Here is a 53013-nt window from a genome sequence, read left to right on the forward strand (position 1 = left end):
CAAACCATGGAGGGTCCAGAATGCTCTGACCTGAACACAAACCTCCCTACAGCAATAACACCAGGAGCTCCACAATCACCCGCCCGGTTCGCCAACCAGCATGGCGACCCAAGCAAGACCATTCCACATTCTGACATGTAATTTTAAAACACCTCCGCAAAACACCCCTCACTGTGCAACCCTCCATTCACATACCATGCTTGCAAATTGTGGGGCAAGGATGAACAAACTTCACATGCTGCAAGGTACTCTCGGCACGGCCGCCCGGATGTCAATTCTGCTCATCTTTAGTGCTTCCCGGCACCAGGTGACCCCTCACCTCCAACATCCATTCCAGTCTCCACGTCCGGCTTTGACGCATCCATTATGTCCAGAGTCCACAGCCGTCACACACAGAAAATGCTTTTCACCAACGTGAGTGGTTTAAATCATTCCAAGCTCATTCACATTAACTCATTCCTCATTCAAACATGTCATGGTACAAACTGCCGCAACCAAACTAACCATTCACAATAATACCAGAATAGCTTTGTAATGCTCAAAGAATTGTCGTTTTCACCATTGATTACTTTGCACTTGTAAATCAACCAAACAAAAATCAACCAATTCTTCAAGCTTCAACCCTTTTCTCCAACGAACGTTAATTTCCTTATTTCATTCAGTTTTGCAAAAAATATATTTCTCTTCCAAAACCAGTTTGTCCACTATTTTAAAGACGAGCTGCCTCCAGCTTCTTTTCCCCCTTCTCAGGCAAATCTCGTGCACGGCCTGACAAACAGGTAAATTCACAGCAGGGTATGTTCTTGCTTCCCGCATCACTTTTTTTTCTGTTATCTAATTTTCCCACAAAGATGTTTTAATTTCCACATATCAAAACAATTTTGTCAACAATAAAATTTCTCTCAAGTAGGTCGGAACAAGTGTGGGCTTGAAGAGAAGCTGCCCACCCTTTACCCTTCAGGCAAAGTACACACATTATTTCACTCCACAGCACGGTATCCCTTCCCCCTTGGAGGGGATAGGGAGGTGAAGGGGAAACAGCGCGGTGGGAGGGGGGAGGCGAAGGGGAGGCAGCGCGGCTGGAGGGGGGAAAGGGAGGCAGCGCGGCGGGAGGGGGGAAAGGGAGGCAGCACGGTGGGAGGGGGAAAAGGAGGCAGCGCGGCGGGAGGGGGAAAGGGAGGCAGCACGGTGGGAGGGGGAAAGGGAGGCAGCACGGTGGGAGGGGAGAAAGGGAGGCAGCGCGGCGGGAGGGGGAAAGGGAGGCAGCGCTGGACAAAATAAAGAAAGGACGGAAACGACCTGGGAACATTTCTCATAATTTATTTACAGTTAATAAAAGACAAGAGAAGAGAGACTTAATGGGAATATGCAGGAAGTATTTATAATTGTGGAAAAACACTTATTCAGTTCCACTTACAAGACGGGCACACACACACACACACACACACACACACACACACACACACACACACACACACACACACACACACACACACACACACACACACACACACACGCACGCACACACGAAACCCCAGAGATCTTTATTGGACCCTCCAGCCGATGAGAGCGAGAGAGACGAGCTGGGGGTCAGGGTCCGGATGGGTACCTGGCCGTCGGAGAAAGGGGGTACTCCGTGCTGCGGCACCTGCCAATGGTCGTCGGCCTGGTCCCAGTCGCACGTGGCGGACTCGTGGTTCGTGGCGGAGATCGGGGTCCACGGATCTCCTCTCCCCGAAAGAGCCACCACGATGAACGTGACCTCTCTAGAACTGCAGTACTTCTTCTCAGAGCGTGCTCGGGGATGTTTATCCGCCTCCCTCGTGAAACACACAAACACAGCTCCCGCACTGCTCTGCTCTCAGACACCACGAGCGTTCATCCGACGCGACCCTCTCCGAAAAAAAATCACCTCAGGGAAAAAAAGAATACCTTCGTACGGGGCGGAGCTTCGCGAAGCACGCGCCACTGTCCGTCCTGATTGGACAGGATCCTCCGGCCCGCCTTTTAGGGGCGGAGTCTTTTCCCCCGTCGGAAACCCCAGTTGTCCCTCCACGTGGCTTCGCGCGCGAAGAGAAACAGGTAAACAGGGTCAACGGTGAAAAAGCCGAACAAGAACTACGAACCGAGGACTGGAACCGCGAGGCCCCCTCTCGGCAATCGGCCATCAGCCGTAAGCTGTATCGTGGTTTCGTTCCACTCATCGGGGGGCGGGGGGGGTAGACAAAACAAAACCTTGATAATATGATAGTTTATATCCAAATACATACGTATCCAAAAGTTCTCCACTCAAATAGCGGCAGTTATTGTGTATTTTCATCTTGAAAATCGATGCATTCGCCGCGCTCTCTCATTTGAATTTTCTCCACACGGATCACGTGACCCTCGACAGCCAATAGACGATCCCCCGTGTATTATTCACCAGGACAATGAAGCGAACGAAGAAGTGAAACATTTTACGTCTGTAAGATGGGATAAATGGAGAGAAAGTGTCAACAAATGGCTCGTCTTGGACGGTCACGAACGACGTTTAACCGAGAGTGCCGGCGCTGGAGGACCAACTTCGATCATGGGCCGATTGGACCCGGAGTGCGGGGTAAAGATTTCAAGCTCCCCCACCCTTTCAAGTTACCCCCCCCCTCTCAAGCGACCCCACCCTTTCAAGTTACCCCCCCCCCCTCTCAAGCGACCCTCCCCTTTCAAGTTACCTCCCGGTAATCTGAAATCGATTTCATCCTTCCCCCTACGATTTCAGATGACCCCCCTCAAAACATTTATTTATGTTTGTTTATTTACAAAAAATAGTAATTTAATTAATATTGAAAACTAATTCGGGAAAAACTATTGACCACGTGACCGCCTTTAAAGAGTTTGCAATGAATTTTGATTTTATTATGAATGATTTTATTACCTTCGCATTCTGCGAAAGGTTATGTTTTGGTCGGCGTGTATGTATGTATGTATGTATGTATGTATGTATATATGTATGTATGTATTTACTTATTTATTTGTTTGTTTGTATGTATGTATGTATGTATGTATGTATGTATGTATGTATTTGTATGTTTGTTTGTTTGTTTGTTTGTTTGTTTGTATGTATGTATGTATGTATGTATGTATGTATGTATGTATGTATGTACGTAATCTTGTAATTCGTATAACTCAAAAAGTATTAAACCCAATTGCATGAAATTTGGTGGGATGATTGGTTATTAGCCAGGAAGCATTCGATTAGATTTTGGGATCGTTTGGGTCAAAGGTCAAGGTCACGAAAAAGTCAAAATCGTCTTTTTACGATAACACGGTCAATTTTTATTCAATTTGCATGCAACTAACGCCAAAATGTTCAGAATTCAACGCCTCATCTTGTAATATGCAATATGACACAATGACGCCCATACTCTTGTTACCGGTTAGGGGTCAAAAGGTCAGGGGGGTCACGACCTTAAAAATATGCGGTTTTTGTCATAACGCGGTCAATTCTTGTCCGCTTTACATGAACCCAGCACCAAAATGTTCAGAATTTAATGCCCAATCTTGTGACACAATGACCTCATAACACATGTCACCAGTTGGGGTAAAATATCGGGGGGGGGGTCACGCCCTTGAAAAATATGCGGTTTTCGGCACAACTCAGTCAATTCTTATTCGATTTGCATGAAACCAGCATCAAACGAGATTACCTTCTCTTGTTGAAACGTTGTATTCACCGAGCTTGCGAGTGAAGACTCGCCAAAACGACGTGAGTTGATTGTTGTTTAGTCCGTAGCCCCCGAAAGTCGGTGGGGGTCATGACATTATAGATATGTGGTTTGTGTCATAAGACCATTCATATGAAACCAGTTCCCCACACTCATACCAAGAACAAAAAAAGTAGTGGCGGCGAAGGTATGCGCTCTATGAGTGCCCGTTCTAGTTTTAATATTGTTATTAATTGAAATCAGTATTTCTCATCCAGTTATAGTTTTTGCCACATTTTGATGAAATCCTTCTTCAATATAGTTGATACAAATAGATATACTGGTTTATCTTTTTAACCAACTCAGACTATATTTACAATTATGGAAACAACGTAATAAAATCAATGCATAAGAAAGGCAATGAAAACAACTTATTTTTAATTCACAATTTCGTTGTGGTGATGGTGGTGGTCTTATGGCAGCTTAGCTGCCGGGGTAGCTCTCATTTCTTGAAGCACGACTGTGTCGCTGATGCAGTGCCCCTCTACCAGTACACACACTGGAACTGGTACTCATTTTGCCGACCTCGGAAGGATGACAGGCTGAGTCAAACCCCTGGTGTATTAATTCAGCGGCTGATGGGGCTTGAACTCAGGACCCCAGGATCCCAAGCCACCACCCTCACCACTACTCAGGACCCTAGGATCCCAAACCACCACCCTAACCACTACTCAGGACCCTAGGATCCCAAGCCACCACCCTAACCACTACTCAGGACCCTCGGATCCCAAGTCACCACCCTAACCACTACTCAGGACCCTAGGATCCCAAGTCACCACCCTAACCACTGAGCCAACACCAGGCTACACACTCAGCCTGTCATCCTTCCGAGATCGGCGAAACGAGTACCAGTTCCAGTGTGTGTACTGGAAGAGGGGCACTGCATCAGCGACACAGTCGTGCATCAAGAAATGAGAGCGACCCCGGCAGCTAAGCTGCCATACGACCACCACCACCACCACAACGAAATTGTGAATTAAAAATAAGCTGTTTTCATTGCCTTTCTTATACATTGATTTTATTACGTTGTTTCCATAATTGTAAATATAGTCTGAGTTTGTTAAAAAGATAAACCAGTTTGTCTATTTGTATCAACTATATCGAAGAAGGATTTCATCAAATTGTGAAAAAAACTATAACTGGATGAGAAATACTGATTTCAATTAATAACAATATTAAAATAAAATAATTCGTAATGAAATCAAAATTCATTACAAACTCTTTAAAGGTGGTCACGTGGTCAATGGTTTTTCCCAAATTAGTTTTCAATGTTAATTAAATAACTATTTTTTGTAAATAAACAAACATAAATAAATGTTTTGAGGGGGGTCATCTGAAATCGTAGGGGGTAGGATGAAATCGATTTCAGATTACCGGGAGGTAACGTGAGAGGGGGGGTCGCTTGAGATGGGGGGGTGGGGTGGCTTGAGAGGGGGGGTGGGTAGCCTGAAATCTTGACCCCGCACTCCGGGTCCAATCGGCCCATGATCGAAGTTGGTCCTCCCGCGCCGGCACTCTCGGTTAAACGTCGTTCGTGACCGTCCAAGACGAGCCATTTGTTGACACTTTCTCTCCATTTATCCCATCTTACAGACGTAAAATGTTTCACTTCTTCGTTCGCTGCATTGTCCTGGTGAATAATACACGGGGGATCGTCTTTTGGCTGTCGAGGCGTCACGTGATCCGTGTGGAGAAAATTCAAATGAGGGAGCGCGGCGAATGCATCGATTTTCAAGATGAAAATACACAATAACTGCCGCTATTTGAGTGGAGAACTTTTGGATACGTATGTATTTGGATATAAACTATCATATTATCAAGGTTTTGTTTTGTCTACCCCCCCCCCCCGATGAGTGGAACGAAACCACGATACAGCTTACGGCTGATGGCCGATTGCCGAGAGGGGGCCTCGCGGTTCCAGTCCTCGGTTCGTAGTTCTTGTTCGGCTTTTTCACCGTTGACCCTGTTTACCTGTTTCTCTTCGCGCGCGAAGCCACGTGGAGGGATAACTGGGGTTTCCGACGGGGGAAAAGACTCCGCCCCTAAAAGGCGGGCCGGAGGATCCTGTCCAATCAGGACGGACAGTGGCGCGTGCTTCGCGAAGCTCCGCCCCGTACGAAGGTATTCTTTTTTCCCTGAGGTGATTTTTTTTTCGGAGAGGGTCGCGTCGGATGAACGCTCGTGGTGTCTGAGAGCAGAGCAGTGCGGGAGCTGTGTTTGTGTATTTCACGAGGGAGGCGGATAAACATCCCCGAGCACGCTCTGAGAAGAAGTACTGCAGTTCTCGAGAGGTCACGTTCATCGTGGTGGCTGTTTCGGGGAGAGGAGATCCGTGGACCCCGATCTCCGCCACGAACCACGAGTCCGCCACGTACGACTGGGACCAGGCCGACGACCATTGGCAGGTGCCGCAGCACGGAGTACCCCCTTTCTCCGACGGCCAGGTACCCATCCGGACCCTGACCCCCAGCTCGTCTCTCTCGCTCTCATCTGCTGGAGGGTCCAATAAAGAACTCTGGGGTTTTGTGTGTGTGTGTGTGTGTGTGTGTGTGTGTGTGTGTGTGTGTGTGTGTGTGTGTGTGTGTGTGTGTGTGTGTGTGTGTGTGTGTGTGTGTGTGTGTGTGTGTGTGTGCCCGTGCCCGTCTTGTAAGAAGAACTGAATAAGTGTTTTTCCACAATTATAAATACTTCCTGCATATTCCCATTAAGTCTCTCTTCTCTTGTCTTTTATTAACTGTAAATAAATTATGAGCAATGTTCCCAGCTCGTTTCCGTCCTTTCTTTATTTTGTCCAGCTCTGCCTCCCTTTCCCCCCTCCCGCTGCGCTGCCTCCCTTCCCCCCTCCCACCGTGCTGCCTCCCTTTCCCCCCTCCCACCGTGCTGCCTCCCTTTCCCCCCTCCCACCGCGTTGCCTCCCTTTCCCCCCTCCCGCTGCGCTGCCTCCCTTTCCCCTCCCACCACGTTGCCTCCCTTTCCCCCCTCCCACCGTGCTGCCTCCCTTTCCCCCCTCCCGCCGCGTTGCCTCCCTTTTCCCTCTCCAGCCGCGCTGTTTCCCCTTCACCTCCCCACCCCCTCCGAGGGGGAAGGGATACCGTGCTGTGGAGTGAAATAATGTGTGTACTTTGCCTGAAGGGTAAAGGGTGGGCAGCTTCTCTTCAAGCCCACACTTGTTCCGACCTACTTGAGAGAAATTTTATTGTTGACAAAATTGTTTTGATATGGGCAAATTAAAACATCTTTGTGGGAAAATTAGATAACAGAAAAAAAAGTGATGCGGGAAGCAAGAACATACCCTGCTGTGAATTTACCTGTTTGTCAGGCCGTGCACGAGATTTGCCTGAGAAGGGGGAAAAGAAGCTGGAGGCAGCTCGTCTTTAAAATAGTGGACAAACTGGTTTTGGAAGAGAAATATATTTTTTGCAAAACTGAATGAAATAAGGAAATTAACGTTCGTTAGAGAAAAGGGTTGAAGCTTGAAGAATTGGTTGATTTTTTGTTTGGTTGATTGCAAGTGCAAAGTAATCAATGGTGAAAACGACAATTCTTTGAGCATAACAAAGCTATTCTGGTATTATTGTGAATGGTTAGTTTGGTTGCGGCAGTTTGTACCATGACATGTTTGAATGAGGAATGAGTTAATGTGAATGAGCTTGGAATGATTTAAACCACTCACGTTGGTGAAAAGCATTTCTGTGTGTGACGGCTGTGGACTCTGGACATAATGGATGCGTCAAAGCCGGACGTGGAGACTGGAATGGATGTTCGAGGTGAGGGGTCACCTGGTGCCGGGAAGCACTAAAGCTGAGCAGAATTGACATCCGGGCGGCCGTGCCGAGAGTACCTTGCAGCATGTGAAGTTTGTTCATCCTTGCCCCACAATTTGCAAGCATGGTATGTGAATGGAGGGTTGCACAGTGAGGGGTGTTTTGCGGAGGTGTTTTAAAATTACATGTCAGAATGTGGAATGGTCTTGCTTGGGTCGCCATGCTGGTTGGCGAACTGGGCGGGTGATTGTGGAGCTCCTGGTGTTATTGCTGTAGGGAGGTTTGTGTTCAGGTCAGAGCATTCTAGAACCTCCATGGTTTGTAGTTAATTCGAGAGAGGTGTGCGAAAATATCTATTTGCTTCATTTGATCAGAGCTGAAACGGCAAAGTGCATTTCAGGAACGGGTGTGCAAGTGGAGTGTGGTCAAGGAATTGGCAGTAGACATATGCGCGTCTCATGAGTTCTTGGTGCAGGACTTCGATGGGAGATGAGTCATGAATCAAAATTGGGTTTGTTTCCATGTTTGGGGCAAGCCTTGTTCAGGTGAGCAGGTGGTGGGTGCAGGTGAGCATTTGCATCAGTGGTGAAGGTAATGATGTGATGTGAAAATACAAATTTGCATCCATAATATATAGATGGTACATCACTGCTCATGCTGTTAAATTCGCAAACAAGCGATGCATTAACGTGAGTTCAGCCCCTCGGATGGACGTTGATTGGATTGGCCCGTCTGATAGCATTGGTTCATGAACATTTAAGATCTCACGATATCCTTTGGAGAGAGTGGGCAAGTTATCGCAGGCATAATGCAGAGTGAGACATCGACCGGTGATCCGAGGTTGAGGTCAATCATGTGTGTTCTAATGAGTTTGTTTGAAAGGAAATTTTACCGTGGTATCTCAAATTGCACAACTGGAACTTGTGCGAGTTTACTTCGTGCTTGTGGATAATTATCGCAAAGGGCCCGTGAAAGAGATAATTGATAATTTAGCAGAGTTAGAAACAATTTCCAAAAGTTAAACGTTGGTTGCAGCCTCACAATGAAAATATAAAAATATGGCAGAATGAACTGAACCCCTGTACTGTATCGCATACTACCCTTTCGGGGGCGCTGGCTCTCAAAGGTCATGGAGTGCCGAAGGCCGGGTTGCAGCATGCAATCTCGCCAAGGATAGAAGCATTCCAACATATACAGATTCCTGATATGTGTGCAGTATGACACATGATGTCAGGACAATTTGGAAATAAGAGGGTGTATAATATCACAAGGTATGCTAGTCGAAAAATGGTAAATTGATCGTCGAAGCTACTATGTGTAGTTAGTGTTGTCTGTTAATAATTTTATGTTGCACTTCCGGATATAAGCACCAAACTTGGCAGGTGGTTAGATATGATCATAATAAATAAATCTAGAAGGGGAGCCAATTGAAAAAATGCCTTATTTTTTAATTAATCCCACCGTAAATTATGGGTGGGGTTCTGTCCTTTTTGTGGTGGAGGAATGGGGCACACCCTGAAAATGCTTCAGATTTCAATAGAGGAAGCGCACTTTCTCGAACAAAATGGAGGTCAAAAGGTTGTTTTTCGGCGGGATTTTAATGCAATCAAATGATTTTCGACGATTTGGATTCGATATTGATCCTGTTATGGAGGAAGATTCATCACAGGTGAGTGATTTTATCTGTTGGACGAAAAAAAAAAAGTGATTATTTGAGAGCTTTCAGCCTAAATATGGCAAATTCATGCGCGTTCATTTTCGATCGGTACGTCATGACACAGCACAGTCGTCCGATGCGATGTCAGTGGCATTTTTTGATTGGGGGACTGCAGTGCCGCAGTGGATGATGGTGGTTGAGAATGGGGGACTGTGGTGGATGATTGTGGTTGGCTGGGGGACTGCAGTGGATATTGATTGTGGTTGGCTGGGGCACTGCTGTGGATGATTGTGGTTGGCTGGGGGACTGTGGTGGATCATGGTGGATCACTGCGGGACTGTGGTGGATTATGGTGGTTGGCTTGTGCACTGCTGTGGATGATTGTGGTTGGTTGGGGGACTGTGGTGGATCATGGTGGATTACTGGGGGACTGTGGTGGATGATGGTGGTTGGCTGGGGCACTGCTGTGGATGATGGTGGTTGGCTGGAGCACTGCGGTGGATGATGATGGTAGAAAGGGGACTGAGGTGAATGGTGGTAGTCAGTGCGGGACTAGGGTAGATGAGTGGAGTGGAGTGGAGAATTGTCAGTGGAGGATTGGGGTCTATGATAAGTTTTACAATGAACATCGTACATATTGTGCAGTACATGACATGTCTATCATATTGTGTTTGGGCTCTGGACTGAAGAAATTACTTATTACACTTCCAGATTCTGAGTCTCGTCGCTGACATCCAATGGAAGAAGTGCATCATCTGCCAGCGGAAAACGTCTGAGTCACTCAAATGCCCCACCAAGGACAAACAAGGCCAAGATGCTGTGAAGAAAACCTACGTGAATTTCCTCCAAAATGTTGGCGTTAGATTCTGCAACGTTAGATTCGACCGAGATGATCTGTCTGCTTTTGTCGAGAATGGAGCATCGTGGCACAAAACATGCTCCCTCAAGTTCAACAACGCCAAGCTGGAGAGGGAACGAAACAGGCCGTACAAGAGACCAGCGACACAGTGTGCCAAATGTCCTTGTACAAAGTAGTGAGTGAGTAGGTTTCTCCAATTCCATTCTTGTCATAGATCCCAGAGCCTCGAAATGTACAGTGAATATTGTACATTAGGCTTATCTCAGGTAAGTTTTCAAATCGTATTTAAAATCAGTATATTTGGACCAGTTTGGAGGTATAGTATGATTTTTGACTTTTTGTCTTATTCAATGACAGTAGTTTCATTCAATAGAAGTCCACTGTTTTGGGCGCATACTTTTGTGTATGGGCTTGAAAATGTGTTTGACCTCGTTTTTGGACACATTTTCTATTCAGAATTTCCATAAAAAATATTTTGTGGCGATTTTCCGGAAAAGGTATCCTCCATATCACAAAGGAACCTGTTTTATATGGAAGGATTTACTTAAACAATAAATTCCGAGTGAACCAAAAATGTTCAGTTCGTGTGTTAAACGCAAAATTAGTTTATTTCATGTTATTTTTTTATGGTAATAAGAGAATACAAAGGAAAAAAATGAAAAAAATGGGAAAATAGAAAAGTGATTTCCCGAGTGATGATGTAATCCAGACTCATAAATTTTACTGATTTTAAAAGGCCATTAGTGGATGATTAGTGAACCGCGTGTACCCAGTGGGCAGTGTGGTTATGGAAAATTTTAACTGTGGAAGGATTTCATCGGAATTTAGTCAACACAATAGCATTTCAATTAAATTACTTCTTGTGGATACAGTACACAAATTACTGTACTGTAACTTGCCCATTTTCTAATTTTTGGTATCTACTTACGAGGAAAGACATGTTCTGTAACGCTACGATAATTTCTCCATTATATCGTTCAGTTGGATTTTGAATGTCGCCTCACGTCCTGATATGGCGAGTTTGGTGGACATCTTTGAAAATGGTGGCCAAGGGGTCATCTGAGGTCAGTTTCAGTGTCATATTCGGAATCCTCGAGCTCGATTTAGTGGGGTTTGACCGAACCAGAAATAATATTTTTATTCATTTGTGCGAGTTATGATGGTTCGAAAGTGAGTTTGGTGGCCATCTTGGAAAATGGCAATTTTTTAATTGGCTCCCCTTCTAGATTTATTTATTATGATCATATCTCACCACCTGCCAAGATTGGTGCTTATATCCGGAAGTGCACAATATTATGTTAACAGCGATCTTACGGGCCTCACTATTGCTGACAAGGCCGTCTGTGTTGTATTGGAGGATATTAAGGTTACCTGTGTGTTTCTGGAGTTGAGGTGGTTGGGGCCCTGGGTTGAGGAGAAAGGGAGGATTGCCGGAGGGAGGTCACTCCCCAAATAAGAAAATAGATTAATTAATGAAATGACGTTTGTTGTGGATATGCGATGCATGTGTGAGTGTGGTGTTTGAGTATTTGTGTGGAAGATGAGGAATGGGCTGGTCCATGGGGACCGATAGGCGCTCTGACCCTGACCGTGCTGCTCCGATGAATCCGAGCAGCAGGGAAGAGTGGGGAAGATTTGGTCTTGCATTGGTGGGGGGGGGGGGGTGCAACCACCACGCAGAGGCATCCCCAATAAGAACTTCCTGTCGGGTTGTCCTCAGTGGTGTGGTGTACCTGTTTAATCAACAATTCTGAATATTTCTCAGCTTGGAAAGTGTCAAGGTTTGGCCACTTAATTGAAATAAACAGCATACCAGTTAATAGAAGCCAAAAAGGCATAAACCACCAACTTGTAGGCAAGCGTCTGATGAGAAAGGGAAGATCCCACTTGCAGACACCGATAAAGACTAATCTTCATCAGTGATCTGTCTGACTCTGTAAAATCCTCTTTATCTATTTTTCTGATGACTCCACCCACTGCTGTGACATCCTTCAGATAGACAGGCAGCAGCCTCTTCTCTCTACAGACCTTCATATAGTCATGATCTGGTCCAACACTTGGAATATCTTATGCCCTCACTATTATTTCAGCATTGTCTCTCTGAAATAAGTCTGGCAAATCCTTCCATTGATAACCTTCACAAACCTCTTGGAGTTTAGCCCATGATTTATCTTGGGCAAACCACGTATCCAACTGGGCATCCTCTGCAATGCCGAGTCTTTCCTTGGCAAATCCAAACTTTTCACAACTTATGGGATCTTCATTTGCAGCTTGATGGAATACCGATTTACTCTTTGAGTGACACCCCTTGTAATTATTAATAGTGTAAAGACCAAGGCCCTCAAAAATCATTGGCATCTCTCTTGATGAAGCTGAATTTCTGGGTCGTCTTCTTCTTCTTCTTCTTCTTCCTCTTCTTCTTCTTCTTATTCTTATTCTTATTCTTCTTATTCTTATTCTTCTTATTCTTCTTATTCTTCTTCTTATTCTTCTTCTTATTCTTCTTCTTATTCTTCTTCTTATTCTTCTTCTTATTCTTTTTCTTATTCTTCTTCTTATTCTTCTTAATATTATTATTCTTATTATTATTCTTATTCTTCTTAATATTATTATTCTTATTATTATTCTTATTCTTATTATTATTCTTCTTATTCTTCTTCTTATTCTTCTTCTTCTTATTTTTATTCTTTTTCTTTTTATTATTCTTATTATTCTTAAGCCCGGTGTTGGCTTAGTGGTTAGGGTGGCGGCTTGGGATCCCAGAGTCCTGAGTTCAAGCCCCGTTGGCTGCTGAATTAACACCAGGGGGTTGACTCAGCCTCTCATCCTTCCGAGGTCGGCGAAATGAGTGCCAGTGTACTGGTCCCGGTGTATGCCCCGGTTAGAATAGGTCCCATATCCCTGTGTGTCGTAAGAGGCGACCAGGGTTGGCGTCAGGAAGGGCATCCGGCCATAAAACATTGCCTCAAGAAAAAGCCAAACCCCTGCACAGCAGGGAAAAATGGCTGTAAAAACGTTCATTTTTTTTTATTATTCTTATTATTCTTATTCTTCTTATTCTTCTTCTTCTTCTTCTTCTTCTTCTTCTTCTTCTTCTTCTTCCATTGTCTGAGTGTACGGCTGTGGCACTGATGCAAATACCTCTATAGGTTTGAGCAGGAATTTGGAATTTAATTTGTCCACGGTGCTGGCGATAGCCAGCCAACTTGTCGTAAAGGACACAGTGGGATCTTTAACGTCCACCAACTCATGTTGTCAGACGACACAAGTTCGACATCCATCGGAGAATGGCACACACATTGATAAATTGCCCTGCCTGTGAAACACTGGGATATGACAGTTTATAGCTGTGCTGAGATTCAAACCAAGGCTAGGCAGTTTACAGGTGAGTGTGCCTATCTCTAGGCCATCCTCCCAGCCCTCTGGGCCTGTTATTCCACACTACAGACAGGTCAGTAGGTCGTTTTCCTCTATTCTACTGCCTCTATTCTGGTATAAACCCCAGCTCACTTCCTTCCAAATTTCCAGTTTTTTTCTTCCTGACACTTTGCTTCTGCATCCATCTTCTCCACCCATGCATCCTCCCCTGCCCCTCAGTCATCCTCATACTCATTGTTTGTTTGGGTCTCCCTCTGTTTTGTCCATCAACTCTACTGTTGGTGTCCATTCTTCTGCCCCCCCCCCCCATTTTCTCGACTGTTTCTTTTGTTCTGTTGCTTCCTGATCCGTTCAATGTTTTAGCTTTACCACGAACCTTGACTCTGTACACATATAAATATAAAGTATATCAGTGGGCTTTTCAAAATGGGTAAGAAAGTATTTTGATTTCAAGACTCAGTAAAATAAAGTTGGTTCTGTGAGGTGGGAATGTCCTGCCAATATTTCTCTTCAAATTTTTCCGAATACTCCCTCTCATTTTTCAACCTAAATCACGAGCATCAGACGTGAACAATAAAATGAATGTTGTACCTGTTCAGTCTCAAAAGTGAGTGCGTGATGAGTCTTAATGCAAGAAAGAAGAAACGCATGCAGAACAAGAAGGGCACTCGGTGGAGCGCATCACTCCACCATGTAATGCCTGATACACGAGAACATATCGGGTCCAATACATTTTTGAAATATCATGCTGTGCAGTACTGTATTGTTTTTGGCCCTTACTCTCAAGGGTGAAGAATCACTAAAAATTCTCGTCGTTGGATCCGGATATTCACCAAAATCTAATCAGTTTATCCCTGTCACACACCGAACCTGTCTACAAAATTTCATCCGGATCCGTCCACAACTTTTTGAGATATCCTGTACACACACAGACAGACAAACAAACAAGCAGACAGAAAGGGGTGAAAACATAACATCCTTCACCTTCAGTGACAGAGGTAAAAACAGACAAGGAATCCTGAATATATTTTGCAAACAACTTCCAGAGACAGGTGCAAATGACAGATACTACACAGGAAAATGAAACAAACAAACACAGCCCCAATGATTGCAAAGAAAAACAAGTCTGAAGACGACGATGGTTCACGAGCGGTATTTGACATATGTAGATTCTTTCAGAAGTCAAGGACGAGTCAATGTGATAATGTTTGACCAAGTTATAAAAATGATCAACATGATGTGGTAGGAGTGACGGTTATTAGCTGCAAAATGTGGAAAACCCAGTTTCGTTCAACAACTTTCAAAATTTGATCTTTGCATAACCTTAAAAGGTCACAAAACAATGTTGTGGACATTCAAATAAGGAAACAGGATACGTGCTATAGCTTATTGGAGTTAGTTCATCGAAGGTCGAAAACTCGGTTCGATTTCCACAACTTTGAAAATTTGACCTGTGTCCTTTAAAGGTCAAAGGTCAAGGAATATGACCTTTGGTGCAAAACTTCCTCCAGAACATTCCAGGAACAAAAAAACGTCATATCGGCTATATGGCATTTCACACTCCTCGGATTATCCATACTTTGATGAAATCAGCGTAAAAACAATCTTGAAGGGGGCGCCACGGGCAAGGTGTTCGAGATAGAGCAAAATGGTTTGAACACTTTAGGTGGGGAATGACCTCAAGATTATGCATAAAAAATATTGTCATCCTAGCTCTCAAATGATTTGATTTTTTATGGGCGTTCGTATTATTTTTTACGTCAAAATTCGCAATTTTCTAAGTTTTTGACCTTGTGACCTTGACCTTGGGACGAAAATGAAAAATCGAACAATGACAAGTTTTAGATAATTCATTTTGCTATTCAAATACCGAAGAACCCATTCCATTCAGTCAATTCCCGAGGGGAAGATAGATTTTTAATCCGACTACCCCCTAAAAATGGCTATTTTTTGGGCGTGGCTCCGCCCACAATGGGCGTAGCACGCCTTCATCTAGGAAAACACAACTAGACATTGATATCGAACACATAACCAAGTTTCATCAAGATCGGATCAAAGCGCACGGAGTTATACTATGGACACAGACAGACAGACACACACACAGACAGACACACACACAGACAGACACACAGACAGACACACACAGAGAGACACACACACAGACAGACACACAGACAGACACACACAGAGAGACACACACACAGACAGACACACAGACAGACAGACACACACACAGACACACACACAGACACACACACAGACACACACACAGACACACACACAGACACACACACAGACACACACACAGACACACACACAGACACACACACAGACAGACACACACAGACAGACACACAGACGGACATAATGAATATTGTGGTCACTGGCTGGTGCTTGTGAACCAATATAACTTGGCAAACCATGTTTATTTGCAGCATAATTACACTGCATTGGAAAACTAGAGAGTTCAGAGAACACTGAGAGAGTTCAGAGAATACAGAGAGTTCATAGGAAAGTAGAGAATTCCAAGAACACCAATATAATTCCTAAAACAAGAAGACAGTGCAGTCTTGAGAAAAAGGTCATGGAAAGGGTTTTTAAAACTCTTGCTTTGCATTTCCGAATATATGATCTATATTTCCTACGAGCAGTGATATTGTTACGAATCTGGAAACCATGCACACTCAACATTCAGGTCCCAAAGTTAGTTATGCGGAAAGTACGTGTGAGATCGGTGCCTTTCCTTTTTGTCTCGTGGGAGACTCGAAAACGTGCATTGTAACGTCTTTAGTTAGGTTATTACATCATCCATCTACATCCCAAACATCTACCATCCCATCGGCGCGACCCAACCAGCCCATCACGCTCCATCCCCACAGACGAACTTCTCTGGTATGACGATTTTCTCAGGGCAGATCCTGTTACTCTCTGCGCGAGCGAGGCCACGTGGCCACGAGGAATATTCCGGGCTACCGAGCAGAGGCCATGGCTCCGCCTCGGAAGGGTGCGGCCGTAGGCCAATGAGGGACGGACAGCGAGATGATTCTCACCAAGGCCCCGCCCCGTGTGGGAGGAGACAGAGCCCCCGAGCAGTGCCAGAAGAGGGGTGGAAAAACGGGAGTGGTGTGGACGGAAGATTGTGTGTTGTTGTCATTGGCGCGAAGAGTTCGGTGGACGGAAGAAGCCGTAGTTGTTGTTTCGCGCTTGTCGGTGGCTGCACGGAGAAGGCGGTTTTGTCGGTACGTGGACGGATCGGAGTACGAGTGCCCCGAGGATTAGCCACGCGGGTTCCGTCCCGAACCAAGAGCCTGGCACGAGCTCCCGGACCATGCCCCGACGACCATTAGCCACCAGGTGCCACATTTCCGAGCACCGCTTCCCTGCGACGGCAGGTACTTTTTTACTCTGACCTCCAGCTCGTCTCTCCTCACGGCTGCGAGGGGAACAATAAAATCCTGGTTTCTTTTCTTTTGTGTTTGTGTCCGTGGGCCCCGTCTGTAAGTATAATTGTATTAGTGTTTTCCTTTCATTGTACATTACATTTCTTTATTCGTGATCACTCTGCTCTGTTTCTCCCTTCCCGATTATTATTTGTAATAAACCCATGTTAAATGTACCAGCTCGTTTTCTGTGCTTTCCTTCATTGTCCTAGCAAGGTGCTTATTGAGAATTAGTGAAGCCGTTCGTGACGTATATTGTTCATTTTGTCCGGCGTGGCTTTGGTAACTTCCGCTCGGTTACGCCGGATCCGAGTCGGTGATAGCGACTCAATTCGGACAAAGTCGGCCGAGGGTGTGGTTTCCCCGGAAGTTGGACGGTGTGAGTACTCATGTGAATTGGAATTGGACAAGTGGACCCGACTTCACGCCGTCGAAATATTGGCAACCACAGTTCTCTAAGTGACCCGTGACCTTTCGGAGTTGTCCGAGAGTCATGACCTAAATTCCGGGTGTTCGGTGGGAGACGGCTCTACTGCTCCAACTAGTGGTAGTTTATCGCCACCGAACCCCGGCCCACAACAATATTTGACTGAATCTCGATATTGTCCACTGCAAGGAGTGGCAAAATGACGTAACATTTTGTCCAAGTACATGCTGCTACACTGGAGGTTTTGAAAATGGCAAGAAAATGAGTATTAAAGTATATTATAATTGAATTGAAATGAAATCAAGGTTTTCAAAGTTGTTGAAAAGAAACAAAACAACTTTTCTTTTTCAGAAGTTTATCACCATTGATGAACTGTCTTTTACACCACATTATTTAACATGTTACATTAGTTATACGTGCGTGTTGTTTGTGTCCTTTACGCGTTGCCTAAAAACAGTAACTTTCCTGTTTGGAATGATTTTTAATTTTGTTTGGCTGCCAGACAGACCGACAGACTAAACCAATCATCTCACGCCTCTGTGCATTGGGATGAAATGAGATTCCGTACAATTTGCCATTTTCAGAGCCAAAGCACTGCTCACCTCGAGGTTCATGTTCTGAATAGTGTTCCCATTCATGTTCCACATTATTCAAAATATAAAATTTAATTAAAATTCAGTTGTTCCTCCATCATCGACAAACATTTGCAGGCAGACAGATGGACAGAGTGAACCAATTGCTTAACCTCATGTTGTGCTCCGCATGCAGAGCACATGTATAATTGTACTTTGAAGGAGCACACAGACAACAACAACAACGTGTCATAAAATATCCTTTTTTCACAATGTAACTGTAGGTAAGACTAGTTATATGAAAACAACATGTGACTTAGTTCTGAAAAGGAACTTACGTGTCTCATGGTTGTCACCCCAAGTAATACCATTCCTTCCTGAACTTAATAGAAAGGACTTTGGGAGATTACAGAAAAATCAACACTGTTTCCTCTTTGCGGAATTTAATTTGTCATATCAGGAAGCAAGAACGTCGATGAACACAACAGACAGACAATACCAACATTATTATGGGATGTTTTTACAATTCCTTTGCATGTTGAAAACAATGTGATTTATTTTCTCCACAATGATCCATCCATTTTCTCCACAATGTTCGGACCTATGAAATGATCAATTACTGGACATGGGGCAAAGATAAATATAATTAAAATTTTGAGTTTGGATTGATTCTCTTTCCTTTATTGATATGCTTGTCCTCAAACTTTATTTAGCTTTTCACTGAAAAAAAGTGTGTGTGTGTGTCTGTGTTACTCAATGATTGCTTGTTTTGTATATTCCAGATTGACCATGGCAGTTGAAACCAACACAAGTTTTACTCTTCCTCCGACTAATTTGTCTTCAAAGTACACCGGTGATGCAGAAGAGCAGACAGGCAATCATCATCGCATCATCTCCATTGTCGTGTACGTTATCATTTTCATTGTCGGAATGATTGGAAACTCGACAGTCATCTGGGTTCTTGGTTGGAAAATGAAGAAAACGGTGGTCACTTTCCTCTTCCTCATGCTGGCCATTGCTGATTGCCTTTTCATCCTCTTCCTGCCTTTCACAATCGCACATGCCATCATGCTTTACCACTGGCCTTTTGGAACAATTTATTGCAAATTGCATTCCTTCATCATGTTTATAAACATGTACACCAGCATTTACTTCCTCACCACCATCAGCATCGATCGCTACCTGGCTGTGGTGCACTCGTTGAAATCGTTGGAAATACGAACTCTGCGCAATGTTTATGTTGCAGCAGGTGTTGTCTGGGCTCTTGCCTGCATTTTAAGCCTTCCAGCCCTCATTTTTCGAAATACCTACGAGTATAAAGATAAAAACATTATCTGTTTTCTTGATTATGGAGATTTTGAAACCTCTGTCAAAAGAATTACAGCAGTGAACATAACTAGAGTTATTTTTGGTTTTATCATTCCATTCACCATTATACTGGTGTGTTACACCTTGATTGCCTTGAAGATAACACAAAGCCAAGTGATGAACAAGGGGAGATCAATGAAACTGATCGTCATCGTTGTTGTGACTTTCTTTGTTTGCTGGATTCCCTACCATGTGGTGAGCCTTATGGAAGTGGTATCATATCAAACTAAGGATAAGTTCCTTTTCAATTCCATCAACTCTGTTTATCCAGTAACAGTGAGTATTGCCATTGTAAACAGCAGCATCAATCCAATCCTGTACGTATTCAGTGGTCAAGATGTGAAGAAGGTCCTTCGACCCATAATGAAGGCAATCGAGGTGGCCTTCACTGAAGATACCCGAGAGAGCCAACTGTCAGAAAGCAACGCTGAGAAGTTCGCTCTTTCAAACACACACACAAGTTAATTGCAAATATGAACAAAATGTTTATTCTGGTGATGTAGTTGGATGAGTTGTTTTCATTAACTTCGACCATCTTGCTACTTTCTCCACCCAAACTAACAAAGTATACACCTGCATGTTGAGAGTACACACGAACACGCACATGCACGTATATATATATATATATATATCATACATACTGACTTGACTTTCTCTCTTTCTTGCCATCATTATAGCCAACCAGGCCTGCACAGCATTTTTATAAATGACTCCAAGCTTGCTGGGATGCTCTTTGCTTAATCAACACATGGGCTACACCTGTGTGGAAGCTGTTTGCTTGGTGTCCCACATTTACCCATGTTTCCATTTCTTGTTCAACACCTGTTCTTCTCAACATGCGACATGATTCACAATCCCTGCAATTATTGGTGTCTGGTGATGTGATGTCAAACACCAATGATCATTATTCTCTCCTCATACATCCTGTTTTATTAACACTGGCTGAGGACCCACCCAATGATCGATCTTGTTCCAAGCACGCAACATGTTCTTCTGATGCATACCTTTATTTGGGCGGTGTGTAGGCAAATGACAGCTCTGTATAGGCAAGAACATAACCTGGGTTACGTGCATGAAGTAAAAACATACCGACTGCTTATAATTTAAAACACCTCACGGCACTGGAAAACATGGGGACAGGTATACTGCACTAAATGGTGGAGACTAGTAATAACATCCCTCACCTGGAGGCGGCGCTACACAATACACATCAACATAGAGAATTGGGGTCATATTGATCCTATTTAGCAATTCTGGATGTAATCAGTCCAGAACTGTAGGATGAGTAGCACGCCAAACAAACAAATGAAAAATAATTCATACAGCGACACTTGGCAAAACAGAATAAAGTAGAACAGCACTCGCTAGAGCACATACCTCCGCCAGGCTGAACAGTTCACATTTTATATCCCACTGATGGGCTGGATCTGAACCAAAATCTAGTCTGCTTGTTCTTGTCACCGAACCAACTCACCCACTCATAGTTTTGTCATAACTCGTCCACAACTTTTTGAGATACCATTATATATATGTATATATATATATATATATATATATATATATATATATATATATATATATATATATATATATATATATATATATATATATATATATATATATATATATATATATATATATAGTTTTTGGCCCTGACTCACTTTTAGAAATTAGGACTATGTTGACTGTTTGACCTCAAAAATAATTGGTGATTGTATTTAGTGAACTGATGTGCAAATCCTGTTCAGATTTCAAGTCAATTGAAGAAAAAGTGAGGATTTTAGAAATTCCACATAAGTTGTTGACCTTTGGCTTATGTTGACCTCAAAAGTAATTGTTGGTTGAATTCAGTAAGCTGATTTGAAAATTATTTACAAATTTCAAGTCAATCAGATGAAAAAAAATGAGGATTTTAGAAGTTACACTGAAGATGTTGACCTTTTTAGCCGATGTTGCCCTGAAAAATGTTTGGAAGTTGAATTCAATGACCAAATTTGCAAATCTTCTTCAAATTTCAAGTCAATCGGATGAAAATTGAGGATTTTTGAAATCTGACCTATGTTGATCTCGCTTCGACCATCAATCGATCATTGCAGGGACAGCGGATACAATCCCTGAAAGTTTCAGAACGATCGGATGAGTGGTTTGGGCTTGAGGCAAGCGGACAGACGAACAAACACTGGTCCATGAATTTTAGTGAGGATTACATGTTATTATGATTATTATATTACACAGTATTACATATATTTGTTTAACAAAAAGGTGGCTCTCACCTGCTCATTTCACTACCAATGCCAATATGTCACTACTCACTTGCACATGTATTCCAAACAATGGAAATAAGGGAAGGTTTGTGGAATTGTCATGGAGAGATATTCTCAAAATTAAAAAAATAATAATTAGCCTTGTTAATTCAAAGATTAATTATCATTGTCCACATTCCTCCCCTTGCCCTCATTCCTCCCCTTGCCCTCATTCCTCCCCTTGTCCTCATTCCTCCCCTTTTTCTCATTCCTACGCTTGTCCTCATTCCTACCCTTGTCCTCATTCATCCTCTTGTCCTCATTCATCCCCTTGTCCTCATTCCTTCGCTTGTCCTCATTCCTTCGCTTGTCCTCATTCCTTCCCTTGTCCTCATTCCTTCCCTTGTCCTCATTCATCTCCTTGTCCTCATTCATCCCCCTTGTCCTCATTCATCCCCCTTGTCTTCATATCTCCCCTTGCCCATATTCCTCCCACTGATCTAATTCCTCCCCTTGCCCTAATTCTTCCCCTTGCCCTCATCCCTCCCCCCTTTTTTGTATACATTGTCGAGGCTCATATAAGAGCTAACACACAAAACATATAACAAGGGGAGCAGGAGACGAGGGGGTGGGAGAGGGGAACTCATCACAGTTAGGAACAGAGACATTAGGAGATCTATGGAAGAGAGAGAGGGATGTGATGGGGGTAAACAAGATGGGACTACAGGGACTTTCAGGAAGGAAAGCATCGAATTTGAAGGAGGTGGGTTTAGGGTGGATTAACAGGAGGAGAAAAGATCTATGGGGTTTTGGATGGGGGAAGATATACGATGGTGATGTACAGCTGTTTTGAAGACCTGGAATGAGGAGTGGGATTAAAGAGAGCGTTGGAGTTTCTTCCAGAAGTGGGGAAAAAGAGTGGAGGTGAGCCGTCATTCTTGATTTTGACAGTTTCACCAGAAGGGGGTTGTTGGCAAACATTGAGCACCCTGGAGAAATATGGGGGGGGGGTGGAGAGGAGACGTTAGAAGATAGAAAGACCACCGACCTGCCTGCGGTGAGAAAGTGAGAGACCCAAAGACTCGGCTTCATCATGGGAGATACCAATGATCCTTAAAGCCTTGGTTCCCACAGTGTGAAGCCGATCCAGGTGTGAGGCGGAAGCACCAGCTTTGAGGGAAGAGCAGTACTCCATCAGGCTGCGGATCAAAGCTTTTTTATGTGGTTCGGAGCTCAGGTGGGCCAAGGAAGGACTTTGTGTAATGGAGGATGCCCAGTCAGCGAGTGGCTTTCGAGGCCACCTTGGAGATGTGGCTTTCCCATGAAAGAACCAGGTAAATAGTGAGACCCAAAAGCTTGAATGAAAGGATTTCTTCAAGAGGATTGTTGAGAAAGTAGATGGGGGGGTTTTTTCCAGATGGTCCCTTCAGAGAGACATCGTGAGAGTTGAGATTTGTCAGGATTGAAAGACAAATTCGAAGTGTTTGACCAGCTTATGATGTTATCCAGGTCTGCAGAGAGTGAAGAGGCTGCTGCTTGCCGATCTCAGGGATGAGAGATGTTACGGCAGAGGGTGGAGTCAACAGCAAAGAGTAAAAGAGGATTTTCCAGTGCGTCGGATAGATCATTGCTGAAAAACATAAAAAGCACAGGGCCCAGAACACTCCCAGAAGGAGAGATAGTCGGCGAGCCAAGAGTGGAGATGGCCTTGGATACCATAAGAAGAGAGTTTGGTGAGCAGGGTAGGGTGCCAGCCTGTATCAAAAGCTCACAATATGTCTCGTGAGATGGCTCTGATCTCATGTTTGGTATTGAGGATCTCCATCCATTGTTGGGAGAGCAGAAGCAACATATCCAGGGCAGAGTATCCTGGTCTGAATCCAAATTTATAATCGAACGTCAAGCCTTTGGAGAAGAGGAAGGATTTAATGTCTGAAGCGATGATGGATTCCATGACCTTGCTGTGATTGGGAGAAGGCTAATTGGTCTGTAGTTGCAGGGATCTGTTTTTGCACCTTTTTTATGCAGGGCAGTAATGTTTGCTGATTTTCAAGCAGATGGCAGATGACCTTGAGCAAATGAGAGGTGGATAGAACAGAGTGAGGTTGAGTTAGAGCAGCGGAGCAGGTTTTTAGGACACGTGGGCTGATGCCGTCTGGTCCCATTGTAGAATTGAGGTTTGACAGCAAGCTCTGTCCTCCCCTTATCCACATGCTCCCACTCCCTCCATCCCTTGTCCTCATTTCTTATTCCTCCCCTTGTCCTCATTCCTCCCCTTGTCCTCATCCCTCCCCTTTCCCTCATTTTTTCTCTTGTCCTCACTCCTCTCCTTGTCCTCATTCCTCCCCACATCCCTTATCCCTCACCCCTACTGTGTCCCAGCCCCCCTCTCTCGAGCGTTATTTTTATTTAGTTGCTTCCTGATCCATTAAATGCTCTTTCACAAGCCTTGACTTTGTATACAAAAAAAAATCTCATCTTATTATGACACTCTTAAATTGATTTCTCCAATTTGGTCCCCAAAACGATGGTTAACTCAAGAGATCATAGAACACGTCACCCCACACGGTGTTGAGAAAAAGGACATGTGACCTTGTTCCCACTTGGCCAAGGGACTATATTAGAAACACTTTATTCGAGGAAGAAGAATAAGATCGTGAGTGGTAAATTTGATTGGTCAGATTGGGTAATATTTTTTTTTACCAAGTACGGTGCTGCGAAACTGAAAGGTTTTTCTAAGTGAAAACAAGACGATTTGTGTTCTATCGTGTTCAAATATACAATTACATGGAAACAAAAATATAAGTTTTAAAGGCTGGAGGAGAAAAAAGAAACATTCAATCCAAAGTTCACCGCCGTTGACGCACCATCTTCACCACCACCTAATTTAACACGTTCAATTAGTTATTCGTGTCTGTTGTTTGTGTCCTTTATAATAGTTTTTTAACGTTCAATTTTCAGCTATTAACTGCATAAAAGGCGTGACTATTCACGAAGGTGTATTAAATCGAGCTTCACAACCTTTGGTCAGGTAGTTTAACCTGGCATGCCCTCCCTTTTGTAGAACTCAACAAGGTATATCGGTTTGCTAATATCTACAAGTGTGAAACAATTCTTACCATTAACATCATCTAACATGACGTGTTTATCATTTTATAATGAACGACATTTCATCCTTCCCCCACCCCCCAAGCACCACCCTTCACCTCCCTTTCAGATTAGGAATGTTTGTGAATTGTTGATCGATCTCTGTGTGGTTGAGGACGGTGGTTTCAATGGTGGAACTTGCATCAGGAGTGTTTGAGGGCTGTCAGGATAGCTCAGGGATCATGTCGTGGCTTTTGAGGCATGTCGTCTCGGGTGATCCCCAGCACGACCAGAAACAGGCGGGGGTGGTGTTTGTAGACATTGTATTGATGAGTGTGCGATCCCTCGGGATGGACGTTGAACTGGGTCTCCTGTCTGTGAGCATTACTTGGTGGCCGTTCAAGATCCCATAATGGTGTCCCACCCCCGATGTGAGTTACCTCTGGCACCTTGGACAACTACCTACCTTGACCAGACCTACAGACTACAGTCGAGCTATGCAGTCCCCCTTCACAATGAAAGTCGACACAAAAGGATTCATGCTACGGATGGACCCTGTACATCTCTTTTTTTATAAGCAGCATCAAGCTAGGGATCGCATTATTGGCTGAGCCGCAACACAAACCCAGGGCTACACAGCTTCGAGGCTAGTGTGTGTACCTCCTAGAGACCTTGACCATCTTGCCAGCCCATGCTGGAGGTGCAACCGGTACATAGAACCAAAAGACGAAGAGTTGTTGAGCTTTCCGGATAATTGACTGCCAGAACTGATCAACCCTGTGTGGTGTACAGAATGAAGAGAGGAGGGTTTTAATTCAATTTCACTTTGGAAAAAAAGAAAATGTTGAAAAAACGAATAAGACTTCAAGCTTATTGATCATGTGGAATCTGGAAGGAAGTGAGTGGTGGGATGAATATTAAAAGAGCAATCCACGATAAGTTTGTGTGCGAGTGTTTATTTGACATTTGTACAATTATTGTTACAAAACACTGATGTGATGTTTGTTGATTCAATAGTTTTGACCCAATTCTGAAATTGTTTAAAAAAAAAAAGTGTGTGCTGGGAGGTGTGAAAATACTTTTATTATTAAAAAAAGGTTTTGTTGTTATTCTGAGTATGATTCCCAGACTACATACGAGTACTGTACGAGTACTCGTGTGTCATCTGGGAATTTGTTTTAATCAAATACATTATCCCACAACGAATAAAATGTTAACTTACACAAAACGACAACATGAGTATGTGGCGCTTTTATCTATACTAATAAAAGTGTGTGTGTGTGTGTGTGTGTGTGTGTGTGTGTGTGTGTGTGTGTGTGTGTGTGTGTGTGTGTGTGTGTGCATACACATATGTGGGAGTTGCTGTTGTGGCCTGCTATCTCCACCTGTAGGTGGGGTTCATCAGGAGGTGAAACAAAGACCTAACAGGTCTCACAGTGTGTGTGTGTGTGTGTGTGTGTGTGTGTGTGTGTGTGTGTGTGTGTGTGTTTTTCGTTGATTGGTATCGACATATGCAGGTTTCAGGATGTGGAAAGGATAGTCCGTGGGCTTATGTAACATTTTCTGGATTTGTCGTTTTTTTGGGGTAGATTCGTGGTACCCATGTCTAAACACATCTAGAAACTTCACTGGTTTCGAAGAAAAAAGGGTGCCAGTTTTTCCATTAACATTTCGGGCCTCCATTTTGAATTTAAAAATGGCCACCGCCGAAAATCTTCTTTTAAAAATAATATTGCAAATTAACCATAACTATCCATTCAAATGTCATACAATATTTATTTTATTTCATCTAAATTCATATAAAGGGGACAAAGATTCATTAGAAGAAAAGTAAGAGCACGAGAAATACTCTAAATATTGGAAAAATTCAAGATGGCCCCCTGATTTTGGGGTTTTTTTCTATGGAAAATGCCAATAGACATAAGAAGATGTTTTTGGTGTCTAATCATATGTTTTGGCACAGGAGGATTCCAAGAATAACAACATATTTATGATTGGAATACTCTTTGCCAATCCTCCAAAACATTTAACAGAAATAATATAGAGCATGTAATTAAATATAAATTTATTTGGGCGGTTATACAATTAGAAGATGGATAAGTTTTTTTTCAAAGGTATGAAAATGCTCCATGTATGAATCAGGAGTGTCAATGTTACTGATTAAACATTTATAATTGTCATTGCTTCAATCTTCTAGATCTTCGCCAATCCTTGGTGGTGTTATGTTCGTACAGCTGTTGCCTTCCCCACCACATTTGCAAAGTTCGGTACAGACCACACTGTTTCCTCTGCATGAGCACCTTCTTGAACACTTTGATTTCTCATAGTTACACCTGACGAACTGCAGCACTGAGACTGCAGCACTGAGACTGGTGCAACCTGAGAAAGAACAATCAGTAGCTTTTTGTCTTGATTTCGCCACCCCAAGGTCAAAGGGTCAAGAAAAGTTGGGTTCAATACCATATCCTGGCGCCAGATATTACACTGGACATGGGCACGGTGTATATGTTCAATCCTGCTCCGAGTCGGTGGCAGTTTGTCAACTCCTTGTTCATCTGTGAGTTGCTTGAACAAAAATCATCTCAGCATCTTTGCTTGCCCAAAGTGGACTCCAATTGGAGAGAAAAGAGAGCAAAGAAACTCTTCACAACCACGAAGAACTTCTTCAGATGGCTCATTCCCTTCGCCAAGGTCAGCTAGTGCTCTCAGAATGGTGGGGCTTGCCTTCAGGAAAGTTGTAAAGCACCCCTTCTTTCCCTTCCCTTGGATATGTCCTGTCATATCACAGCCTGTGAGAGCATGCCAGTTGATCAAAGATGCTGATTTCTCTGGGCCAAGCTTGTCATATATAGGCTGTAGGAAGACTTTCCGTCGTCTTTCGCTTGTGCCCATGATTAGTGCAGAATGGTTGCCAAGTAGTGGTGTTCTTCATAGAGCCAAAAGTAGCACATCAGTGTCTTGTGAATATATGTGGACATTCATTCCATTGCTCGCAACTTCTACAGCATGATAAATTATAAGAGTGTCTGTCTCTTCCTGTGGGCTGACACCAGTCATTGTTTCAACTTCATAATTCATCATGACCTCTTTCCATTATGCAGTCATAACCTTGACGGTACTGTAGTGGATGAGCTGATGGGAAAGGTAGAGAGTTAGTGAATCCTTTGTGCTGCTGCTGGTGAGAAACATCTTTTTGTCTTTGATGCTTGTTGAGTCCTGAACAATGTAGGATTTAGTTCCCTTCAGCTTTCCTTTCCACTGCTCTCTAGTCTGCGCCTTCAGTGATGCATTCTTGGTGTAATTATCAAATATAACTCGCACTTGACAATATCCACGAGCCTTTGAGTCAATGAGTGTGACAAAGGATGTTGCAAGTTCTTTGCAAGTCTTGAAATTTTTGACTGCCATTAATTCCCGTACCACTCCCATTCCATCAACTACAAGACATGTCTCAGATCCCTCTTCAAACTCGGCAGGTTGTGCAGAAGATTGAGCTGTGTCATTGGCCACCAGATCTTCCAGAAGCTTTATCACTGTGCTCTTGTCTGTAGTGGGATGAATAGATCCATCTGGTGCCATGAGTATTTTGTTGGTGTAGGCAAACTCATGCATGCCAATCACTTCTTGACACAACAAGCAGATTCGAAAGTCATTGGAAGGTTTAGTTGCACGCTTACATGATGGTTCTCCACAGGATGCCATGGTTTATCTGGAATCATAACCATAAGTGAAATTAACAAGTTGCCATAAATTTCAATGCCCTCAGTATTTTATGGGATGGGATGTCCACTGTGCATTTTTGGTCTTCTGAAATAAAGCAGTAAGTTATTTGGTTCACAGTGGATATGCATCATATTGCAAGCAGAAAATATTTGTCAGATACCAGTAATAAGTGTCACATTCATACCAATATTTCTTGACATTAACATCAAACCTGTTGATATCCATGCAAACAGAGTTCAGATGAACAGTTGTCTCAACTAGAATGCATTTGGTACCCAAACTCTATTTGCACACACTTTGAATTATATGTTCAAAATAACGTTAAATACCGAAAAATCATACATACAGGGGAAAAACGGCAGCCATTTTGAAATTCAAAATGGAGGCCCTAAAAGCTAATAGAAAAACTGGCACCCTTTTTTTCTGAATCAGTGAGGTTTACAGATGTGATTTAACATGGGTGCCAAGAATCTACCGAAAATGTTGCTTTTTTTTACATAAGCCCACAGACTAGGAGTCCTCCCAGGGTGAGCTCAAAGTATCCACCTTTATTTCAGTCAGGGGTCATGATCCACGGACCAAGCTGTGAAATTTTCTGTTCTCAAAGTTTTGCGCTGAGGGCTCTCTACAGGATCGTCACTGAGCCCCGGACAGCTTCCAACTGTAGTTCGTTTGTAATATTCCCAGGGATGGTTTTTTAAAGCTCACCTGTAAAGTAGGTATGGGGAGCTTACAGGATGGCGCATCGTCCGTCTGTCTGTCCACAAATACTTGCAACTTCTCAGAAACTACACATACAATTTCAATGAAATTTAACAACAACCTTCATCACCCATGACGTACCAAAGTTTGTTCATGGCATTAGAAAAATCTGGCTCTAAGGGGATTTAAGGGAGGTTGCCCCCCAATATATGTATTTGCTTTCTTCTCCAAAACTACACATACAATTCCGATGAAACTTGACCACCATCTTCACCACCTGTGATGTACCAAAGTTTGTTCATGGCATAAAAAAAAAACATCCATAGGTATTTACTTTCTTTTCCATTATATATTTTGTGGGTCATCCATGCCTACCAGTGGTTGCCTGGTTATCTTATCCAGCCAGTACCAGGTGAGCACCCAGGGGTATTGCCCCTATGTTTAATATATCTGTGAAATTCTTTGTCATCACTCTTCTCGGTCCAGCTCTCACTGGTACAACTTGGGCATTCTTCAACTTACAGGATCTTCTCTTATCATTCTTGAGGTCTTGATGTTTGGTCATTTTCTTGATTGCTGCATCGTTTAGTCCAAAATCACTGGTATCAACACCTCAATAAGCAATGCCTTCTGGTTTTTTTTGTACCAAAGTATTGTTGCGGACCCGGGGTCGGGGGCGAAGACCACAAGGGGTGAACTACCTCGAGTTGCCACCAGACTCTCTGGAGTCGCAGGCCGTCGCACACGAATAACCTTGTGACGCGGTGGGCCGCTGATCGACCACGAACGCCAATAGCTCGACCACGTGACATAGGGTCCTCCAAATAAAAAATACCGTTTATCTAAATGTCACGTGATGTAATTACCGGGAGGGCACGCCCTCGGTACACACTTGCTCAAACCGATCACCTTACCAGTGTAGATGCATCCGAGCGGAACTGTCAAACACGTACTGTCGTTGGGGAATAATGTCCCGGCTAAACTAGGGTGCGGGACATGCTGGACCAATGGAAGACAACATGAAAACGAGCTGTGAACATGTCTATTCAAAGGATTTATTTACAATCAAGTGAGGAAAAGTATGTGGCACATTGAATGGGTTTTTATTTAATATACAGCAGGCGATAGCAAGGAATTTGTGGGTTGTGACAAAAGACAAACAATCTGATAAAAGCAGACACAGAGTAGAGTTATCCCATTATGGGTTCACGAAAAAAAATTTTCATGAAAAAAAGAAGTGACCACTATATTCGTTATTATCTTGCCAAAACGAAGTTTTTGCAAGATATGTTAGTCAGCTTGTATGTTTTTTTTTTTGTGTGTAATCACGTATCGATCACTGCAGAGCACAGTTATCATTGGAAATTTTTGTAACTTCGCATATCAGAGTCCTATAGAGGTCCCTTTCAGTGCATAAAATTTTCAAGGTCAAGGTCAAAGATTAAGGTTACTTTGTCGCAAATCAGGGGAGTCGACGAAACTCTTATTTTTTGAGTAATTTTGATCGGATCGTCTTCAAATTTCATGGGAATATAGTTCATGGTCTGGCGCTCAGCTGATTAATTTTTGGTGGCGATCGACTTTGACCTTCATGGTTAGCGCTGGAGGTTGAAAGTTTTTGACCCCAAGGTCAAATTTTGAAATCTTCGATACCATATCGAGTAATAATACCTCATATGAAAGCGCTTGATAAGTGCTTTCCAGATCTGTCAAAAGTTTGACACCATGACGTCATTTGATGATGTCATGGCGAAAAAACGGATTTTTCATGAAAATTTTATTTCCTCAGTTCTCATCAAAATCTCTTGATATTTCATGTACAACGGTCTTGGAGAGATACCATTAACCGTACGAAAATATAAAGGTCAAGGTCACAAAAAGGTAAAGCATCAAGGTCGAAGAAACACTTATTTTTTGAGTAACTTTAATCGAATAAATAAGTCACTCATGTTCACATTTTGGCAAGATACTGGTCACCCTGGGGGTGACATTGGTTTTTGTTGTGTGTCTGTCTGTCTGTCTGTCTGTCTGTCTGTCTGTCTGTCTGTCTGTCTGTCTGTCTGTCTGTCCCGAGCACAGCTCCGTGGGTTTTGATCCGATCCTGATAAAATTTTGGTGGGAGGTTTATATCATGATCTGGTTGTTTTCCTGAAAATGGGCGTGGTGCGGCCATTATGGGCGGAGCCACGCCCAAAAAACGTGTTTTTAGGGGGTAGCCGATTTCAATTTGCATCTTGATTGCATCAAATTTGCATCAAAATTTGCAATTTGCATCTTCATCGATCATGGGCCGATTGTACCCGGAGTGCGGGGTAAAGATTTCAGGCTACCCACCCCCCCTCTCAAGCCACCCCCATCTCAAGGCACCCGCCCCCCCCCCCTTTCAAGTTACCTCCCGGTAATCTGAAATCGATTTCATCCTACCCCCTACGATTTCAGATGACCCCCCTCAAAACATTTATTTATGTTTGTTTATTTACAAAAAATAGTAATTTAATTGATATTGAAAACTAATTAGGGAAAAACCATTGACCACGTGACCACCTTGAAAGAGTTTGCAATGAATTTTGATTTTATTATGAATGATTTTATTACCTTCGCATTCTGCGAAAGGTTATGTTTTGGTCGGCGTGTATGTATGTATGTATGTATGTATGTATGTATGTATGTATGTATGTATGTATGTATGTATGTATGTATTTATTTATTTGTTTGTTTGTTTGTTTGTTTGTTTGTTTGTAATCTTGTGATTCGTATAACTCAAAAAGTATTAAACCCAATTGCATGAAATTTGGTGGGATGATTAGTTATTAGCCAGGAAGCATTCGATTAGATTTTGGGATCGTTTGGGTCAAAGGTCAAGGTCAAGGTCACGAAAAAGTCAAAATCGTCTTTTTACGATAACACGGTCAATTTTTATTCAATTTGCATGCGACTAACGCCAAAATGTTCAGAATTCAATGCCTCATCTTGTAATATGCAATATGACACAATGACGCCCATACTCTTGTTACCGGTTAGGGGTCAAAGGTCAGGGGGTCACGACCTTGAAAAATATGCGGTTTTTGTCATAACGCGGTGAATTCTTGTCCGCTTTACATGAACCCAGCACCAAAATGTTCAGAATTTAATGCCCAATCTTGTGACACAATGACGTCATAACACATGTCACCGGTTGGGGTAAAATGTCGGGGGGGGGGTCACGCCCTTGAAAAATATGCGGTTTTCGGCACAACTCAGTCAATTCTTATTCGATTTTCATGAAACCAGCATCAAACGAGATTACCTTCTCTTTTTGAAACGTTGTATTCACCGAGCTTGCGAGTGAAGACTCGCCAAAACGATGCGAGTTGATTGTTGTTTAGTCCGTAGCCCCCGAAAGTCGGGGGGCGGTCATGACATTATAGATATGTGGTTTGTGTCATAAGACCATTCACATGAAACCAGTTCCCCACACTCATACCAAGAACAAAAAAAGTAGTGGCGGCGAAGGTATGCGCTCTATGAGTGCCCGTTCTAGTTTTAATATTGTTATTAATTGAAATCAGTATTTCTCATCCAGTTATAGTTTTTGCTACATTTTGATGAAACCCTTCTTCGATATAGTTGATACAAATAGATATACTGGTTTATCTTTTTAACCAACTCAGACTATATTTACAATTATGGAAACAACGTTATAAAATCAAAGTATAAGAAAGGCAATGAAAACAGCTTATTTTTAATCACAATTTCGTTGTGGTGGTGGTGGTCGTATGGCAGCTTAGCTGCCGGGGTAGCTCTCATTTCTTGAAGCACGACTGTGTCGCTGATGCAGTGCCCCTCTACCAGTCCACAATCTGGAACTGGTACTCATTTTGCCGACCTCGGAAGGATGACAGGCTGAGTCAAACCCCTGGTGTATTAATTCAGCGGCCGACGGGGCTTGAACTCAGGACCCTAGGATCCCAAGCCACCACCCTAACCACTACTCAGGACCCTAGGATCCCAAGCCACCACCCTAACCACTACTCAGGACCATGGGATCCCAAGCCACCACCCTAACCACTACTCAGGACCCAAGGATCCCAAGCCACCACCCAAACCACTACTCAGGACCCTAGGATCCCAAGCCACCACCCAAATCACTACTCAGGACCCAAGGATCCCAAGCCACCACCCCAACCACTACTCAGGACCCTAGGATCCCAAGTCACCACCCAAACCACTACTCAGGACCCTAGGATCCCAAGCCACCACCCCAACCACTACTCAGGACCCTAGGATCCCAAGTTACCACCCAAACCACTGCTCAGGACCCTAGGATCCCAAGTCACCACCCTAACCACTGAGCCAACACCAGGCTGCACACTCAGCCTGTCATCCTTCCGAGGTCGGCAAAATGAGTACCAGTTCCAGTGTGTGTACTGGTAGAGGGGCACTGCATCAGCGACACAGTCGTGCTTCAAGAAATTAGAGCGACCCCGGCAGCGAAGCTGCCATACGACCACCACCACCACCACAACGAAATTGTGAATTAAAAATAAGCTGTTTTCATTGCCTTTCTTATACATTGATTTTATAACGTTGTTTCCATAATTGTAAATATCGTTTGAGTTGGTTAAAAAGATAAACCAGTATATCTATTTGTATCAACTATATCGAAGAAGGATTTCATCAAATTGTGAAAAAAACTATAACTGGATGAGAAATACTGATTTCAATTAATAACAATATTAAAATAAAATAATTCGTAATGAAATCAAAATTTATTAGAAACTCTTTGAAGGATGTCACGTGGTCAATGGTTTTTCCGTAATTATTTTTTAATATAAATTAAATTACTATTTTTTGTAAATAAACAAACATAAATAAATGTTTTGAGGGGGGTCATCTGAAATCGTAGGGGGTAAAAGGATGAAATCGATTTCAGATTACCGGGAGGTAACTTGAAAGGGGGGGCGGGTGCCTTGAGATGGGGGTGGCTTGAGAGGGGGGGTCGCTTGAGAGGGGGGGGGTGGGTAGCCTGAAATCTTTACCCCGCACTCCGGGTCCAATCGGCCCATGATCGAAGTTGGTCCTCCCGCGCCGGCACTCTCGGCTAAACGTCGTTCGTGACCGTCCAAGACGAGCCATTTGTTGACACTTTCTCTCCATTTATCCCATCTTACAGACGTAAAATGTTTCACTTCTTCGTTCGCTGCATTGTCCTGGTGAATAATACACGGGGGATCGTCTATTGGCTGTCGAGGCGTCACGTGATCCGTGTGGAGAAAATTCAAATGAGGGAGCGCGGCGAATGCATCGATTTTCAAGATGAAAATACACAATAACTGCCGCTATTTGAGTGGAGAACTTTTGGATACGTATGTATTTGGATATAAACTATCATATTATCAAGGTTTTGTTTTGTCTACCCCCCCCCCCCGATGAGTGGAACGAAACCACGATACAGCTTACGGCTGATGGCCTATTGCCGAGAGGGGGCCTCGCGGTTCCAGTCCTCGGTTCGTAGTTCTTGTTCGGCTTTTTCACCGTTGACCCTGTTTACCTGTTTCTCTTCGCGCGCGAAGCCACGTGGAGGGACAACTGGGGTTTCCGGCGGGGGAAAAGACTCCGCCCCTAAAAGGCGGGCCGGAGGATCCTGTCCAATCAGGACGGACAGTGGCGCGTGCTTCGCGAAGCTCCGCCCCGTACGAAGGTATTCTTTTTTCCCTGAGGTGATTTTTTTTTCGGAGAGGGTCGCGTCGGATGAACGCTCGTGGTGTCTGAGAGCAGAGCAGTGCGGGAGCTGTGTTTGTGTATTTCACGAGGGAGGCGGATAAACATCCCCGAGCACGCTCTGAGAAGAAGTACTGCAGTTCTCGAGAGGTCACGTTCATCGTGGTGGCTGTTTCGGGGAGAGGAGATCCGTGGACCCCGATCTCCGCCACGAACCACGAGTCCGCCACGTACGACTGGGACCAGGCCGACGACCATTGGCAGGTGCCGCAGCACGGAGTACCCCCTTTCTCCGACGGCCAGGTACCCATCCGGACCCTGACCCCCAGCTCGTCTCTCTCGCTCTCATCTGCTGGAGGGTCCAATAAAGATCTCTGGGGTTTCGTGTGTGCGTGTGTGTGTGTGTGTGTGTGTGTGTGTGTGTGTGTGTGTGTGTGTGTGTGTGTGTGTGTGTGTGTGTGTGTGTGTGTGTGTGTGTGTGTGTGCCCGTCTTGTAAGAAGAACTGAGTAAGTGTTTTTCCACAATTATAAATACTTCCTGCATATTCCCATTAAGTCTCTCTTCTCTTGTCTTTTATTAACTGTAAATAAATTATGAGAAATGTTCCCAGCTCGTTTCCGTCCTTTCTTTATTTTGTCCAGCTCTGCCTCCCTTTCCCCCCTCCCGCTGCGCTGCCTCCCTTTCCCCCCTCCCACCGTGCTGCCTCCCTTTCCCCCCTCCCACCGTGCTGCCTCCCTTTCCCCCCTCCCGCCGCGCTGCCTCCCTTTTCCCTCTCCAGCCGCGCTGCCTCCCCTTCACCTCCCCACCCCCTCCGAGGGGGAAGGGATACCGTGCTGTGGAGTGAAATAATGTGTGTACTTTGCCTGAAGGGTAAAGGGTGGGCAGCTTCTCTTCAAGCCCACACTTGTTCCGACCTACTTGAGAGAAATTTTATTGTTGACAAAATTGTTTTGAGATGGGGAAATTAAAACATCTTTGTGGGAAAATTAGATAACAGAAAAAAAAGTGATGCGGGAAGCAAGAACATACCCTGCTGTGAATTTACCTGTTTGTCAGGCCGTGCACGAGATTTGCCTGAGAAGGGGGAAAAGAAGCTGGAGGCAGCTCGTCTTTAAAATAGTGGACAAACTGGTTTTGTAAGAGAAATATATTTTTTGCAAAACTGAATGAAATAAGGAAATTAACGTTCGTTAGAGAAAAGGGTTGAAGCTTGAAGAATTGGTTGATTTTTGTTTGGTTGATTGCAAGTGCAAAGTAATCAATGGTGAAAACGACAATTCTTTGAGCATTACAAAGCTATTCTGGTATTATTGTGAATGGTTAGTTTGGTTGCGGCAGTTTGTACCATGACATGTTTGAATGAGGAATGAGTTAATGTGAATGAGCTTGGAATGATTTAAACCACTCACGTTGGTGAAAAGCATTTTCTGTGTGTGACGGCTGTGGACTCTGGACATAATGGATGCGTCAAAGCCGGACGTGGAGACTGGAATGGATGTTCGAGGTGAGGGGTCACCTGGTGCCGGGAAGCACTAAAGCTGAGCAGAATTGACATCCGGGCGGCCGTGCCGAGAGTACCTTGCAGCATGTGAAGTTTGTTCATCCTTGCCCCACAATTTGCAAGCATGGTATGTGAATGGAGGGTTGCACAGTGAGGGGCGTTTTGCGGAGGTGTTTTAAAATTACATGTCAGAATGTGGAATGGTCTTGCTTGGGTCGCCATGCTGGTTGGCGAACTGGGCGGGTGATTGTGGAGCTCCTGGTGTTATTGCTGTAGGGAGGTTTGTGTTCAGGTCAGAGCATTCTAGAACCTCCATGGTTTGTAGTTAATTCGAGAGAGGTGTGCGAAAATATCTATTTGCTTCATTTGATCAGAGCTGAAACGGCAAAGTGCATTTCAGGAACGGGTGTGCAAGTGGAGTGTGGTCAAGGAATTGGCAGTAGACATATGCGCGTCTCATGAGTTCTTGGTGCAGGACTTCGATGGGAGATGAGTTATGAATCAAAATTGGGTTTGTTTCCATGTTTGGGGCAAGCCTTGTTCAGGTGAGCAGGTGGTGGGTGCAGGTGAGCATTTGCATCAGTGGTGAAGGTAATGATGTGATGTGAAAATACAAATTTGCATCCATAATATATAGATGGTACATCACTGCTCATGCTGTTAAATTCGCAAACAAGCGATGCATTAACGTGAGTTCAGCCCCTCGGATGGACGTTGATTGGATTGGCCCGTCTGATAGCATTGGTTCATGAACATTTAAGATCTCACGATATCCTTTGGAGAGAGTGGGCAAGTTATCGCAGGCATAATGCAGAGTGAGACATCGACCGGTGATCCGAGGTTGAGGTCAATCATGTGTGTTCTAATGAGTTTGTTTGAAAGGAAATTTTACCGTGGTATCTCAAATTGCACAACTGGAACTTGTGCGAGTTTACTTCGTGCTTGTGGATAATTATCGCAAAGGGCCCGTGAAAGAGATAATTGATAATTTAGCAGAGTTAGAAACAATTTCCAAAAGTTAAACGTTGGTTGGAGCCTCACAATGAAAATATAAAAATATGGCAGAATGAACTGAACCCCTGTACTGTATCGCATACCACCCTTTCGGGGGCGCTGGCTCTCAAAGGTCATGGAGTGCCGAAGGCCGGGTTGCAGCATGCAATCTCGCCAAGGATAGAAGCATTCCAATATATATGGATTCCTGATATGTGTACAGTATGACACATGATGTCAGGACAATTTGGAAATAAGAGGGTGTATAATATCGCAAGGTATGCTAGTCGAAAAATGGTAAATTGATCGTCGAAGCTACTATGTGTAGTTAGTGTTGTCTGTTAATAATTTTATGTTGCACTTCCGGATATAAGCACCAAACTTGGCAGATGGTTAGATATGATCATAATAAATAAATCTAGAAGGGGAGCCAATTGAAAAAATGCCTTATTTTTTAATTAATCCCACCGTAAATTATGGGTGGGGTTCTGTCCTTTTTGTGGTGGAGGAATGGGGCACACCCTGAAAATGCTTCAGATTTCAATAGAGGAAGCGCACTTTCTCGAACAAAATGGAGGTCAAAAGGTTGTTTTTCGGCGGGATTTTAATGCAATCAAATGATTTTCGACGATTTGGATTCGATATTGATCCTGTTATGGAGGAAGATTCATCACAGGTGAGTGATTTTATCTGTTGGACGAAAAAAAAAAGTGATTATTTGATAGCTTTCAGCCTAAATATGGCAAATTCATGCGCGTTCATTTTCGATCGGTACGTCATGACACAGCACAGTCGTCCGATGCGATGTCAGTGGCATTTTTTGATTGGGGGACTGCAGTGCCGCAGTGGATGATGGTGGTTGAGAATGGGGGACTGTGGTGGATGATTGTGGTTGGCTGGGGGACTGCAGTGGATATTGATTGTGGTTGGCTGGGGCACTGCTGTGGATGATTGTGGTTGGCTGGGGGACTGTGGTGGATCATGGTGGATCACTGGGGGACTGTGGTGGATTATGGTGGTTGGCTGGGGCACTGCTGTGGATGATTGTGGTTGGTTGGGGGACTGTGGTGGATCATGGTGGATTACTGGGGGACTGTGGTGGATGATGGTGGTTGGCTGGGGCACTGCTGTGGATGATGGTGGTTGGCTGGAGCACTGCGGTGGTTGATGATGGTAGAAAGGGGACTGAGGTGAATGGTGGTAGTCAGTGCGGGACTAGGGTAGATGAGTGGAGTGGAGTGGAGAATTGTCAGTGGAGGATTGGGGTCTATGATAAGTTTTACAATGAACATCGTACATATTGTGCAGTACATGACATGTCTATCATATTGTGTTTGGGCTATGGACTGAAGAAATTACTTATTACACTTCCAGATTCTGAGTCTCGTCGCTGACATCCAATGGAAGAAGTGCATCATCTGCCAGCGGAAAACGTCTGAGTCACTCAAATGCCCCACCAAGGACAAACAAGGCCAAGATGCTGTGAAGAAAACCTACGTGAATTTCCTCCAAAATGTTGGCGTTAGATTCTGCAACGTTAGATTCGACCGAGATGATCTGTCTGCTTTTGTCGAGAATGGAGCATCGTGGCACAAAACTTGCTCCCTCAAGTTCAACAACGCCAAGCTGGACAGGGAACGAAACAGGCCGTACAAGAGACCAGCGACACAGTGTGCCAAATGTCCTTGTACAAAGTAGTGAGTGAGTAGGTTTCTCCAATTCCATTCTTGTCATAGATCCCAGAGCCTCGAAATGTACAGTGAATATTGTACATTAGGCTTATCTCAGGTAAATTTTCAAATCGTATTTAAAATCAGTATATTTGGACCAGTTTGGAGGTATAGTATGATTTTTGACTTTTTGTCTTATTCAATGACAGTAGTTTCATTCAATAGAAGTCCACTGTTTTGGGCGCATACTTTTGTGTATGGGCTTTAAAATGTGTTTGACCTCGTTTTTGGACACATTTTCTATTCGGAATTTCCATTAAAAATATTTTGTGGCGATTTTCCGGAAAAGGTATCCTCCATATCACAAAGGAACCTGTTTTATATGGAAGGATTTACTTAAACAATAAATTCCGAGTGAACCAAAAATGTTCAGTTCGTGTGTTAAACGCAAAATTAGTTTATTTCATGTTATTTTTTTATGGTAATAAGAGAATACAAAGGAAAAAAATGAAAAAAATAGGAAAATAGAAAAGTGATTTCCCGAGTGATGATGTAATCCAGACTCATAAATTTTACTGATTTTAAAAGGCCATTAGTGGATGATTAGTGAACCGCGTGTACCCAGTGGGCAGTATGGTTATGGAAAATTTTAACTGTGGAAGGATTTCATCGGAATTTAGTCAACACAATAGCATTTCAATTAAATTACTTCTTGTGGATACAGTACACAAATTACTGTACTGTAACTTGCCCATTTTCTAATTTTTGGTATCTACTTACCAGGAAAGACATGTTCTGTAACGCTACGATAATTTCTCCATTATATCGTTCAGTTGGATTTTGAATGTCGCCTCACGTCCTGATATGGCGAGTTTGGTGGACATCTTTGAAAATGGTGGCCAAGGGGTCATCTGAGGACAGTTTCAGTGTCATATTCGGAATCCTCGAGCTCGATTTAGTGGGGTTTGACCGAACCAGAAATATGATTTTTATTCATTTGTGCGAGTTATGATGGTTCGAAAGTGAGTTTGGCGGCCATCTTGGAAAATGGCAATTTTTTAATTGGCTCCCCTTCTAGATTTATTTATTATGATCATATCTCACCACCTGCCAAGTTTGGTGCTTATATCCGGAAGTGCACAATATTATGTTAACAGCGATCTAACGGGCCTCACTATTGCTGACAAGGCCGTCTGTGTTGTATTGGAGGATATTAAGGTTACGTGTGTGTTTCTGGAGTTGAGGTGGTTGGGGCCCCAGGTTGAGGAGAAAGGGAGGATTGCCGGAGGGAGGTCACTCCCCAAATAAGAAAATAGATTAATTAATGAAATGACGTTTGTTGTGGATATGCGATGCATGTGTGAGTGTGGTGTTTGAGTATTTGTGTGGAAGATGAGGAATGGGCTGGTCCATGGGGACCGATAGGCGCTCTGACCCTGACCGTGCTGCTCCGATGAATCCGAGCAGCAGGGAAGAGTGGGGAAGATTTGGTCCCCCGTCTTGCATTGGTGGGGGGGGGGGGTGCAACCACCACGCAGAGGCATCCCCAATAAGGACTTCCTGTCGGGTTGTCCTCAGTGGTGTGGTGTACCTGTTTAATCAACAATTCTGAATATTTCTCAGCTTGGAAAGTGTCAAGGTTTGGCCACTTAATTGAAATAAACAGCATACCAGTTAAAAGAAGCCCAAAAGTCTTAAACCACCAACTTGTAGGCAAGCGTCTGATGAGAAAGGGAAGATCCCACTTGCAGACACCGATAAAGACTAATCTTCATCAGTGATCTGTCTGACTCTGTAAAATCCTCTTTATCTATTTTTCTGATGACTCCACCCACTGCTGTGACATCCTTCAGATAGACAGGCAGCAGCCTCTTCTCTCCACAGACCTTCATGTAGTCATGATCTGGTCCAACACTTGGAATATCTTATGCCCTCACTATTATTTCAGCATTGTCTCTCTGAAATAAGTCTGGCAAATCCTTCCATTGATAACCTTCACAAACCTCTTGGAGTTTAGCCCATGATTTTCTTGGGCAAACCACGTATCCAACTGGGCATCCTCTGCAATGCCGAGTCTTTCCTTGGCAAATCCAAACTTTTCACAACTTATGGGATCTTCATTTGCAGCTTGATGGAATACCGATTTACTCTTTGAGTGGCACCCCTTGTAATTATTGATAGTGTAAAGACCAAGGCCCTCAAAAATCATTGGCATCTCTCTTGATGAAGCTGAATTTCTGGGTCGTCTTCTTCTTCCTCTTCTTCTTCTTCTTCTTCTTCTTATTATTATTCTTATTCTTATTCTTATTCTTATTCTTATTCTTCTTATTCTTATTTTTATTCTTCTTATTCTTATTCTTATTCTTATTATTATTATTCTATTATTATTATTCTATTATAATTATTCTATTATTCTTCTTCTTATTATTCTTCTTCTTATTATTCTTCTTCTTATTATTCTTCTTTTTCTTCTTCTTCTTCTTCTTCTTGCTTCTTATTATTATTATTCTTCTTATTATTATTCTTCTTATTATTATTCTTCTTATTATTCTTCTTCTTATTATTCTTCTTCTTCTTATTATTCTTCTTCTTATTATTCTTTTTCTTATTATTCTTTTTCTTATTATTCTTCTTATTATTCTTATTCTTTTTCTTTTTATTCTTCTTATTCTTTTTCTTTTTATTATTCTTATTATTCTTAAGCCCGGTGTTGGCTTAGTGGTTCGGGTGGCGGCTTGGGATCCCAGGGTCCTGAGTTCAAGCCCCGTTGGCTGCTGAATTAACACCAGGGGGTTGACTCAGCCTGTCATCCTTCCGAGGTCGGCGAAATGAGTGCCAGTGTACTGGTCCCGGTGTATGCCCCGGTTAGAATAGGTCCCATATCCCTGTGTGTCGTAAGAGGCGACCAGGGTTGGCGTCAGGAAGGGCATCCGGCCATAAAACATTGCCTCAAGAAAAAGCCAAACCCCTGCACAGCAGGGAAAAATGGCTGTAAAAACGTTCATTTTTTTTATTCTTATTATTCTTATTCTTCTTATTATTCTTATTATTATTATTATTATTATTATTATTATTCTTCCATTGTCTGAGTGTACGGCTGTGGCACTGATGCAAATACCTCTATAGGTTTGAGCAGGAATTTGGAATTTAATTTGTCCACGGTGCTGGCGATAGCCAGCCAACTTGTCGTAAAGGACACAGTGGGATCTTTAACGTCCACCAACTCATGTTGTCAGACGACACAAGTTCGACATCCATCGGAGAATGGCACACACATTGATAAATTGCCCTGCCTGTGAAACACTGGGATATGACAGTTTATAGCTGTGCTGAGATTCAAACCAAGGCTAGGCAGTTTACAGGTGAGTGTGCCTATCTCTAGGCCATCCTCCCAGCCCTCTGGGCCTGTTATTCCACACTACAGACAGGTCAGTAGGTCGTTTTCCTCTATTCTACTGCCTCTATTCTGGTATAAACCCCAGCTCACTTCCTTCCAAATTTCCAGTTTTTTTCTTCCTGACACTTTGCTTCTGTATCCATCTTCTCCACCCATGCATCCTCCCCTGCCCCTCAGTCATCTTCATACTCATTGTTTGTTTGGGTCTCCCTCTGTTTTGTCCATCAACTCTACTGTTGGTGTCCATTCTTCTGCCCCCCCCCCCATTTTCTCGACTGTTTCTTTTGTTCTGTTGCTTCCTGATCCGTTCAATGTTTTAGCTTTACCACGAACCTTGACTCTGTACACATATAAATGTAAAGTATATCTGTGGGCTTTTCAAAATGGGTAAGAAAGTATTTTGATTTCAAGACTCAGTAAAATAAAGTTGGTTCTGTGAGGTGGGAATGTCCTGCCAATATTTCTCTTCAAATTTTTCCGAATACTCCCTCTCATTTTTCAACCTAAATCACGAGCATCAGACGTGAACAATAAAATGAATGTTGTACCTGTTCAGTCTCAAAAGTGAGTGCGTGATGAGTCTTAATGCAAGAAAGAAGAAACGCATGCAGAACAAGAAGGGCACTCGGTGGAGCGCATCACTCCACCATGTAATGCCTGATACACGAGAACATATCGGGTCCAATACATTTTTGAAATATCATGCTGTGCAGTACTGTATTGTTTTTGGCCCTATCTCTCAATGGTGAAGAATCACTAAAAATTCTCGTGGTTGGATCCGGATATTCACCAAAATCTAATCAGTTTATCCCTGTCACACACCGAACCTGTCTACAAAATTTCATCCGGATCCGTCCACAACTTTTTGAGATATCCTGTACACACACAGACAGACAAACAAACAAGCAGACAGAAAGGGGTGAAAACATAACATCCTTCACCTTCGGTGACAGAGGTAAAAACAGACAAGGAGTCCTGAATATATTTTGCAAACAACTTCCAGAGACAGGTGCAAATGACAGATACTACACAGGAAAATGAAACAAACAAACACAGCCCCAATGATTGCAAAGAAAAACAAGTCTGAAGACGACGATGGTTCACGAGCGGCATTTGACATACGTAGATTGTTTCAGAAGTCAAGGACGAGTCAATGTGATAATTTTTGACCAAGTTATAAAAATGATCAACATGATGTGGTAGGAGTGACGGTTATTAGCTGCAAAATGTGGAAAACCCGGTTTCGTTCAACAACTTTCAAAATTTGATCTTTGCATAACCTTAAAAGGTCACAAAACAATGTTGTGGACATTAAAATAAGGAAACAGGATACGTGCTATAGCTTATTGGAGTTAGTTCATCGAAGAAGGTCGAAAACTCGATTCGATTTCCACAACTTTGAAAATTTGACCTGTGTCCTTTAAAGGTCAAAGGTTAAGGATTATGACCTTTGGTGCAAAACTTCCTCCAGAACATTCCAGGAACAATATAACGTCATATCGGCTATATGGCATTTCACACTCCTCGGATTATCCATACTTTGATGAAATCAGCGTAAAAACAATCTTGAAGGGGGCGCCACGGGCAAGGTGTTCGAGATAGAGCAAAATGGTTTGAACACTTTAGGTGGGGAATCACCTCAAGATTATGCATAAAAAATATTGTCATCCTAGCTCTCAAATGATTTGATTTTTTATGGGCGTTCGTATTATTTTTTTATGTCAAAATTCGCAATTTTCTAAGTTTTTGACCTTGTGACCTTGACCTTGGGACGAAAATGAAAAATCGAACAATGACAAGTTTTAGATAATTCATTTTGCTATTCAAATACCGAAGAACCCATTCCATTCAGTCAATTCCCGAGGGGAAGATAGATTTTTAATCCGACTACCCCCTAAAATCGCTATTTTTTGGGCGTGGCTCCGCCCACAATGGGCGTAGCACGCCTTCATCTAGGAAAACACAACTAGACATTGATATCGAACACAACCAAGTTTCATCAAGATCGGATCAAAGCGCACGGAGTTATGCTATGGACACAGACAGACAGACACACACACAGACAGACACACAGACAGACATAATGATTATTGTGGTCACTCTGGCTGGTGCTTGTGAACCAATATAACTTGGCAAACCATGTTTATTTGCAGCATAATTACACTGCATTGGAAAACTAGAGAGTTGAGAGAACACTGAGAAAGTTCAGAGAACACTGAGAGAGTTCAGAGAACACAGAGAGTTCATAGGAAAGTAGAGAATTCCAAGAACACCAATATAATTCCTAAAACAAGAAGACAGTGCAGTCTTGAGAAAAAGGTCATGGAAAGGGTTTTTAAAACTCTTGCTTTGCATTTCCGAATATATGATCTATATTTCCTACGAGCAGTGATATTGTTACTAATCTGGAAACCATGCACACTCAACATTCAGGTCCCAAAGTTAGTTATGCGGAAAGTACGTGTGAGATCGGTGCCTTTCCTTTTTGTCTCGTGGGAGACTCGAAAACGTGCGTTGTAACGTCTTTAGTTAGGTTATTACATCATCCATCTACATCCCATACATCTACCATCCCATCGGCGCGACCCAACCAGCCCATCACGCTCCATCCCCACAGACGAACTTCTCTGGTATGACGATTTTCTCAGGGCAGATCCTGTTACTCTGCGCGAGCGAGGCCACGTGGCCACGAGGAATATTCCGGGTTACCGAGCAGAGGCCATGGCTCCGCCTCGGAAGGGTGCGGCCGTAGGCCAATGAGGGACGGACAGCGAGATGATTCTCACCAAGGCCCCGCCCCGTGTGGGAGGAGACATAGCCCCCGAGCAGTGCCAGAAGAGGGGTGGAAAAACGGGAGTGGTGTGGACGGAAGGTTGTGTGTCGTTGTCATTGGCGTGAAGAGTTCGGTGGACGAAAGGAGCCGTAGTTGTTGCTTTGCGCTTGTCGGTGGCTGCACGGAGAAGGCGGTTTTGTCGGTACTTGGACGGATCGGAGTACGAGTGCCCCGAGGATTAGCCACGCGGGTTCCGTCCCGAACCACGAGCCTGGCACGAGCTCCCGGACCATGCCCCGACGACCATTAGTCACCAGGTGCCACATTTCCGAGCACGCTTCCCTGCGACAGCAGGTACTCTTTTACTCTGACCTCCAGCTCGTCTTTCCTCACGGCTGCGAGGGGAACAATAACATCCTGGTTTCTTTTCTTTTGTGTGTGCGTCCGTGGGCCCCGTCTGTAAGTATAATTGTATTAGTGTTTTCCTTTCATTGTACATTACATTTCTTTATTCGTGATCACTCTGCTCTGTTTCTCCCTTCCCGATTATTATTTGTAATAAACCCATGTTAAATGTACCAGCTCGTTTTCTGTGCTTTCCTTCATTGTCCTAGCAAGGTGCTTATTGAGAATTAGTGAAGCCGTTCGTGACGTATATTGTTCATTTGGTCCGGCGTGGCTTTGGTAACTTCCGCTCGGTTACGCCGGATCCGAGTCGGTGATAGCGACTCAATTCGGACAAAGTCGGCCGAGGGTGTGGTTTCCCCGGTAGTTGGACGGTGTGAGTACTCATGTGAATTGGAATTAGACAAGTGGACCCGACTTCACGCCGTCGAAATATTGGCAAACACAGTTCTCTAAGTGACCCGTGACCTTTTGGAGTTGTCCGAGAGTCACGACCTAAATTCCGGGTGTTCGGTGGGAGACGGCTCTACTGCTCCAACTAGTGGTAGTTTATCGCCACCGAACCCCGGCCCACAACAATATTTGACTGAATCTCGATATTGTCCACTGCAAGGAGCGGCAAAATGACGTAAAATTTTGTCCAAGTACATGCTGCTACACTGGAGGTTTTGAAAAGGGCAAGAAAATGAGTATTAAAGTATATTATAATTGAATTGAAATGAAATCAAGGTTTTCAAAGTTGTTGAAAAGAAACAAAACAGCTTTTCTTTTTCAGAAGTTTATCACCATTGATGAACTGTCTTTTACACCACATTATTTAACATGTTGCATTAGTTATACGTGCGTGTTGTTTGTGTCCTTTACGCGTTGCCTAAAAACAGTAACTTTCCTGTTTGGAATGATTTTTAATTTTGTTTGGCTGCCAGACAGACCGACAGACTAAACCAATCATCTCACGCCTCTGTGCATTGGGATGAAATGAGATTCCGTACAATTTGCCATTTTCAGAGCCAAAGCACTGCTAACCTCGAGGTTCATGTTCTGAATAGTGTTCCCATTCATGTTCCACATTATTCAAAATATAAAATTTAATTAAAATTCAGTTGTTCCTCCATCATCGACAAACATTTGTAGGCAGACAGATGGACAGAGTGAACCAATTGCTTAACCTCGTTTTGTGCTCCACATGCAGAGCACATGTATAATTGTACTTTGAAGGAGCACACAGACAACAACAACAACAACGTGTCATAAAATATCCATAAAAAAATGAAAACAACATGTGACTTAGTTCTGAAAACGAACTTACGTGTATCATGGTTGTTACCCCAAGTAATACCATTCCTTCCTGAACTTAATAGAAAGGACTTTGGGAGATTATAGAAACATCAACAGTTTCCTCTTTGCGGAATTTAATTTGTCATATCATTAGGAACAAGAACGTCTGAACACAACAGACAGACAATACCAACATTATTATGGGATGTTTTTTTATGGGATGTTTTTACAATTTCTTTGCATGTTGAAAACAATGTGATTTATTTTCTCCACAATGGTTAGGACCTATGAAATGATCAATTACTGGACATGGGGCAAAGATAAATATAATTAAAATTTTGAGTTTGGATTCATTCTCTTTCCTTTATTGATTAGCTTGTCCTCAAACTTTATTTAGCTTTTCACTGAAAAAAAGTGTGTGTGTGTGTGTGTGTGTGTGTGTCTGGGTTATTCAATGATTGCTTGTTTTGTATATTCCAGATTGACCATGGCAGTTGAAACCAACACAAGTTTTACTCTTCCTCCGACTAATTCGTCTTCAAAGTACACCGGTGATGCAGAAGAGCAGACAGGCAATCATCACCGCATCATCTCCATTGTCGTGTACGTTATCATTTTCATTGTCGGAATGATTGGAAACTCGACAGTCATCTGGGTTCTTGGTTGGAAAATGAAGAAAACGGTGGTCACTTTCCTCTTCCTCATGCTGGCCATTGCTGATTGCCTTTTCATCCTCTTCCTGCCTTTCACAATCGCACATGCCATCATGCTTTACCACTGGCCTTTTGGAACAATTTATTGCAAATTGCATTCTTCATCATGTTTATAAACATGTACGCCAGCATTTACTTCCTCACCACCATCAGCATCGATCGCTACCTGGCTGTGGTGCACTCGGTGAAATCGTTGACAATACGAACTCTGCGCAATGCTTATGTTGCAGCAGGTGTTGTCTGGGCTCTTGCCTGCATTTTAAGCCTTCCAGCCCTCATTTTTCGAAATACCCACGAGAATGAAGATAAAAACATTATCTGTTTTCTTGATTATGGAGATTTTGAAACCTCTGTCAAAAGAATTACAGCAGTGAACATAACTAGAGTTATTTTTGGTTTTATCATTCCATTCACCATTATACTGGTGTGTTACACCTTGATTTCCTTTTAAGATAACACAAAGCCAAGTGATCAACAAGGGGAGATCAATGAAACTGGTCGTCATCGTTGTTGTGACTTTCTTTGTTTGCTGGATTCCTAACCATATGGTGAGCCTTGTGGAAGTGGTATCGTATCAAACTAAGGATAAGTTCCTTTTCAATTCCATCAACTCTGTTTATCCAGTAACAGTGAGTATTGCCATTGTAAACAGCGTGATCAATCCAATCCTGTACGTATTGAGTGGTCAAAACACGAAGAAGGTCCTTCGACCCATAATGAAGGCAATCGAGGTGGCCTTCACTGAAGATACCCGAGAGAGCCAACTGTCAGGAAGCAAAGCTGAGAAGTTCGCTCTTTCAAACACACACACACAAGTTAATTTCAAATATGAACAAAATGTTTATTACCTTCGCAAACTTTGTTGCGAAGGTTATGTTTTGATCGCTGTGTATTTATTTATTTATTTATTTATTTGTGAATATGTGTGTTTGTTTGTTTGTTTGTTTGTTTGTTATTCGCATAACTCCAAAAGTATTGAACTGAATCGCAGCAAATTTGGTGGGATGATTGGTTATTATCCGAGGACCATTTGATTAGATTTTGGGAGCGATCGGGTCAAAGGTCAAGGTCATGAAAAGGTCAAAAATCGTCTTTTTACCATAGCGCGGTCAATTTGTATCCAATTTGCATGCAACTAATGCCAAAATGTTCAGAATTCAATGCCCCATCTTGTGATATGTGACGTGACAATGACGTAATAACCCTTATTAGTGGTTGGGAGTCAAAGGTCAGGGGGGGTCACGACATTGCAAAATGTGCGGTTTTAGTCGTAACACGGTCAATTCTTATCCGATTTGCATGAAACCAACACCAAAATATTGACTGTTCTGTTCCCCACACTCGAATACCAATTACAAAATTAAGAGTACAAAGGTCAAGCTCGAGGTCATGAAAAGGTCAAAATCGTCATTTTTGTACAATGAATGTTTGTTTGTTCACAATAAATAACTTATTTAGAAAAACAGAAACTCGTGTGTGCTAAATGCCCCTAAAATGCCAGAAAATAATTTCTTATAATGTGACCAGTTGTCATCAGATTGACTTGACACCGACACCCAAAAAGGTCAGGGAGTTCATACAGAAATTGTCCAATGTACGTGAATCAGTGTCAAACAGCAGGAAATTTAATGTTTTTAAGCCATCATAACACATATAAGATGGCAGATGTGGTATGGGATTAAATACCCTTACAATAAACGGTTTCTGGTGGGGGCAAAATGTAGCGTTGGCGAAGGTATGCGCTCTACTGAGTGCCCGTTCTAGTTCTGGTGATGTAGTTGGATGAGTTGTTTTCATTAACTTCGACCATCTTGCTACCTTCTCCACCCAAACTAACAAAGTATACACCTGTATGTTGAGAGCATGCACGCGTGCTCGCACTCTCGCGCACACACACACACACACACACACACACACACACACACACACACACACACACACACACACACACACACACACACGATTAGATAGCCCAGAGAAAAAGAAAGCAGGTGAGAGTAAACGACCTCTCAATACCTGGCGCGGTCGGTAGACTAACACAACCCAGAACGCTTTGGGAGAGGTAGGTGGGATGAATACTGGTGTCTAAGATTTGGGAGTGGGAGGTGTGGTGTAGTGCACTGTTGGGGGTGCAGTGTTGTGCCAGAGGAAAATGGGATTGCGAGTCAGTAAGGTTCTTCTTTGTGCGTCCACAGAAAACGGGATGGAGGGATGGATAGAGAGAGAGGAGAATAGATGCATGAGGAGAAAGATCCCTAACCTTTCTTTGTAAAGGTCTGTACGTGTAGCGTGTACCTCCACGGGGCGCTCTGCCTTATCTGACCAGGGATCTGAGATGGTGACTTAAATCCTTTGGTACCAGGTCTCTTCGGAGAATCCTTGGGTATTGCTGGTCGGACTTTGTGTCCAACGAGCGGTTGCTGAGAGTGACTCAAATGAGATTTGTGACCAGCATAGTGCGTGAGTGTCATATGCGTCTGTCTGGACATGTGGCTCATTTTCCTGACACTCATCCTGCCCATCAGATTCTCCCACTGAGGGAGCCTTGTCAGTGGAGGAGGCCAATGGGTCGACCACGTGCCTCATGGTTGCAGCAGGTTGATCGGCTTCTCAAGGAGATGGGGATGGGCCAGGCATCTGCCTGGGGGATGGCCAGGCGGAGGCCCCTGGAGCGGAAAGTGGACGCAGCGACGCGCTGCTCTGGCACATGCTCCCATCCTGACCTGACCTGAATGCACAAAGGAAGAAACGTGCATATGGACAATGCAGAATTGGAAAATACATAAATGGACAACACAGAGATGGACAATGCGGAGATGGACAATGTGGAGATGTGGCTGTGCATGCTGAGATAGGACCTTGCATAATGGGGCCTTGCATGAATGGACTTTGGGACCCTTCTGCCTCTTTCCCATGGGAGAAAAAGGGAAACATTATTTGATTCACAGGGTAGCAAACGGTCCCTACATTCTTCTACCCATTGGTATAACTCCTCCTCAATCGACTCCCCATTCCCAATTTTTACTGTGAAGGTTGGGGATTGGTCTGCCCATTGATTGCACAAAGGGAAGAAACAGGGATTTAGACAACTTTGACATGGAAAACGTGGAGATGGGGTCAATGCAGAGATGCAGCCGTGCATGCTGTGATAGAACCGAGCATTGTGTGGCCTTGCATGAAGGGACTTTGGGTGTCTTACTGATTACAATGTAAAGTTTTGGTTGTCTCGATGTGTTGACGTCAAGGCTCCCCCCCCCCATGGTTAATCTAAAATGGTTTGGTGATATGGATCAAGGCTCAGCAGTATTGCGCTACGTTCCGGGTCAAGGAGGATGGCATGATCACTCACATCCCCAAGAGGAACGTTTTTGGGATGGACTGTGAACAGGTGTTTTACATGGGTCAGCCGAAAGAACGCTGCAGGTGTGGTGAACTGAGTCACCTTGTGTCTGGGTGCAAAGTACAGTTTTGCTCTCATTGTGACCAGTTGGAACATATGAGGAAGTATTGCACCGCCCAGGTGCAGTGCAACCTCTGTAGTGTACCGGGGAACATCTTCCGCTCCTGCCCGAGCAAGATGTGTGCATCTGCGGGTGGAATTAGGGGTGTTTCCCCATGGACAAGTCTCTCTCTCTCTCTCTCTCTCTCTCTCTCTCTCTCTCTCTCTCTCTCTCTCTCTCTCTCTCTCTCTCTCTCTCTCTCTCTCTCTCTCTCTCTCTCTCTCTCTCTCTATCTATCTATCTATCTATCTATCTATCTATCTATCTATCTATCTATCTCTCTCTCTCTCTCTCTCTCTCTCTCTCTCTCTCTCTCTCTCTCTATCTCTCTCTCTCTCTCTCTCTCTCTCTCTCTCTCTCTCTCTCTCTCTCTCTCTCTCAGCCTGTGGCTGCTGGTTGCATCACTGGTTGGGACGCGCTATGCCGCTGATGCAGTGTCCCCCTTACCACTACACTGGTGCTCGTTTTGCCGACCTCAGAAGGGTGACAGGCTGAGTCAATCTCCTGGTGTATTTTTAATTCAGCGGCCAACGGGGCTTGAACTCAGGACCCTAGGATCCCAAGCCGCCACCCTAACCACTCAGCCAACACCAGGCTTATGGACAAGTACAGGTGTTGCTTTACCTACTGTGCCTGTCTCCCCACCCCCCCCCCCAACAGGAAATGGAGAAGGGGAAAGTGTGGTGGAAGGGAGGATGGAGGGAAAGAAGGAGGAGAAGAGCAATGTGGACTTAGAGCTGGTTATGCCGGGTGTCGGGCCCACTGCATTGGGGGGGGGGGGACAACAATGGAAAGGTGGTTGCTCTGGTTGTGGGGTTGGAGAAAATAACCACCATTCAAGAGACTCCGCTGTCAGAAGTCGAAGGTAATGGCTCCTCTGGCTACGAGGACCTCAGCGATCCCGCTGAATGGACAGTGAAGAAGAGCCGGAGGAAGGGTCAGAATAAAAGAAAGGCTCCCAAGGGCAATGCCTCACAGGGCTTTTATGGATGAAGAGTAGAAAGAGACCCATGAGGCACAGATCCCCCATGCACTAGGCAACCGATCCAGGGCCAGAGTAAATTCAGAGAGGGACACACCAGAATGTGGGGAGGGGAGGGAGTTCCCCCAGACATTCCCCCCTCTTCCTTCCCATTCCCACTCTCAGAGAAGCTCCCCACCACTCACCTTTGTCCTCCCCCCCCCCCTTTTGGATGCTGGTGTGGAGATAATGGGGATTAGTAACGTAGGTAAATTATGATTTTTGATTATTGATTTTTGTTTTTCTTGCTTTTGATTTCTTATTCTTGGATTTTCTGTTCTTTGATTTCTTGTGCTTTTTTGTTGTTGTTTGATCTCTTGTTTTGATTCCTTTGTATTTTGTTTATTGAAGAGATTTTTTTTTAACCTTTTTTTTCCCCAATTAAAAAGGCCAAGCCATAAACCCCCAATGGCCCCATTTAAAGAGCATATGTGGTTGCCCAATGGTTTGATGAGCATGACACTGATGTTATCCATACATCATGGATTTATCAATCACCAGATCTGAACCGAATCGAGCATTTATCGGATATTCTGGAATGATGTCTGAGACAACATTTTCCACCTCCGTCAAACAGGTGTGAGTTGATTGAATTTCTCATGAAGAATGGTGCCGCATCCCTCCTGCAGAATTCCAGACGCTGGTGGACTCGAGACCACGGCACATACAGACCGTACTAGCCGCACATGGTGGCCCAATGCCCTATTAAGTGACTTTACATTGGTGTTTCCATTTTTTGTCCATGAAATGTGTGTTGTTTGCATGTGATTTATGTTCAAGGTAGTAATTTTGTTGAACAGAGTTAAAGGGCGAGCCCATATTTGATAAGATTTATGTGAATGCACAACTGACGTGAGTGGTCATGTGACATGGAAGATTGCGTACAATTGGGCAAGGTAGCATAAGTAACATAATGGCCGCCAGTCAGCCATCTTTGATGAGATCGCAAAATAAAGTGAGGGGCATGTGTATGCCGTCACGGACTGTGCTTGAGCCAAGTTTGAACAAAATTGGACCATGCATGTTCAAGAAATGGTTATGGGGACATGTTTAAGTCATGAAATGGCTGCCAGTCGACCAACTTGGATCTGATCTCGAAAC

General features: G+C 43.6%; 2 protein-coding genes, 1 long non-coding RNA gene and 1 pseudogene across 14 annotated transcripts in view; 3 read left to right on the top strand and 1 right to left on the bottom strand.

Moving 5' to 3' along the window:
• Positions 1 to 1933, bottom strand: part of LOC147011153 (chemerin-like receptor 1) — a 16430-nt gene extending 14497 nt beyond the window's left edge. For 2 of the 5 annotated variants that reach the window (XM_085859851.1, XM_085859848.1), the window contains exon 1: positions 1 to 1124. This exon is cut by the window's left edge and continues 1348 nt beyond it. The gene's annotated coding sequence lies outside the window, so the exon portion shown is untranslated. Of the gene's footprint in view, positions 1125 to 1609 lie in introns of those variants that run through there. The other 3 variants (XM_085859849.1, XM_085859850.1, XM_085859852.1) reach the window with 3 other exon arrangements.
• A 3927-nt stretch (positions 1934 to 5860) lies between these two features.
• LOC147011154 (chemerin-like receptor 1) lies at positions 5861 to 25769 on the top strand. Of its 7 annotated transcripts, none has more exons than XM_085860187.1 (3): positions 5861 to 6184; positions 9873 to 10199; positions 18620 to 25769. In XM_085860187.1, the coding sequence occupies exons 2-3, from the start codon at positions 10012 to 10014 to the stop codon at positions 19668 to 19670; spliced, it is 1239 nt and encodes a 412-aa protein (XP_085716313.1). In that variant the 5' UTR covers positions 5861 to 6184; positions 9873 to 10011; the 3' UTR covers positions 19671 to 25769. The 7 variants fall into 7 exon arrangements, with proteins under 7 accessions (XP_085716313.1, XP_085716319.1, XP_085716318.1 ...); XM_085860193.1 differs by having other exon boundaries at positions 9873 to 10195; XM_085860190.1 differs by lacking the exon at positions 5861 to 6184 and adding an exon at positions 6784 to 7631.
• An 8698-nt stretch (positions 25770 to 34467) lies between these two features.
• Positions 34468 to 52340, top strand: LOC147011155 (uncharacterized). Its single transcript, XR_015052516.1, has 2 exons — positions 34468 to 34963; positions 51552 to 52340. It is a non-coding gene; the product is annotated as an uncharacterized LOC147011155 (long non-coding RNA).
• Positions 34990 to 49352, top strand: LOC147011156 (chemerin-like receptor 2; annotated as a pseudogene). The gene is made up of 3 exons (XR_015052515.1): positions 34990 to 36289; positions 38530 to 38856; positions 47159 to 49352. The product of XR_015052515.1 is annotated as a chemerin-like receptor 2 (transcript).
• Positions 52341 to 53013: the final 673 nt, after the last annotated feature.

The sequence above is a fragment of the Eptatretus burgeri genome, chromosome 16 (assembly GCF_056783735.1).
Source record: "Eptatretus burgeri isolate ZD-2024b chromosome 16, Ebu_testis_v1, whole genome shotgun sequence".
Classification (NCBI taxonomy): Eukaryota; Metazoa; Chordata; class Myxini; order Myxiniformes; family Myxinidae; genus Eptatretus; species Eptatretus burgeri.

Coding starts and splice junctions, on each gene's coding strand:
- LOC147011154 (XM_085860187.1), top strand. CDS start 10,012: ATGTTGGCGTTAGATTCTGCAACGTTAGATTCGACCGAGATGATCTGT. Junction 10,200..18,619: donor GTCCTTGTACAAAGTAGTGA/GTGAGTAGGTTT, acceptor TGTATATTCCAG/ATTGACCATGGCAGTTGAAA.